At 57.5% G+C, this 71,356-nt stretch overlaps 1 pseudogene; it reads left to right on the top strand.

The window, feature by feature from the left end:
* The first annotated feature begins 50,888 nt into the window (after positions 1-50,888).
* Positions 50,889-69,923, top strand: LOC128948102 (Fc receptor-like protein 2; annotated as a pseudogene).
* Positions 69,924-71,356: the final 1,433 nt, after the last annotated feature.

Genomic DNA, 71,356 nt, shown 5'->3' with positions numbered 1-71,356 from the left:
TGTGCCCCCCCAGAACAGAAACCCCTCCCTTTCCAATCTGACTCTCAGCACAAATGGCCGCTTCCCTCTTTTCCAAGGAAAAGAAAGTGAAACTGTTGAGAGGGCACAGCCCAAAACCACCGTCACTCACAGCCTCCCCACCCTTCCCGGCACGCCGTACACCCTTTTTTCCCCTCCCCTGTCTCCTCGCAACCCACTCCCTGCTCAGGTGCTCCCCGGGATTACTGAGCCAGAAACTGGGGGTGGGGGCCCCTGCCACAAAAGTGAGGAAAACAAGGAAATAAGAGAAATAAAGAGAGGAAAATTTCAAGGGCGGGGGAGGGCACAGAGGCAGAGCTATCCAGGCCCCCCCATGTGATGCCTGCACAGGAAACGAGCACCCCAGGTTGGCTTTGCTTGGCTGTGGGTCACCCCAAAATCTGAGGCACCAAGGGCAAGAGCTGTGACCCCTGTGCCCACCCAGCCACTGCCCATCCCTGGTATCCTCATTCCCCTGGGAACCCAACCATGGGACCCCCATGGCCTTGGTTTCTCTCCTCCCTGGGCACCCCCATCCCCAGGACCACCATTGCCTTGATCCCATCCTGTGGGCTGCTTCTTCCCCCAGAACCCCTATTCCCGAGAGTCCCCTTTTTCCTCCTGCACCCCCAATCCTGACACCCACATGCCATGACCCCAAACCTCTGGGGACCATGTTCCCACAGCAGCCCAAACCCTGAATCCCCCCAGGCATGGAGACCCCAATTCCCCTGGACGCCCATTCTCCTGGACACCCATCCTTGGTTCCCCACATCCACTGAGCCCACTACTCCTGGAAACACCATCCCCCACCATGTCCCTAGATTATGCAGCCTTGTCCCCAGCCTGTGCCCAGCTTGTGGCCACTCTACCCCCACCAAGGGCCACCTACACTTGGGGACGGACGTGACCTCGCTTCCTTCCCCTTCATCCGAAGAGCCGCCAACCAGGGGAGAGGTGGCCACAGCAGCGAGTGACAGCCAGTGCACATGGCTGGGAACAACTGGATGGCTGGCAAGGTGGCACTGCTCCTGTGGGGTGAGTGCCCAAGGCACGGGCCTGACACCCCTGGGGATGTGGAGAGAAGGGGGCACAGGGGGACTGTGGGGTCCCCTGAGGTCCCCAATGCCAGCAGTGCCACTCTGTGTTACCCATAGTGGACTTTGGTGGGACTGGGGATGTAGGGTGGCTTTGGGGACAGGAAGAGGGAGGAAGGAATTTGAGGATGTGGGGACAGGAATGTGGGGACTGGCACCTTTGGGCTTAGGGAGCTTTGGGCATAGGGACAAGGGAACTGGGATGCAGGGACAGAAGGGGACAAGAATGCTGAGGATGTGGCCATGGGAATGGGATCATGGGGATGGGATCATGAGCTGGCGGGGGTGACGTGGGCCAGCATGGGCTGTGTCCGTGGTGTCCTCATGCCCAGGGTGTCCACAGTGTCCCCATGTTCTGACTCAGCCAAGGGTGGCCACAGTGTCCATGGTCCCAAGGTGTCTTTGCCACAGGGATGTGGTGCATGGGTGACTGTGACATAGACATGTTCCCCTGCCTCTCCAAATCTTTTGGGGACCACTCTGACACAATTTCCTACAAGAATTGCTGTCCCCATGTGGACAGTTTGGGGACAGCCCCCACACCCCTTGCCCCTGTGCTGTTTTCTCTGCAGTGCCACCCCCACCCAGCCCTGCCCCTTCTCCCTTCCAGCCCAGACCCTCGGCCTTACTTGTGAGCCCTCAGGGGGTGCCATGGCCCCACCCTGCTTTCCCCAACCCCACGCTGGCCCTGGAAGACTGGTGTCCCCTGTCACTCACAGGCGCCCAGACCACCCAGCTTCTCGTGGACCCCCCTTGGAAGCCAGCAGTGCTGTGGGGCCGGGTGACACTGACCTGCCAGGGCTTTTGGACCACCAGTGCCACCACCTAGTACAAGGACGGGTGGCGCTGGGGGCAGGAAGGACCTGACTGCCTCACTGTCACCAAGAGTGGCACCTAAACCTGTGACAGACCCAGCATCGGATGTAGCCCTGCTGTGAGAGTCTTAGATGGTGAGGGGGCTTCAAGTGTCCCCAGGCTGGCACCTGCAGGGACCCCAAGGGCTCTGCGTTTGTTCCGCTCTATGGGTCACCTCCTGTGTGGCGAGAGCCTGTCCCCTGCTCTGGGGACATCCCAGAACATCCCAGTGTGGGGGAACGCTTTGTTGGAATTGGGGACCCCTGGTGCACCCAACTGGGGGGTCTCGGTGCCATCAGGTACGACAGGACCCCTCTGTCCCCTAGACGGGCTGGTGCTGCAGGTGCCAGCACGGACGCTTCTGGAGGGGGACACGGTCACACTGCACTGCCGGAGCTGGCAGAACAACACGGTCACCTCAGTGTCATTTTACCATGAGGAGAAGAAACTGGAGGGGCTCCGCGATGGCACCGAGCTGTCCCTGTCTCTTCTGCAGCAGCATCACAGCAGCAACTACCACTGTGAGGGCCGGGTGAGCAAAGGGGTGTCAAAGTGGAGGGTGTCGAAGACGATGACAGTGACAGCACACAGTGAGTGCAACGATGGGGACAGGGAAGCCCAACATCCTCCAAGGATTTTCTATCACTGCCTGAATCCTGCATCCCTCTCTTTACTCCTCCCTGGGTCATACAAAATTTCCCAAGTCCCTCTTGGTTTCCCCCATGACTGCCCAGTTCCCCCTCCTGATCTCTCATCTCTCTCTTTGTCCTCCCCAGCCCTCCCTGGATTCCCCACCCTTTCCAAGGTCCCTGCTCCACCCTCTGCTCTCCCTTCTTTCCATGGGTCCTCCGGCCTATCTATAAACCCCAAATCATTCCCTGAGTCTCCTCAGTCTCTCTTGTGGTTCCCCATCCCTGCCTGGGTCTCTGCACCTTTCCATGGGGTCTCACCAATGTCCCTAGGTCCCAACATGCCTCCCAGGGTCCCCTTCTGCTCACTGGGATTCTGTCTGTGCCCTTCCAATCCCCTCTTTCCCATCCCATGTCTCCCACCCTTCCTGAGTCCCCAATCCCTTCTGTGTCCATCCACAGGGGTCCCACTCCCAGGGATGTCCCTGTCAGTGCAGCCCCCCGGGGAACAGGTGACACTGGGGGACAGCCTGGTGCTGAGCGTTGAGGTGGCCGTGAGGACAGGTCCCCTGTCCTTCTCCTGGCACCGGGAGGGCTCGGGGGCACTGCTGGGCACCAGCCCCCACCTGGAGCTGCCCCACATTGGGGCAATGACAGCAGCCAGTACTGGTGCCGGGTCAGCGACAGGGACAGCGTGGCCGAGAGGGACCCACTGAATGTCACTGTCCTGGGTGAACGGGACCTTCAGGCTGGGGGTGACCCCACAAACGGCACCCTCATCCCACCTGCCCAGTGCCAGCCCTGTCTCTGTCCCTGCAGTGCCCGTGGCCAATGCCACCATCACCCCTCGTCCCCTGTCACACCAGGTGCGTGCAGGTGACAATGTGACCCTGCGCTGCTCAGTGCAGGCCGGCTCAGCCCCTATCACTTTCACCTGGCTGCACAATGGGTAGGACGTGGTCCGGGGTCCCCTCCTGGAGCTCAGGGACATCGATGTCGGACATTCACGCACCTACAAGTGCGTGGCCACCAACCAGCTGGGACAGGACGGGCACCACGTGTTCGAGGCACTTAGCCCTGAGCTGGCCCTGGAGGTGACACCTGGCTCATCCTGGGTCATAGGTGGGGTCACATGGGGTCATCAGGGAGTGCAGGACCCCTGGGGTGATGGGTGATCCTGATGTGTCCCCCTCTGTTTCTTGCAGTGGCCACAGGGGTCGGTGGGTCCCTTTTGTTCCTTCTCCTCCTTGTGGGTGTCATTGTGGCCTGGCACCGGTGGCACCATGTGGCTGGGTGACAATGGGGGGATGGAGGCTCCCAGGGAGCTGTAGAGGCCCCAAGAGTTGGGAAGCGATAGGGCAGCACCCATAGCCCCAGAACTGTGACCATGTCTAGGGGTCCTGTAGGGTTTGGGGAGACACTGGAGGGTCCTGCAGGAATGTTGGGTGTTCTTTCAGGAGCCCTGGGGGTATCTGGGGGTCTCTGTCCCTGCTGGGCTTTGGGTTCTTGAGGCTGAGTTGGTCGAGGGCACGGGGGACGTTCATTAATTCTGGAAGGCTTCAGAGATGCTTGGGGGTCCTGAGGGGAATTGAGGGTCCAGTGAGTTTTCAGGAATCCTGAGAGGGGTCAGGGCCCTGGGGACCCCACAGTCACCCCTTCGCTCTTTCCTCTGCAGCTGCCAGGAAGCAGCAGGAAAGGTAGGTGGGGGGATCAAACCTCACTGTCTCATTTTACCCCAACCCCCAGGACCTCCCATTCCCTCCCCCACATCCCCTTTATTCCCTCAGGGCCCCCCTGGATCCCCCGGCCCCCCCAGAGGAGGGGGAGGTGCTGTACACCCACGTCGTGGTCACCAAGAGGGATGGCGGTGAGTACGAAGGGGACGCACACAGAGGGACACGTCACCCATGAGGGTCACCCCACCCAGATCCCACAGACCGTCTCTCTCACAGCACCCCCCCTGTGCAACCACCCTCCAGGATCCCCAGGTGACCTACGCGGAGCTGCAGGGACCCCAAGGGCGACCACGGGAACCCGGTGACATCTATAGGAATGTGCTCGGACACTGGGGGGCACTGGGGGTCCCAAACCATGGGCACCCACTCGTGTTTGTGCTGCCACTAGAAACTATGCCTCTCCCTCCCCATGCAGAAACAAAAATCCAAAAGGGCTGAGAGAAGAACAATTTCCTGAAACAGCAGCTAGAGAGAAAAAAACCAACAGCGACAGCAACAAGGTTCAGAGTCGAAATTGTCACACAAGGAACAATCTCCAGGGAAAACCACCAATAAGGAACAAGCCCCAGATATTTCCCCTAAGCACGTTTCCTCCACCAGTAGAACCTAGCAGGGCCCTGGAACTTCCTTGCTCTCATGGTAAAAGTGGCCTTTAGGAGGCTCTGGATTCTCTTGTCCCCAGTCCCAAACCCCTCCTCTGCCCTGTTCCCCACACAAGGATCTCACAAAGGACCTGTGGGGGTTCCAGAGCCTCTTCCTTTTCCAGGGCAGTCACGATCAGGCCATGGCACAGGACCAGGTGTCAGAGACAGGAAAAGTTTTATGTCTGGAAACATTTTGGAACAGCTGTGTTGCCAGAGTGGGTGAGGCCTTGCTTTTGCTGAGACTGGGCCCCAAATGTCCACCAGTCTGTCAGCCATGGCACACTGGGGACAGTGTGACGCTCTGCCAAAGCCAGCTCCTGAGTGACCAGGTGACCAGAAGTGCCACCTGGGGAGAGGGCCCTGGGTGGCCCAATTGGCTTAAAATAAAGAGCATGAGGTGGCCAAGTATCTGAACCTCTCTTCTCTTGTGGTGTCTGTCCCATCCACATTGGAACCCAGGATTTGGTGTCTTGTTTAAATGAGAATTATCTGCCAAGGAAAGCGGGAACGTGCCTGGAATGGAAAGGAGACCCATGCCTAAAACTTTTCTTAATTTCAAAGATGATGTTGCTTCCTGGCAAAAGTACAAGAAAAGGAATAACAGCTCTTTACTGGGAAATTGATAAACCAGCACAGAACAAACAACACAAACCCAGAACTTTCCCTCCCACTAGCACTGTTGGTTTTTGTGGCAGTTATAACCGTGGCCAGCAGGGGGCGCTGCAGGGAGCACTCCGGGCCAGCAGGGGGTGCCCAGGTCCAGCTCCATCCCCTCAGGGGCCATGGCGGCCTCGGATGGGAGGGAGGAGGGGAAATCTCTCCTTTTGCAAACTCACAGGCACCAATCGGTCCCAGCGCCACCACCGGCAGCGGGCAGAAGCTGCCACGGCAGCAGGTTGGATCCCAGTGCCCACTGGCAGCGTATCAGTGTCCCGGGGTCAGGCACACGCCCTACCCAGCACCCACGAGTGCTCTCCATGATCCTGAATGGAAGGAAGGAAGCGCCTGACCCCAGGCAGGTCTCAGGTCCACAGTAGCACCTCTGGTGGCTTTACACCACAATACCTGCAAATCCTCAGCCTTTCACTCAGGTGAGGAGGGCAGGGATGTGTTGTATGAAGGGGACCAGGACACCATTTGGTTCATCACAGGTCCAGTTTATTGAAGAAAGCATCAAACACTTACACAGCAAATAATAAGCTTATGAATATTCTGTAAACCAAGCAATCTATTGGTTAAACTATACCATTAACTCTTCCTCATTTCTTAGGGGTTACATCTCTCTTTTCTCATGTCTCTTTCACTATTTGTTATTATACTACAGCTAGGCCCAAGGGCATGCTATCCAGCAGGTGCAGGACTTGGAATTAGCCTCGGTCTTGTACTTTTCCATTCTCTAGTCTGCTAAATTTCCCAACATTTCCCCTGTGTTTATTTTTTTTGTGAAAAGCAAAGTTCTATGGGCTGTGTCACATTCTTTGCAACACAAAAATAGGCAATTCTGACAACTAAACAGTATTCTCAGCTAGCAAGGTTTCTCTCTTACAAGGGATCTAAGCTAGCAAAACAAACCAAAAACTCTATCACTATCTATAGGATATCCTATACAACAGATACAAAAAGGATTCTATGTGCTACAAGGCTCAAACAAAACTTAGGTGTGCTAATACAACCTACAAAAATAAGCTAAAGGAACAAAATGTGCGCAGGTTTCACCTGTGTTGATTGTCTGGTTAGTTTGCTTTCTATTCTCAAACAGTAGCTATACTTCAAACAGGAATGGCTCTACTCACAAATGCTTCTGATTGTCTCTTTTTAACTAAGGTTTCTCTGATGTTCACAACATCACTTTACACACAAGTCATAAAATAAACACCTATCATAAAAGTATAAATCTATCTAACATCACTTAAACTTAATAGCACTTAGACTTAAAATACTTAAACTTAAAATATTTAAACTTAACAAAACTTCACAGACTTTAAATTCTACATAACTTAAACCTAACATACTTTAAACTTAACAGAATCTAACTCTACTTAAACTTAATAACACTTAAACTTAACAAAAATTAAACTGAACAGCATTTAAATCTAACAGGAAATAAACTTAACAAAACTTAAACTTAACAGCATTTAACATTCAATGGCACTTAATAGATAATTTAACTTAAACTACTTAATAACAAATAAAACTTACTATAAAAGTAAAATATAGCATTTACTATAACTTACTTACAGGCCTGATTCTAAAATACTAAGCTAAAACAACTTTTTTCAAGTGTTTGCTGCAGCATTTTTATACTTGAATGCACTTAAACATAAGAAGTTTGTTCAAAGTAAACCTGTGGAAAAATTCTTTTGAATTCAGTGCTTGCTTTTACTTTTACTATGTCCAAGCAAAGCTTAAAGAATACAAAAAGCATATTCATTGCATCTTACTTATACAATCTTTTTAACACATTTCTAACATTTTTAAATTTTTCAAAATATAATTTTAGAGTCTCATGTTTCACCGACTGAGTTATTTGGGCTTCTGATATTTAAAGTCTCTGCGAGGTAGAACAAAAAGTCTTTTTAACTTAGGTGAGAAACGTCTCTTGATAGTAATGGTCCTTGGTGTGGCTTGTTTATTATCACTGGTCTCTTAATTGCAGTAGGAATCTTTTCTTTTGTTGGCAAGAGTCACATTTACTACGGCTGTTAGGTCTAAAGCTGAAACTTTTTGCCGGCCGCGGAGAAGTGCTGGTGCTGGAAAAGCGCTCTGGACACACGGCGCTTGTGTCAGAGCGGGCAACCGCCCCGCGCTGGGCTCTTTGTTTCACAAGACTCGCTGGCAGGCTGAATCACAGCGTGCGCCGCAGCCGTGGCCGCACGGGTTGCTCCCCCCACGGCGGCTCCTCTCCCCCCGTGGCTACCGCTGCTGCAGAGCAGTATTTCAGGTGGCCGCCCGCCGCGGCTGCTCCCCATGGCGGAGCACCCATGCCGAATTCGGAGCGGCACAGCCCCGCAGGCGTCCCGAGCCGCGGCTGCTGCCTTGCACTCAGAGACATGCTGAAGCAGTGTGTTGTACATCACCCGCCATGGCTTGCTCGGTTTCTTTGCTGACTTATCATCTTCTAACACTGCTTCCCATAGTATATCCCCAAATTTTCTCCATTTCGAGAGTTCATGGACCGTATGTGGGTTAAGGAAAACTTCTTTAGTGTATCCGTAGGCTAATAACAAATCTATCCCCTTTACCCCTCGCCATTCTAGATATGCGGCGAATAAATTATGTGCTGCTTGCCTATTCATACCTATTCTTGAGCGGTCTTTGCAGCTTCCCAGGCACTGGCAGACATTTATGGCTCAGGTCACTGATGTGAACCCTGAGGGTGCTTCAAAATTCCGGCACCATCCCGGCTGCAAACAGGACCCAGCTCCAACTTCCTCGACCGTGGCGTGTTCTCCCCCTTTTTCTTTTAGTCGAGACGAGGGGGGTCAGCGTTCGAGGTCACCATTTGTCGAAGGAAGGGGACCAGGACACCATTTGGTTCATCACAGGTCCAGTTTATTGAAGAAAGCATCAAACACTTACACAGCAAATAATGAGCTTATGAATATTCTGTAAGCCAAGCAATCTATTGGTTAAACTATACCATTAACTCTTCCTCATTCCTTAGGGGTTACATCTCTCTTTTCTCATGTCTCTTTCACTATTTGTTATTATACTACAGCTAGGCACAAGGACACGCTATCTAGCAGGTGCAGGACTTGGAATTAGCCTCGGTCTTGTACTTTTCCATTCTCTAGTCTGCTAAATTTCCCAACAGGGGTGGAGCAGCTTTGGGGACACCTGTAATCCACACAGGATCCCTCCCCACAGTACCACCACGGCCATGGGGCAGAGCCCCTGCCCAGTATTTCCACATTTTTCCCTTTTATCGGGCGGACACATCCCAAACCCAAACATTTTTTCCATGAGGTTCCAGAAGGCTGCAGGTATTCTTCAAGAAGGAGGGTCCAGGTCAGGATGTTGAGCACATTGTTGTGGATTGTGCCATAGTTTTGTGGTTCTCTCTGTCCCTTACAAAGAGGAGCAAATTATCAATTGCCACATTTCCGGGCTGGTTCCCTCACAGCTGCCCCTCCCGGGGGGGGTGTCCATCCAGCCCTGCTCTGAAAACCATCAAAGGCCCTCGCAGAGCCACTGCTTGAGATCCCTTTGGAGTTTGTGCTTCTTGCAGGGCTGGGCAAACCACAGGCATTTTTCCTCCACAGAATTCTCACCTCTGCTGCAGGAGCTTCACAGACCCAGAACCCCATAGCATCTGTTTTGGGTGACCCACAGGCTGCTGGCAGCTGGTGGGGGCTGTGCTGGGCTCTGGATCACCCAAAATCTGAGGCTCCCAGGGAAAGAGCTGAGACCCATGGGCCCACCCAGCCACTGCCCATCCCTGGCACCTCCTTTCCCCTGGAAATCAAATCATGGGTACCGCATTTCTTATGTCTCTCCCTCTCTGGAACCCATATCCCAGTACTCACATTCCCCAGAATTTCCATGGCCCAGGACACCTCATTCCCAAGGAACACTCTGCTGTTCATCCCATCCCTAAAATTCCCTTCCCACAGGACATTGATTTTCACAGGACCCCCATTCCCACAGGATCCCCCATTCCCCCAGCATCCCCATCCCATGACCCCAAATCCCTGGAACTCACATTACTCTGGCACTCCCATCCCTGAGACCCTTCAGCTGTGGGGGCCCCCATTCCCAGTGACCCCATCCCCAGGACTCCCCATTCCCCTGGACATCTATCCCCACATCCCCCAAACCCATGAGCCCCTCACACCTGGAAACCTCATGTCCCACTGTGTCCCACCCAACCTTGTCCCATCCTGTCCCCACCCTGCCCACAGCCTCTCCCCATCTTGTGGCCACTCTGCCCCCACCAGGTGCCACCTATGCATAAGGATGAGACCTGACCACACTTCCTTCCCCTTTGGCTAAAGAGCCACCACCCAGGGGACAGCAACCCCCGGCAGTGAGTGACAGCCAGTGCACATGGCTGGGGACACCGGGATGGCCGGGAAGGTCGCACTGCTCCTGTGCGTTGATTGCCCTGGGCAGGGCCTGACACCCTGGGGATGGGGAGGGGGGAGGGGTACAGAGGGACTGTGGGGTCCTCTGAGGTCCCCAATGCCAGCAGCGCATGGAGCCCAGTGTGACCAGAGTTGTGGAAGCTTTGGGGACAGAAACAGGAGACAGGAATGAGGGGACAGGGGGATGAAGATGTGGGCACAAGGATGTGGCAAAAGGAACCTTGGGGCTGGGGCAGCTGTGGGGACAGGGACAGGAACACAGGAATGCAGGGACAGGGACAAGGGGACAAACACCATGTTGATGGGCCATGGGGACAGGTGCCATCAGAAATGGACCATGGGCACAGGGCCATGGGCATGTGGCTGTGGGGCTGGCAGGGATGACCTGTGCCAACACAGCGTCTCCATGCCTGAGCAAGGGTTGGCTGCTCTATCCCTGTCCTCATGACATCTGTGCCACACCAGCGCCCCCACTTGAGACCTTTCGGGAAAAGCCCCACACTCCACGCCCCCATGGCTCTGTCCCTGCAGTTCCACCCCCACCCAGCCCTGTCCCTTCTCCCTTCCAGCCCAGACCCTCGGCCTTGCTGGTGAGTCCTCGGGGGATGCCATGGCCTTTCCTGCTGTTCCCACCCCACGCTGGCCCTGGCAGGCTGGTGTCCCCTGTCACCCAAAGGTGCCCAGACCACCCAGCTCCTGGTGGAGGCCCCCTGGACACCACCGGTGCTGTGGGACCGGGTGACACTGACCTGCCAGGGCTCGGGGACCACCGGTGCCACCGCCTGATACAAGGATGGGCAGCGCTTGTGGCAGGAGAGACAGGAGTGCTTCACTGTCACCGAGAGTGGCACCTACTGGTGTGACAGACCTGGCACTGGGCGCAGCACCTTGGTGATAGTCTTACAACGTAAGGGGGGTTTGGGTGTTCCCAGCCTGGCTCCCACGGGGACCCAGATGGCTCTGGGTGGGCTCCACTCCATGGTTCACCTCCTGAGTGGCCAGAGCCTGTTCCCTGCTCTGGGGACATCCCAGAGCATCCCAGAGTGGGGGAAACCATGTGGTAACTGGGGACCCCTGGTGTGCTGGGTGTGACACAATGGGGGGGTCCTGGTGCCATCAAGTGTGACAGATTCCCTCTGTCTCCCAGCCTTGCTGGTGCTGCAGGTGCGGGACAGGTGCTGCTGGAGGGGGACACGGTGACACTGCACTGCCAGGGCTCATGGAACAGAACAGCCACCTCAGCGTCCTTCTACCAAGAGAGGAAGCAACTGGGGAGGCTCCGCTATGGCACCGAGCTGTCCCTGCCCCCTCTGCAGCTGAACCACAGTGGCAGCTACAGCTGCGAGGGCCGGGTGAAATTCAGGACATCAGAGAAGTCGTGGCGGTCAGTGCCGGTGACAGTGACAGTTCCCGGTGAGCACTACACAGCCCCCACCCCGACACCCCCACAGCCCCTCCCCAGGACTCCTTCCTGCAAACCTTCAATGTCTTACTCAGGTGAGGAGGGCAGGGATGGAGCAGCTTTGGGGAAACCCGGAATCCAGACAGGATCACTCCCCACAGCCCCACCACAGCTGCGGCCAGAGCCACAGCTGCATATTTCCACACTTTTCCCTCTTGTCTGGCAGCCACGGCCAGAAGCCAAATATTCCTCCCAGGCCGTTCTAAAGGGCTGCAGAATTGATATATGAAGGAGTAGGGACCTGGTCAAGTTGTTGAGCAGAGTGTTGCAGGATATGCAAGGTTTTTGGGGCTGTCTCAGACCCTTGCTGCAAGGGACAAAATGATCAATTGCTGCATTTCTGGACTGGCTCTCACACAGTTGCCCCTGCAGGGGGTGAGTTCCAGCCAGCCCTGCTCTGAAAACCACCAAAGGCCCTCTCAGAGCCACTGCTTGGGCTGCCTTTGGGTTTTGTGCTTCTTGCAGGGCTGAGCAAACCACAGGCAGGCCTTTTTCCCCCACAGAATTCTTACCTCTGCAGCAGCTCTAAAGCTGCCAGAATCAAAGCCAAGGGGGCAGGGGGGACCTTAAAGTCCTGGATACCCCCTGGGGCTGGCCAGAGCAGGGCTGGGCAATGGCCGTCCCTGTGCAGTGGGGCTGGGCCATGGCTGGGCCCCACCTTTAGATGGCCACTCCAACAACATCAGCCACTCCACAATACTTTTCACTATCTGAACAACATTGCAATATTTAATCAACAGTATAACCAAAAATGTAATATCAATTCATATAATACACAGCTAAAGTCAACTTCCATTAACTTGTTTCTCACAATACATACTAGTAAATAACTGCTATTCCTGTCCTCACATTTTTGCCTAAAAGACCCATAAATTCAAAGTTATAATAGTTCAGAGAGAAGGGGGTCATATTTTCCATTCCAAGGGAGGTTACCACTTTATTCAGCTTCCTTGAAAGAGCTGAAGAAAGAAACACAATTTCTGCCAGTTTAACTAAAGAGCTGCATTTTTGTCCCAGGTGCAGGGAACCAGGTCCTGTGCCCCTTGGAACTGGGATGGGCACCAGTAAGCCACCTTAGTGGGAGCACTGGGAGTGGGATTGCAGAGCCACTAAGCACATGGGGGTTAAGAGGAACAAATCTGATTTTGATTTATGTTTCAACATATGCTACACATGAGGTGAAAAATGACTCTGTTGGTTGTACATGTGCTGGGAACCCTGTCCCTGGCGAGGCTTCACGCAACAGAGAATCAGGGGAGAGAAAGCATCAGTGATCGGGCTGTGAGTGACCCCCACTGGCTGATGGAACAGATTCCCAGGAAAAACATCTGGGAAAAATGCCTGTGAAATTGGGCTGTGGGAGAAGCCTTTGTAAATGAAGGCAGCAAATTGTGATACAACAGGAGCATTTGCTTTGGGTTTCTTGGAGGGATCAGCAGCTCGCTGGGAGGGTCAATTTGGCCCTCCTCCCCTGTGGGATTCACATTCTCTGAACCTGGGAGAAACAGTGAGAGAACCAAAGAAGGATCCAAACAGTTCTTATCTCAATTACTGCTCCTGTGTTGTTCACAAGTACAATGAATTGTGGAAGATTGTTTGCCTGAAGGGAATTGATGATTGGATTCTGGTGTGAGAGTTTTGATTCACTGACCAGTTGAATCCAGGTTTGTGTGTGTCAGAATTGTTGGCTGACAATCATGAGATTGTGTGCAGTGGAGTGCAGTTGAGTGCTTGGCAGATTCAGTATAGATGTAATGTAATATAGAATAATATGGTATAAAAAAGTACTTTATTAGCCTCCTGAAAAGATGGAGTCAGATGCATCATTCCTCCAAGTCATTGGGCAAAAATATCACCGATACTACCCCCATTCACCTTTTCCTCCTGGTGGTCCTTCTTCCCTGCCTGCATCCATTCTTCCCTGCTTCGCTGCTTCCATGAGGCAGCTCATTCCTGCTCCTCCTGGATGGTCCTTCATTGCTCCCCGATTGAGCGGATGCTGCCTGCACCCACCCGCCACCTCTGTCGCGTTTCCCATGCTGCCCACAGCACCGAGCCTGCTGCACCTGCCCACCACAGCCCCAGCCCACGGCAGCCAGCCCAGAGCCACCAGTGCCACAGCACCAGTCCGCAGCCAGCCTGCAGCAGCCAGCCTGCAGACATTGCTCGCTCATGCCAGAGACACGCAGGTGCCATCCTTGGAAATCACGCCCAGCCACTCACAAAAGCCATGTGGGCTCGCCCTGGCTTGCAGCACACACACTCCATCTACCCAGCTGATGCCCACAGAGCGCCCGGGCTTCTGGCGGTAACGCTGTCCCTGTCTTCTGTTTCTCTCTCTATCCTTGTCCCTTTCTACTCCCTTCTGTCCCCTTTCAGTAACAACCCTTACCCTCCTTTATCAATAAACAGTTCTCAGATATAATATTGCCATGTTTGTGCATCATTTTCATATGAGAAACCTTTCAGCAAGAATCCTCCCCGACTCCCCCTTTTCCAGTGGGATGGGACAGGGGTAGTGGGAGGGGGAATGGGGAAGCCCTGGGTGTACTGCAAGCACTGTAGGGAGAGAATGGGGTACTTGGGCACTTGGATGGGGCTGGGGAGCCCCTGCAGGTACGAGCAAAGGGATATGGGATCTCTTGGTGGTACTGGGAGAGGAAATGGGGAGCACAGGGTGCCCTGTGTAGCCTCCCCCTGACCCATGAGCACCTCCCTTGGAAGGATGGGCAACCACAGGAGCCATGGAGGGAGCACTCCCAGGGTCACCCAGTGCCTCTGACTTCCCAGAGCATCAAAACACTTTGTGTATATTGTCATAGGTGTCGCTGGGTTCCCACGGTTGCCTTTGCAGCTCCATGTACGTCGCCTGAGGATCCTCCACCGAGGGTGGCAGGGGGTCTTGTGGGGCCCTGTGGGAATAAGCGGGTGTGTGGAAGGAGATGGGAGGTGCTGGGGGTTTGGATAAAAGGTGTATCATGGCTGGAGGCTGCACTCACCTTTCCTGGTGCTTCCTGGCATCTGCATAGGAAACTGGAGGGGTGACTTTGGAGACCCAGGGGCCCCAATCCACCCTTGGCAATGCTGAACCACCACCAGACACACAATTCTCCCCAGGCCTCCCCAGTATCCCTGATGCCTACCCATTATCCCTGACCCACCACACTACACTTGCACCAACACCCTGAGCCCCCAGAACCACGAGCCTGGCATGGAGGGGGACCCCTGATTGAATTCCCAACATCCCTGCAGGACCCTCCAACAGCTCTGAGCCATGGCCACTGGGGGCTCAACCCCTCCCAAGTCAGGGGCTGTGGGTGCTGCCCTGGAACTCCCCTTCTCTGGGGGCCTTCCCACCTCTCTCCATTACCCTCATCCCTCCATTGTCACCCACCCACACGGTGCCACCAGTGCCAGGCCAAAATGACACCCACGAGCAGGAGCAGGAACAGAAGGGCCCCACCGACCCCTGTGGCCACCGCAAGAAACAGAGAGGGACACATCAGGATCACCCATCCCCCCAGGGGTCCTGCACTCCCTAGTGACCCCATGTGACCCCACCTGTGACCCTGTGTCCCCACGGTGTCACCTCCAGGACCAGCTCGGGACTGGGTGCCCGGAGCACGTGGTGCCCGTCCTGTCCCAGCTGATTTGTGGCCACGCACTGGTAGGTTCCCGAATGTCCCACATCGACTGCCCTGAGCTCCTGGAGGGGACCCTGGGTCATCTCCTGCGCATTGTGCAGCCAGGTGAAGGTGACAGGGGCTGAGCCTACCTGCAGCAAGCAGCGCAGGGTCACGTTGTCACCTTCACGCACCTAGTGTGATAGGGTGCCAAGGGTGATGGTGGCATTGGCCACGGGCACTGTGGGGACAGAGACGGGGCTGAGAGCACAGGGAGTGGCTGGCAGCTGGTGTGGGTGGGTAGGGACAAGGGGGTTGGGTGTGATGGGGGATGTTGTGGATGGGGTCACACCACAGAGGGGTGAGGGGACACAAGGCAGAGGCGGGGGACACAAGCATGGTGTCCGGGGGACATGGAGATGTCCAGGAAAGGGGAGCCGTGGAGGCTGTGAGGGCTCCCCGTGCCCATCCCCGCGCCCCTCCCCGCAGTCACTGTGCACCATGATGCAGAGCTGGGTGGTGCCCTTCCGCACGGCCCCCCTCTGGGAGCGCACCTTGCAGCTGTAATTCCCTGAGTGGAAGACCCCCCACGGCGGGCACCAGCAGCTGTGGGGACCCCTGCGGGCCCCCCCACCACCTGCTCGTCCTAGCAGAACACGTGCAGGAGGAGAGCTTGGGGCCGCAGGGGACTCGGGGTGCTGAGGCAGTTGAGAGTGAGGGGGGACCCCTGCGTGGGCCGGGGGGCACCCTCCAGCACTGGTCCCCGGACAAGCTCAGGGCAGGAAATGGGGAGCTTTGGAAACAGTGACCCCAAATCCCTGGCGAAGCGCTATGGGGCTGTCGGGGTGGCGGCTGTGAGGTGCTCACCATGCACTGTCACTGTCACCGGCACTGACTCCTCCCATCCCCATGATACACTGTTGTTCACCCAGGCCTTGCAGTGGTAGCAACCGCTGTGGTTCAGCTGCAGAGGGGACAGGGACAGTTCGGTCCCATTGTGGAGCACTCTCAGTTCGGTCTCCTCGCGGTAGAACACCCGAGTGGCCGACTTTTCCTGCCTGTACTGGCAGCGCAGTGCCAATGTTTCCCCCTCCAGCAGTGCCCGCGCCGGCACCTGCAGCACCAGCCGGTCTGGGGGGCAGAGGGGTGCCGTCACATCACAGGAGGTCTCCTGATGCCGTCACATCATCAGGACCCCGATATTGGGTCAAAGCCAGCACACCAGGTTTCCCCAATTTCAACATGAGGGTCCCCCCATAGTGGGATGCTCTGGGATGTCCCCCTGTATAGGGGACAATCCCTGGTCACACCAGAGGGTGACCCATGGAGTAGAGTTCATCCAGCATCCTCGGGGTTCCCGTGGGTGCCAAGCTGGGGACACAAACCACCCTCACCATCTGAGACGTTCACAGACGGGCTACACTCACTTCCAGGTCTCTGACACGTGTAGGTGCCTCTCTCAGTGACAGGGAAGTTGTTGCCTCCCTCCTGCCACCAGCGCTGCCCATCCTTGTACCAGGTGGTGGCACCAGCAGTCCCCGAACCCTGGCAGGTCAGTGTCACCCGGTCCCACAGCACCGCCGGCCTCCAGGGGGGCTCCACCAGGAGCTGGGTCGTGAGCTCACCTGCGAGTGACAGGGGACACCAGCCTGCCAGGGCCATTGCAGGGTTGGGGACAGTGGGATGGGAACCTGGCATCCCCTGAGAACTCACCAGCGAGGCCGAGGGTCTGGGCTGGAAGAGAGAAGGGACAGGGCTGGGTGAGGATCATGGGGACACTGTGGACACCCTATGTTTGCACTGCCCACCTCCACCAGCCCTACAGCACCTGTCCCCATGGCCAAGTCCCATGGCCATATGCCCATGATCCCATTCCAATGGCACCTTTCCCCATGGCCAGGTGACATCTGCATGTGACATGGCCCCATTCCATGTCCCAGTATCCCTGTTCCCCTGTCCCGATCCCCACAGTCCACAAACCCCAAGGCTCCTTCTGCCACATACTTGTCCCCACATCTCTATCCCCCTCTTCCTGTCTCCACATCCCAGTTCCCCTATTTCTGTCCCTAAAGCCACCCTAAATCTCTGCTCACACTGAGCTCCATGCCCTGCTCTGCCTCTGCTGCCATTGGGGACCTCAGGGGACCACACAGCCCCACTGTGCCCCCTCCCCTCCAGTCTCTGCCTCACCAGGGGCCATCCCCAGGATGTCAGGCCCGTGCCCAGGGCACTCATCCCACAGGAGCAGCGCCACCTTCCCGGCCATCCCGGTGTCCCCAGCCATGTGCACTGGCTGTCACTCGCTGCTGTGGCCACCGCTCCCCTGGCTGGCGGCTCTTCGGATGAAGGGGAAGGAAGCGAGGTCACATCTCGTCCCCACATGTAGGTGGCCCTTGGTGGGGGCAGGGTGGCTACAAGCTGGGGACAGGCTGGGGACAAGGCTGCATAGGCTGGGGACATGGTGGGGGATGGTGGGACAAGGTGGGGACATGATGTTGCCACAATTTGGAGTCTAAGGCTGTGTAGGGAGCCAGGCATGAGTGTCCAGGAGAATGGGGTGCCCAGGGATGGGGTCCCAGGTAAATGGGTGTCTCAAGGGTTGGGTAGACTCAGACTTGGGGATGAGGGTGCCAGAACAATGTGGCCTCCAGGGATTTGTGATCATGAAATGGGGGTGCCAGGGGAAAGGGGGACCCTGTGAGAATGGTGGTCCTGGGGGAATCAAGGTCCCCAAGGGCAGTGGTGTCCCACGGTCTGGAATTACTGGGATGCTGTTCCTTGGGTTTGAAGATCCTGGGAAATTGCAGTCCAGGAATGGAGGTCTCAGGGAAAGGGGTGGCAGAAGGAAGTTGGGTTCCAAGGTTGGGGTCCCAGAGGAATGGGGGTGCCACAGTTGGGCAGTGTGGGGGGGAACATGGGGGTCACAGCTCCTTCCCTGTGTTCCTCGGATTTTGGGGTGAGGCTAGGCCCCGCATAATCACCCCTGGGGTGTTCGTTTCCTGGCCAGGCATTGCATGGGGGTCCTGGGTAGTTCGACCTCTGTGTCCTTGCCTGCCCCTGACTTTTTCCACTCTCTATTTCTCTTTTTTCCTTATTCTTCTTACTTTTTGCCATATCCCCTCAGCCCCGGTTCCTGGCTCAGAAATCCTGGGGTGCACCTGAGCAGGGAATGGGTTAAGGGAGCCAGGGGAGGGGGGAAATGGGGAGCAGGGGATGCAGGGAAGGGTGAGGAGGCTTTAGGGTATGGAGTTGCTGGGCTGTGCCTCCTCAACACTTTCACTTTCTTTGTCCTGGAAGAGACAGAAGAGGCCATTTGTGCTGAGAGTCAGATGGGAAAAGGGATCATTCTCTGTTTCTAGGGGGGCACATACAGGGGGCTTCTGTCCTCTAAGTTCTCTCCTCTGGAGTTCAGCTGGGGGATCCTGTCCCAGGGGGTGACACATCCTATAATGGGGGGTTCTGTTCCCAGGGGTGGCAGTTCCAGAAATGTCCCTGCACATTCCTGGCCGGGTGCCTGTCCCAGGGGTGGCACATCCTGGGGACCCCTGCCAATGCAAGGGTGGGGCCCAGCCATGGCCCAGCCCCACTGCACAGGGATGGCCATTGCCCAGCCCTGCTCTGGCCAGCCCTAGGGGGCAGCCAGGACCTGAGGGTCCCCCCTGCCCCCTTGGCTTTGTTTCTGGCAGCTTTAGAGCTGCGGCATAGGTGAGAATTCTGTGGGTGGAAAAAGCCCCCCCCACAGGATGAGCTGAGCTGTGGTTTGCTCAGCCCTGCAAGAAGCACAAAACCCCAAAGAGAGCCTAAGCAGTGGCTCTGTGAGGGCCTTTGATGGTTTTCAGAGCAGGGCCTGCTGGAAAAACCCCTGCAGGGGCACCTGCGAGGGAACCAGTCCAGAAATGCAGCAATTGATCATTTGGACCCTGAGGCACACACAGGCATTTCCACAGATTCCTGTGCACTGTCCCAAGGATGGACAGAGCTTTTCCCCTTCCTACAAGGGAAGTCAATCAATTTTCAGGGTGGGAATGAGCAAAATGGGGAGAGTTCCTAAAGATGGCCCAAGAAAAGGCCTCCTTCAGGGCTGGGTTGCTACCCAGCAGGCAGGGAACAATCCCATGGAGGTGTTGGACACTCAGGGAGATTCCCCACTCTCTGTTATCCACAAGAAAACGCTGCTGTGGTATGTACCAATGGGCTCCTAAAGAGAATTGAAAACTCTCATTTCATTGTGATTTGTTTGCGGTTTTTTTGGTGAGTGACTTATTGGGAAAGCAATGGATTCTATAAAGCAGAGCATTTATACCTTGCCAGTTGTATTTTCACTGAGGTTTTACATATTGGGAAAATATTGGTGAGGGAAAGATTTTTGGTTTTATTCTATGGCGTTGGTCTGAAGCAACTGGTCTTCAAGACTTGCCTGGGATTGCCGGGCCAGGAAATGGGGGCACCCGACCCAGGGGTGTGTGGGGCAGGGACACAGAGACTCCCAGGACTGCCCTGGGATTGCTTCAGGGATCGGGCTTTGCTGGGCTCTGAGTCACCCCAAAATCTGAGGAACCCTGGAAAGGAGCTGTGACCCCTGTGGCCACGTAGCCACTGCCCATCCCTGGCACCCCCATTCCCCTGGCAACCCAACCGTGGGACCACCATTTCCTTGGTCTCTCCTCCGCGGAGACCCCCATCCCAGGACTGCCATTGCCCGCCACCACCATTGCCTTGATCCCATCCCATTGGGCTGCTTCTTCCCGCAGAACCCCTATTCCCAAGGGTCCCTTTTTTCCCCTGCATCCCCAACCTCGGGACCCACAATCCACGACCCCAAATCTCTGGGGACCATGTTCCCACAGCACCCCCATCCCTGAATCCCCCCAGAAATGGAGACTCCAATTCCCCTGGACCCCCATTCTCCTGGACACCCGTCCTTGGTTCCCCACATCCCTTGAGCCCTCTACTCCTGGCAACACCATCCCCACCATGTCCCCAGCCTTTTCTCCAGCCTGTGCCCAGCTTGTGGCCACCCTGCCTCCAACAGGTGCCACCTACACATGGGGACAGACCTGACCTCGCTTCCTTACCCTTCATCCGAAGAGCCACCAGCTAGGGGAGCGGTGGCCACAGCAGCGAGTGACAGCCAGTGCACATGGCTGGGGACACCGGGATGTTTGGGAAGGTGGCGCTGCTCCTGTGGGGTAAGTGCCCCGAGCACAGGCCTGACACCCTGGGGATGGGGAGGGGAGAGGGCACAGGGGGGCTGCAGGGTCCCCTGAGGTCGCCAGTGCCAGCAATGCCAGTCCATGTAACCCACAGTGGACCTTGGTGGGACAGAGGATGTAGGGTGGCTTTGGACACTGGAACAGGGGCAGGAATTTGGGGATGGGAATGTGGGGACAGGAATGTGGGGACTTGCACCTTTGGGCTCAGATAGCTCTGGGGATTAGAGAAGGGAACTGGTATTCAGGGACAGAAGGGGACAAGAATGCTGAGGATGTGGCCATGGGGATGGGATCATGGGGATGGGATCATGAGCTGGTGGGGGTGACCTGGACCAGCATGGGCCCATGTGTCCATGGTGTCCTTGTGCCTGGGATGTCACAGATGTCACAGTGTCCCCATGTTCTGCCTCAGCCCAGGGTGGCCTTTGTGTCCCTGTTCCCAAGGTGTCTGTGCCACAGGGATGTGGTGCACAGGTGACTGTGACACAGACATTTCCCCCTGCCTCTCCAAATCTTTTGGGGACCATCCGCACTCACTTTCTCACAAGAACTGCTGTCCCCAAAGTTTGGGGACAGCCACCACACCCCACTTACCCTGGTGCCACCATCCCTGCAGAGCCACACCCCCACAGAGCCCTGTCCCTTGTCTTTTCCAATGCAGACCCTCAGTCTCGCTGATGAGTCCTCGGGGGATGCCATGGCCCCACCTCACTGTCCCCAGCCCCACACTGACCCTGGCAGGCTGGTGTCCCCTGTCACCTGCAGGTGCCCAGACCACCCAGCTCCTGGCAGTCGGGTGGGACCGGGTGATACTGACCTGCCAGAACTCCGGGGCCACCGGGGCCACCACCTGGTACAAGGCCAGGCGGTGCTGGTGGCAGGAGGGACCTGACCACTTCACTGTCACCGAGAGTGACACCTACACGTGTGACAGATGCAGAACCGGGCACATTCGTAGATGGTATGGGGGGATCTTAAATTATGAGGGTGGCCCCTGAGAGCACAGGGTGGGCTCCACTCCGTAGGTGGCCTCACAACCCTCACGTGGCAAGAGCCAGTGCCCTGCACACAGGGAAATCCCAGTGCACCCCAGAGAACCCGAGTGCACCCACATGTCCCCAGTGCTATGGGCACCCACCTCAGAACAGTCTCATCAGTGAGATGTGACCTTCCTGTCCCACAGACCAGCTGGTGCTGCAGGTGCCAGCACGGGTACTGCTGGAGGGGGACACCTTGACACTGCGCTGCCGGTGCTGGCAGGAAAACCATCTCACCAGGGTGCGATTTTACTGGTAGGAGAAGGATCTCAGGGGGTCCCTCAAGGGGACAGAGCTGTCCCTTTCACCTCTGCAGCTGCACCACAGTGGCCGCTACAGATGTGAGGGCTTGGTGGGGTCCTGGCACTCACAGTCAGCAGCACTGACAGTGACAGTGCATGGTGAGCACCCACACTGCTGGAACTCCAATATCTTGACAACCCCAAAGCCACTTCCCAGTGCACTCAGACTCACAGTCCTCACCTCTCCTCTCATTCCCAGAGCTATTCTCGGTGCCGGTGCTGGAGGGTCCCCGCGAGCTCACTGTGGAGTTCCCCCTGAATCTCAGCTGCTGCAGCTCCCCAAGCCCCCTGCGGCCCCAAGGCCCCCTCCTGCACGTGTTCTACCCAGACGGGCAGGTGGTGGCGGGCCCACAGGGGTCTCCGCGGCTGCTGGTGCCCGCTGTGGGGGTCTCCCACTCGTGGAATTACAGCTGCCAGGTGCACTCCGTGGAGGGGTCCGTGTGGAAAAGCAGTGCCCCACTCCTTGTCACGGTGCACAGTGAGTGTGGGGATGGGCACGGGGAGCCCCCACAGATGCCTCGGGTCCCCTACACTGCCTGGCATCCCCCAGCCCTCCCTGACACCTGCTCTGGGGTACCCAACCTTTCCCAGATCCCTCCCTGGCTCCCACCATCCTTTCTCAGGTCCCTAACACGGTCCCCCAGCCCCTACATGGGTACACCCACCCTTCCCTGGTGCATTTTCTGTGTCTTGCCATCACTGTCCCAGGCCGCTCCTAATGTACCCCCATTCCTGGCTCATGTTTCCCTCCATCTCATATCGGGTCCCTTCACCCCTGCCTGGGTCCCTTCACCCCTCTCTGAGGTCTTTGCGCATTCCCCAGGTAACACCATCCCCTCCCTGGGTCCGTGTACCCTTCCTGGTGTTTCCCACCTTGCTCTCAAGGTGTTCCCTCCCTTAAACCCCCCAATCATCCCTCGGGGTTCCTTTCTAAGACCCACCACCTCAATCTCTGCAACCCCTGTCCCTCACTGGGATCCTCCTGCCCCTCCCTGAACCCGCTATGTCCCTGACTGTCGCCTGGTGTCCCCCTCTCCCGCAGGGGTCCCACCCGCAGGGATGTCCCTGTGAGTGCAGCCCCCCAAGGGACAGGTGGCACTCAGCCATCACCTGGTGCTGAGCTGCACAGTGGCTGTGGGGACAGGTCCCCTACCCTTCTCCTGCTACCAGGAGGGCTTAGGGGCACTGCCAGGCACCGGCCCCCACCTGGAGCTGCGCCACACTGGGGATAATGACAGCAGCCAGCACCAGTGCCGGGTCAGTAACGGGGACAGAGTGACCCAGGATGAACAACTGAATGTCTCTGTCCTGGGTGAGCGGGACCCTTGGGATGGGGGTGACCTCACCCAAAGCATCCCCATCTCACCTCACCATGTGCCAGCCCTGTCTGTGTCCCCACAGTGCCTGTGGCCAATGCCACCATCACCCCCAGTCCCCTGTCACACCAGATGCGTGCAGGTGACAAGGTGACCCTGTGCTGCTCAGAGCAGGTGGGCTCAGCCCCTGTCACCTTCACCTGGCTGCACAATGGGCAGGAGGTGGCCCAGGGTCCCCTCCTGGAGCTCAGGGACATCAATGTCGGACATTCGGGCACCTACCAGTGCATGGCCACCAACCAGCTGGGACAGGATGGGCAGCGCGTGTTCTGGGCACTCAGGCCTGAGCTGGTCCTGGAGGTGACACCTGGCTCACCCTGGGTCACAGGTGGGCTCACAGGTGGCGTCACCAGGGAGTGCAGGACCCCTGCGGTGATGGGTGATACTGATGTGTCCCCCTCTGTTTCTTGCAGTGGCCTCAGGGGTTGGTGGGGCCCTTTTGCTCCTGCTCCTGCTCATGGGAGTCATTGTGGCCTGGCCCTGGTGGCACAGGGCCCTGGCCCCGTGTGGGTGGGTGACAATGGGAGATGGGGGGTCCCAGGGAGCTGTAGAGGTTCAGAGAATTGGGGAACCATAGGGAACGACCCAAAGACACTCAATTATGACTTTGGCTGGGAGTCCTGCAGAGTTTGGGGAGTAGCTGTGGGGTCCTGCAGGGATGTTAAGGGGTTCTTTCAGTGGCCCTGGGAGTGTTTGGAGGGTCTCTGTCCCTGCTGGGCTTTGGGTTCTTGAGGGTGATTTGTTTGGGGCCACTGGGAAAGTTCATGAATTCTAAGGTGATTCAGGAATGCTTAGGGGTCCTATGAGAAATTGAGAGTCTTATAGGTGTTCAGGAATCCTGAGAGGGATCAGAGCCCTGGGACCCCACAGTCACCCCACACCTCTTTCCTTTGCAGCTGCCAGGAAGAAACAGGAAAGGTGTGTGTAGGACCCAAACCACACTCTACCCTTTTACGCCATCCCCCAAGACCTCCCATCTCCTCCCCCACATCCCCTGTATTGCCTCAGGGCCCCTCCGGATCCTCTGGCGTACACCCAGAGGGGGAGGTGCTGTACACCCACGTCGTGGTCACCAAGAGGGCAGGGGGTGAGTACGAAGGTGTCCTGGTTTAGGGCAAATTTGTTAAAGAATCTCCAAAGGGGGCCCCTCCAGAAAGCAAAACCCACACGGGCCCTCTCCCCAACCGGTTTGGGAAAAAATTCCTTGGAGAGAGGTGGAAAGAACCTGTTTATTTCAGGCACAGCACCTCCCAGCACACAAAATGAACAATACCAGCTGACACCACTCTGAGAAAGATGACAAAATCAGAAAGTCTCTTTCGGGGGTGGTTGCTCTGTTCTCAGTCCCTCCGGCACTGGGCCAGCTGATGCAGCCAAACCTTCGGTGTTCCCGGGTCCCAGTCCGGAGCAGGTTTGAGATGGTCACAGGAACAGGAGAGGAGGAACAGTCCAGGAATGGATGTGGACTGTTTAGTTAGAACTAGCTAATAAGCAGAAGCAAAAGTGAGAGCAGAAAAGCAAGCAAGCAAAGCAGCAAGCTGAAAGCAAGAAGTAAAAAACAGCCTTATGTACTGCCTGTCTCTGTGTCCCTGATTAAGAGAACCCCAAACAAACTTCCACTCTTCAGAGCCAGTCTTAAAGGCACAGAACAGATGAATGGGGATACAAGCATCATAATGTCACCCCAGGACAGAAGGGAGACACATGCAGAGAGACACATCACCCACGAGTGTCACCCCACCCAGATCCCACAGCCTGTGTCTCTCACAGTGTCCCCCTGTGCCACCACCCTCCAGGATCCCCAGGTGACCTACACAGAGCTGCGAGGAACCCCACAGGTGACCACAGGAACTCAAGAACATCTATGGGAATGTGCTGTGACACTGGGGGGGGAACTGGGGGGCACTGGGGTTCCCCACCCATGGCCACCCACTCATGTGTGTGCTGCCACTAAAAACTGCCCCTCTCCCTCCCCGTGGAGGCATCAAGATCCAAAGGGGTGAGAGAAGAACAATCTCCAGAAACAGCAACAAGAGAGAATAAAACAACAGTAACAGAAACAAGGTCCAGTGTCCAAAGGGTCACAAAAGAAATGATTTCCTGCGAAAGCAAGAGCAAAGAACAAACCCCAGACATTTCCCTCAGCACATTTTGTCCACCAGATGAACCTGGCAGGGTCCTGGACCGTCCTTTCTCTGATGGCCAAAGTAGCCTTCAGGAGGCTCTGGATTCTCTTCTCCCCAGTCCCAAACTTCTCCTCTGCTGTGTTCCCAGCACAAGGATGTCACAAAGACCCTGTGGGGGTTCTGGAGCATCTCCCTTTTCCAGGGATGTCAGGATCAGGCCATGGCACAGGATGGGGTGTCAGAGACAAGAAAAGTTTCATGTGTGGAGACATTGTGGAACACCTGTGTGTGATAGAAGTGAGTCAGGCCTTGCTTTTGAAGAGACAGGGCCCCAAATGTCCATCAGTCTGTCAGCCATGGCACACTGGGGGACAGTGTGAGTCTCTGCTAAAGCCAGCTCCTGAGTGGCCGTGTGACCAGAACTCCCAGCTGGGGAGTAGGCCCTTGGTGTCCAAGCTGGCATAAAAGACAGAGCATGAGCTGGCCAAGTCCCTGACCCTGTCTCCTCTGGGAGTGTCTGTCCCATCCAGGCTGGAACCCAGAAGTTGGCAACTCATTGAAATGAGAAATATCTGCCAAGGAAAGTGGGAACTGTCCTGGAAAGTAAAGAAGAGACGTGTCAAAAAGATTTTTTAATTTCAAAAATGATGGGGCCTAAAGGCAAAAGTGTAAGAAAAGGAATAACAGCTCTTCAGGGGGAAGTTTATAAACCAGAACAGAACAAACAACACGAAATTTCCTTCCCGCTCAGCGCTGATGGTTTTCGTGGCAGTTATAACCGCAGCCAGCAGGGGGCGCTGCAGGGAGCACTCCCGGCCTGCAGGGGGCGCCCCGGTCCAGCTCCATCCCCTGAGGGGCCATGGCGGCCTCGGATGGGAGGGAGGAGGGGAAATCGCTCCTTTTGCAAACTCACGGACACCAATCGGTCCCGGCACCACCACCGGCAGCGGGCAGAAGCTGCCAAGACAGCAGGTTGGATCCCAGTGCCCACTAGCAGCGTAGCAGTGTCCTGGGGCCAGGCACACACCCTGCACAACGCCCGTGACTGCTCTCCATGATCCTGAATGCAAGGAAGGCAGGGCCTGACCCCAGGCAGGTCTGGGGTCCACACCAGCACCTCTGGTGCCTTTAAACCACAATTCCTTCAAACCCGGAGCCTTTCCCTCATGTGAGGAGGCGAGCCGGGATGGAGCAGCTTTGGGGCCACCTGGAATCCACACAAGGTCACTCCCCACAGCCCTACAATGGCCATGGGTAGAGCCATTGACAAATGCTTACACACTTTTCTCTCTATTTTTGTGGACAAATTCAGAATCCAAACATTCTTTCCATGACGTTCCTCAAGGCTGCAGATTTTGTTCAAGAAGGAGGTTCCCAGGAAGGTTGTTGGCATATTGTTGTGTGATTTGCAGTAGTTTTGTGGTTCTCTCTGTCCCTTACAAAGAGGGAAAAATGATCAATTGCTGCATTTCCAGGTTGGTTCCCCTACAGCTGCCCCTGCCGGGGGGGTTTCCAGCCGGCCCTGCTCTGAAAACCATCAAAGGCCCTCACACTGACACTGCTTGAGCTCTCTTTCAGTTGTGTGCTTCTTGCAGAGCTGAGCAAACAACAGCCAGGCCTTTTCCGCCCACGTAGAATTCTCACCTCTGCTGCAGCTCTAAAGCTGCCAGAATCACAGCCAAGGGGGCAATGGGGACCCTCAGGTGCTGGCTGTCACCTGGGGCTGGCCAGAGCAGGGCTGGGCAATGGCCATCCCTGTGCAGTGGGGCTGGGCCATGGCTGGGCCCCACCCTTGGATGGCCACTGGCTTCAAGGAGCAGGAGTTTGGGGCCTCCTTCCTGCTCAGGGTTCCATTCCCCAGCTGCTCTTGCTGGCTCAGATCCAGCAGGGGACGAGCAAGAATGGAGAAGTCTGGACCCCTCTGAAGCTGCCAAGCTCCAGGACAGGACTGTCTTCCCCAGCCTGTGTCCCCCCTGGGACAGGATGCCCCCAGGACAGGAGCCTCCTGACTGTGCCCCCTAAGGACAGAACCCTCCCCACCATGTGAGAAAGGTGTCAAATGGCCTTTTCCTTCTTCTGCGGGAGACAGAAACTGAAAGTGTTGGGGGGTAAAAGCTGGACACACCCCTTCTCCACAACCTCCCCAGCCCTCCCTGCAGACCCCTCACCCCTGCTTCCCCCACCCTGGTCTTCCCCCAGCCTGTTCCCTTCTCCAGTTGCCCCAAGGACCATCAAGGCACAAACTGGGGGGATGGGAAATTGAGGGGTAAAATGATGGAAATGGAATAAAGAGAGGGAAAAATCACTGGAGGCTGGGGGACACAGAGCCAGAGCAGCTCAGAATCTCTCTGGGGTGACACCATGGACACCGGCACCATGTGGGGCTGGTGCTGGCTCTGGGTCACCCCAAAATCTGAAGCACCCAGGGAAGGAGCTGCAACCCATGGGCTCACCCAGCCACTGCCCATCCCTGGAACCCCCATTTCCCTGGGAACAGAAACATGGGACCTCCATTCCTTATGTCCCACTCTCTCTGCAGCCCCCATCCCAACACTGACATTCCCTAGGATCTCCATGGCCCAGCACCCCATTCCCAAGGAACCCGTTCCCATTCATTCCATCCCCTGAAATCTTCCTAGGACCCATCATTCTCCCATCCAATGAACTCAAATCCTTGGAGCCCACATTCCCCTGGGACTCCCATCCATGAGTCCCCCCAGGTATGGAGACGCTCATTCCAATGGCACCCCCATGGCCGGATATTCTCCCTCCTCAGCACCCCATTTACCAGTGACCCCATTCCTGCCACCCCAAAACCACCGAGTTCCCCACTTTTGGGAATCCCATGACCCATTTTGTCCCACCCACCTGTGTCCCCAGCCTGTCCCCACGTGCCACCACCAAGGGCCACCTATACATGAGGTCGAGACGTGACCTCGCTTCCTTCCTCTTCATGCGAAGAGCCACCAGCCAGGGGAGTGGTGGCCACAGCAGGGAGTGAAAGCCAGTGCACAGGGCTGGGGACACCGGGATGGCCGGGAAGGTGGCACTGCTCCTGTGGGATGAGTGCCCCAGGCACAGGCCTGACACCCTGGGGATGGGGAGGGAAGGGGGCACAGGGGGGCTGTGGGGTCCCCTGAGGTTCCCAATGCCAGCAGAGCCAGTCCATGTTACCCACAGTGGACCTGGGTGTGACTGGGGATGTAGGGTGGCTTTGGACACTGGAACAGGGGCAGGAATTTGGGGATGGGAATGTGGGGACAGGAATGTGGGGACTGGCACCTTTGGGCTTAGGGAGCTCTGGGGATTGGGGAAGGGTACTGGGATGAAGGGATAGAAGGGGAAAAGAACTGAGAGGATGTGGCCATGGGGATGGGATCACGGGGATGGGATCATGAGCTGGTGGAGGTGACGTGGGCCAGCATGGGCTGTGTCCCTGGTGTCCTCGTGCCTGGGGTGTTCTCAGTGTCCCCAAGCTTTGCCTCAGCCCGGGGTGGCCTCCAAGTCCCTGTTCCCAAAATGTCTATGCCACAGGGATTTGGTGCACGGGTGGCTGTGACACAGACATGTCCCCCTGCCTGTCCAGACTTTTGGGGACCACCTGCACTTTCCCACAAGAGCATCTGTCCCCACGGGGACAGTTTCTTGACAGCCACCACACCCTGTACCCTATGTGCCTCTGTCCCAATGGTGACACCCCCACCAAGCCCTGTCCCTTCTCCCTTCCAGCCCAGACCCTCGGCCTCACTGGTGAGTCCTCAGGGGATGCCATGGTCCCACCCCACTGTACCCAGCCTCACGCTGGCCCTGGCAGGCTGGTGTCCCCTGTCACCCACAGGTGCCCAAACCACCCAGCTCCTGGTGGAGCCCTCCTGGAGGACAGCGGTGCTGTGGGACCGGGTGACCTGCCAGGACTCGGGGAACACCGGTGCCACCATCTGGTACAAGGACAGGCAGCGTTGGTGGCAGGAGGGACACAACCGCCTCATTGTAACCAAGAGTGGCACCTACCACTGTGACAGACCCGGCACTGGGCGCAGCCCCCCCTTGACAGTCTTAGATGGTGAGGGGAGACCTTCAATTTTCATGGGGGCCCCAGAGCGGTAAGGGTGGGCTCCATTCCGTGGATGGCCTCACACCCCTCGTGTGACAAGAGCCAGTGCCCTGCACACAGGGACATCCCAGTGCATCCCAGAGCACCCCAGAGCACCCACACATCCCCTGTTCCATGGGCACCCACCTCAGAACAGTCTCATAATGAGATGTGACCTTCCTGTCCCACAGACCTACTGGTGCTGCAGGTGCCAGCGCAGGAACTGCTGGAAGGGGACACCTTGACACTGCGCTGCTGGTGCCGGCAGGACAACCATCTCACCAGGGTGCGATTTTACCAGGACGAGAAACAAATCAGTGGGTCCCTCAGGGGGACCAAGCTGTCCCTTTCACCTCTGCAGCTGCACCACAGCAGCCTCTACCGATGTGAGGGCTTGGTGGGGTCCTGGCAGTCACGGTCAGCACCAGTGACAGTGACAGTGCATGGTGAGCACCCACACGGCTGGAACTCCAATATCTTGACAACCCCAAAGCCACTTCCCAGTGCACTCAGACTCACAGTCCTCACCTCTCCTCTCCTTCCCAGAGCTCTTCTCGGGGCCAGTGCTGGAGGGTCCCCGCGAGCTCACTGTGGGGTCCCCCTGAATCTCAGCTGCCTCAGCACCCCCAGCCCCCTGCGGCCCCAATCCCCCCTCCTGCACGTGTTCTACTGGGATGGGCAGGTGGTGGGGGGCGCACAGTGGTCCCCGCAGCTGCTGGTGCCCGCTGTGAGTGTCTCCCACTCGGGGAATCATGTCTGTGAGGTGCGCTCCGAGGGGGGGTCAGTGCAGAAGAGTAGCAACCGGCTCCGCATCACGGTGTGCAGTGAGTGTGGGGATAGGCACGGGGAGCCCCCACAGATGCCTTGGGTCCCCCACACTGCCTGGAATCTCCCAACCCTCCCTGACGCCTGCTCTGGGGCACCCAACCTTTTCCAGATCCCTCCCTGCCCCCCCCCCCCCATCCTTTCTCAGGTCTCTCCTCCCTGGGACCCCTAGCCTGTACATGGGTACCCTCAACGTTCCCTGGTGCATTTTCTGTGTCCTGCCATCGCTGCTCCAGGTAGCTCCTAAGGTCCCCCCATTCCTGGCTCATGTTTCCCTCCATCCTTCGTTGGGTCTCCTCTCCCCCATCCCTGGGTCCTTTCACCCCGCTCTGAGGTCTCTGCACATTGCCCAAGTCTCACCATCCCCTCCCATGGTCCCCGTAGCCTTCCTGGTGTTGCCCACCTCCCTCTCCAGGTGTTCCCTCCCTGACACCCTTATCATCTCTTGGGGTTCCTTTGTAAGCCTCCCTCCCCCAATCTCTGTACCCCCTCTCCCTCACTGGACTTCCCCTGCCCCTGCTTGACACCCCCCCGGGTCCCTCACTGTCCCCTGCTGTCCCACTCTCTCGCAGGGGTCCTGCCCTCGGGGGTGTCCCTGTCAGTGCAGCCACCCAGGGGACAGGTGGCACTCGGGGAGAACCTGGTGCTGAGCTGTGCCGTGACCAAAGGGACAGGTCCCCTGTCCTTCTCCTGGCACCGGGAGGGCTCGGGGGCACTGCTGGGCACCGGCCTCCACCTGGAGCTGCGCCACATTGGGGACAATGACAGCGGCCAGTACCGGTGCCGTGTCAGCGACGGGAACAGCATGGCCGAGAGTGACCCCCTGAATGTCACCGTTCTGGGTGAGCAGGACCCTCGGGCTGGGGATGACCCCACCCACGGTACCCCCATCCCACCTCGCCAGGTGCCAGCACCGTCTCTGGCCCCACAGTGCCCGTGGCCAATGCCACCATCACTCCTGGCCCCCTGGCACACCAGGTGTGTGCAGGTGACAACGTGACCCTGCACTGCTCAGTGCAGGTGGGCTCAGCCCCTGTCACCTTCACCTGGCTGCACAATGGGCAGGAGGTGGCCCAGGGTCCCCCCCTGGAGCTCAGGGACATCGATGTGGGACACTCAGGCACCTACCAGTGTGTGGCCACCAACCAGCTGGGACAGGACGAGCACCGCGTGTTCTGGGCACTCAGCCCAGAGCTGGCCCTGGAGGTGACACCTCGCTCACCCTGGGTCACAGGTGGGGGGACACAGGTGGGGTCACCAGGGAGTGCAGGACCCCTGGGGTGATGGGTGATATTAATGCACCCCACTCTGTTTCTTGCAGTGGCCGCAGGGGTCGGCAGGGCCCTTTCGTTCCTGCTCCTGCTCGTGGGTGTCATTGTGGCCTGGCACCAGTGTCACAGTGTGGGTGGGTGACAATGGGGGGATGGGGGTTCCAGGGAACTGTAGAGGCCCACAGAATTGGAGAAACCATAGGGAAATACCCACAGCACCACAATTGTGACTTTGGCTAGAGGTCTTGTAGGGTTTTGGGAGGTGCTGGATGGTCCTGCAGGGATGCTGGGGATTCTTTCTAAGGCCTTGGGTGTTTTTGGGGAAGTCTCTGTCCCTCCTGGGATTTGGGTTCTTGAGCGTGAGTTGTTTGGGGACACTGGGGCGGCTCATGGATTCTGGGGGGCTTCAGGGGTACTTGGAGGTCTTGAAGGGGTCCAGGAAGCCTGAGAGGGGTCAGGGCCCTGGGACCCCACAGTCACTCCTCCCCTGCTTCCATTGCAGCCACCAGGAAGCAGCAGGAAAGGTGAGTGGGAGGCTCAAACCACACTCTCCCCTTTACCCCAACCCCCAAGACCTCCCATCCCCTCCCCCACATCCCCTTTATTCCCTCAGGGCCCCCCCGGATCCCCCGGCTCCCCCAGAGGAGGGGAAGTGCTGTACACCCATGTCATTTTCACCAAGAGGGCCGGGGGTGAGTACGGGGGGGACACATGCAGGGGGACACATCACCCACGAGTGTCACCCCACCCAGATCCCACAGCCCGTGTCTCTCACAGCGTCCTCCCGTGCCACCACCCTCCAGGATCCCCAGGTGACCTACGCGGAGCTGAGGGGACCCCAGGGGCGACCGCGAGAACCCGGTGACATCTATGGGAATGTGCTGTGATCCTGGGGGGAACTGGAGGTCGCTGGGGGTCCCCATCCATGGGCACCCACTCGTGTCTGTGCTGCAAATAAAACTGTCCCTCTGCCTCCCTGTGGGAGCACAAGGATCCCAAAGGGCTGAAAGAACAATTTCCTGAAACAGCAACGAGAGAGAATAAAACCAACAGCAACAGCAACAAGGTTCAGACTCCAAATGGTAACACAAGGAAAGATTTCCAGAGAAAGCACACAAAAAGGAACAAACCCCAAACACTCCCCCAAGCACGTTTCCTCCACCAGAAGAACCTGGCAGGGCTCTGGACCTTCCTTGCTCTGATGGCCACAGCAGCCTTCAGGAGGCTCTGGATTCTCTTCTCCCCTGCCGCAAACCTCTCCTCTGCCGTATTCCCCACACGAAGGCCCGGTGGGGGTTCCAGAGCCTCCCCTTTTGCCAGGGCAGTTGGGTTCAGGCCATGGTACATGGTAGGGTGTCAGGGACAGGAAAAGTTTCATGTCTGAAGGCATTTTGGAACACCTGTGTGTGGCAGGGGTGGGTTAGGCCTTGCTTTTGGTGAGACAGGGCTCCATCTGTCCATCAGTCTGTCAGCTGTGGCACACTGGGGACAGTGTGATGCTCTGCAGTGGTCGGGTGACCAGAAGTGCCATCTGAGGAGAGGGCCCTTGTTGGCCAAACTGGCTTAAAAGGCAGAGCATGAGGTGCCCAAGTCCCTGATCCTGTCTCTTCTTGGGGTGTCTGTCCCATCCACGCTGGAACCCAGGAGGTGGCAACCCATTTAAATGAGAAATATCTGCCAAGGAAACTGAGAATGTTCCTTGAATGGAAAGATGACCCATCTCTAAACTTCTTTTAATTTCCAAGATTATGGGGATACCAAAGTGTTGGAGAATGAATAACAGCTTCTTACTGGGAAATTTATAAACCACAACAGCACCAACAACACAAACCCAGAACTTTCCCTCCCGCTCAGCACAGTTGGTTTTTGTGGCAGTTATAACCGTGGCCAGCAGGGGGCGCTGCAGAGAGAACTCCCGGCCAGCAGGGGGCGCCCCTGTCCAGCTCCATCCCCTCAGGGGCCATGGCGGCCTCGGACGGGAGGGAGGAGGGGAAATTGCTCCTTTTGCAAACTCATGGGCAGCAATCGGTGCCGGCATCACCATTGGCAGCGGGCACAAGCCGCCAAGGAGACAGGTTGGATCCCAGTGCCCACTGGCAGCGTAGCAGTGGCCCGAGGCCAGGCACACGCCCTGCGCAACACCCGCAACTGCTCTCCATGATCCCGAATGGAAGGAAGGCAGCACCTGACACCAGGAAGGTCTCCGGTCCACAGCAGCACCTCTGGTGGCTTTACACCACAATTCCTGCAAACCCTCAAGCTTTCACTCAGGTGAGGAGGGCCGGGATGGAGCAGCTTTGGGGACACCTGGAATCCAGACAGGGTCACTTCCCAGAGCTCCAACAGAGCTGTGGGCATAGCCCCTGCTTGGTATTTCCACACTTCTTCCTCTTATCTGGTAGACACATCCCAAACCCAAACATTCTTTCCATGAGGTTCCAGAAGGCTGCAGGTTTTGTTCAAGAAGGAGGGTCCAGGTCACGTTGTTGAGCAGAATGTTGTGGATTGTGTCGTAGTTTTGTGGTTCTCTCTGTCCCTTACAAAGAGGAACAAATGATCAATTGCTACATTTCTGGGCTGGTTCCCGCACAGTCGTCCCTACCGGGGGGGTTTCCAGCCAGCCTTGCTGTGAAAACCATCAAAGGCCCTCACAGAGCCACTGCTTGGGCACCCTTTTGGTTTTGTGCTTCTTGCAAGGCTGAGCAAACCACAGGCAGGCCTTTTTCCTCCACAGAATTCTCACCTCTGCTGCAGCTCCACACACCCAGAGCCCCTCGGAATCTGTTTTGGGTTACTCCCAGGCTGCTGGCAGCTGGTGGGGGCTGTGCTGGGCCCTGGGTCTCCAAAAATCTGAGGCACCCAGGGAAGGAGCTGAGACCTGTGGGCCCATCCAGCCACTGCCCATCCCTGGCACCTCCATTCCCCTGGAAATCAAATCATCGGTACCCCATTTCTTATGTCTCCCCCTCTCTGGAACCCGTATCCCAGTTCTGATATTCCCCAGGATCTCCATGGCCCAGGACACCTCATTCCCAAGGAACCCTCTGCTGTTCATCCCATCCCTAAAATTCCCTTCCTACAGGACATTGATTTTCACAGGACCCCCATTCCCACAGGATCCCCCATTCCCCCAGCATCCCCATCCCATGACCCCAAATCCCTGGGACTCATCTTCCTCTGGCACTCCCATCCCTGAATCCCCTCAGCTCTGAGGACTCCCATTCCCAGTGACTCCCCCTCCTTAGCACCCCATTCCCAGGAACCCCATCCCTGTGACCCCCCATTCCCCTGGACACCCATCCCCACATCCCCAAACCCCTTGAGCCCCTCATTCCTGGGAACCCCATGTCCCACTGTGTTCACCCAGCCTTGTCCCCATCCTGTCCCCACCCTGCCCACAGCCTGTCCCCAGCTTGTGGCCACCCTGATCCCACCAGGTGCCACCTACACATGAGGACAAGACCTGACCTCGCTTCCTTCCCCTTTGGCCAAAGAGCCACCACCAAGGGGACAGCCAAATGACAGCCAGTGCACATGGCTGGGGACACCGGGATGGCCGGGAAGGTGGCGCTGCTCCTGTGGGGTGAGTGCCCTGGACATGGGCCTGACACCCCAGGGATGGGGAGGGGAGAGGGGCACAGGGGGACTGTGGGGTCCCCTGAGGTCCCCAATGCTAGCAGGGCATGGAGCCAAGTGTGACCAGAGTTGTGGGGGGGCTTTGGGGACAGAAACAGGAGACAGGAATGTGGGGACGGGGGATGAAGATATGGAGATAAGGATGTGGCAGAAGGAACCTTGGGGCTGGGGCAGCTGTGGGGACCAGGACAGGAACACAGGAATGCGGGGACACGGACAAGGGGACAAACACCATGTTGATGGACCATTGGGACAGGTGCCATCAGAAATGGACCATGGGCACAGGGCCATGGGCATGTGGCTGTGGGGCTGGCAGGGGTGACCTGTGCCAACACAGTGTCCCCATGCCTGAGCAAGGGTTGGCTTCTGTGTCCCTGTCCTCAAGACATCTCTGCCACACCAGCGCACCCACAGAAACCTTTTGGGGATAGCCCCAACAAACCCGGTCCCCTGTGCCTCTGTCCCCATAGTGCCACCCCCACCCAGCCCTGTCCTTTCTCCCTTCCAGCCCAGACCTTGGCCTTGCTGGTGAGTCCTCGGGGGATGCCATGGCACCACCCCACTGTCCCCAGCCCCATGCTGGCCCTGGCAGGCTGGTGTCCCCTGACACCCACAGGTGCCCAGACCACCCAGCTCCGGGTGGAGACCCCTGGAGGCCGGCGATGCTGTGGAACCAGGTGACACTGACTTGCCAGGACTCAGGGACTGCTGGTGCCACCACCTGGAACCAGGATGGGCAGCGCTGGTGGCAGGAGGGACAAGACCACCTTTTACTGTCTCTGAGATTGGCACCTACACGTGTGACAGACCTGGCAGTAGGCTAAACCCCTCCGTTAGCATCTTAGGTGGTGAGGGGTGTTTGTTTGTCCCCAGCCTGGCAACCACGGAGATCCCGAGGGCTCTGGGAGGGCTCCACTCCATGGTTCACCTTCTGTGTGACCAGAGCCTGTCCCCTGCTCTGGGGGCATCCCACAGCATCCCAGAGTGGAGAACCCCATGCTGGCAGCCGAATCACAGTGGCCAGTACTGATGCATGGGCCGGGTGGGATCCTCGGGGTGGAAGGAGTCAGCACCGGTGACAGTGACAGTGCACAGTGAGCTCCTCACAGCCCCCACCCCGGCACCACCATAGCCCCACAGCCCCTCCCCAGGGATTCAGGCCCGCAGGGGTCCCTACAGCTGTTGGTGCCCGCCGTGGGGGTCTCCCACTCGGGGAATTCCAGCTTCCAGGTGCGCTCTGAGGGGGGAGCTGTGCCGAGAGCAGCACCCGGTTCCGCATCACGGTGTGCAGTGAGTGCGAGGATGGCACGGGGAGCCCTCACTGCCTCCTCGGGTCCCCTGCCTGGACACGTCCATGACCCCCCAGACACCTTTCTTGGGTCCCTCCGCCTCTACCCTGTGTCTTCTCATTCCTTCCTGGTGTGACCCCATCCCCAACATCCCCCATCACACTCATCCCCCCGTCCCTATCCCTCCACACCGGCCGCCAGCCCCTCCCTGTGACGTCAGCCCTGTCTGTGTCCCCGCAGTGCCCGTGGCCAATGCCACCATCACCCCTGGTCCCCTGGCACACCAGGTGCACACAGGTGACAACGTGACCCTGCGCTGCTCAGTGCAGGTGGGCTTAGCCCCTGTCACCTTCACCTGGCTGCACAACGGGCAGGAGGTGGCCCAGGGTCCCCTCCTGGAGCTCAGGGACATCCATGTGGGACATTCAGGCACCTACCAGTGCGTGGCCACCGCCCAGCTGTGACAGGACAGGCACCGCGTGTTCCAGGCACTCAGCCCTGAGCTGGCCCTGTTGTTGACTCTTGGCTCACGCTGGGTCACTGGTGAAGTCACACAGGGTTATTGGGGTGATCACGAGCCCCATGGTTTAGGGTGACCCAAATGTGTCCCCTCTGTCCCCAGATGTGGCTGTGAATGTTGGCAGGACCCTCCTGTTCCTTCTCCCATCCCTGCCAGGCTTGGTGTTCTGGGGACCCAGAGGGTTCGGGGCACCGGGGGGGTTATCAACCCTGTGTTGGTGCAGAAGTTCTGGGAGGTTCAGAGGTGATCAGAGTGTCCAGGGAGAATCAGGGATCCATTGGGAATCGGGGCTGCAGTGGGGATTTGGGGATCCAGTGTGTGATTGGAGCTGCCGAGGTCCCAGGAAGGTTCAGGGGTCTCGGTGTCCCCACCGTCACCCCCTCCCCTTCCCATTGCAGCTGCCAGGAAGCTCCAAGAGAGGTGAGTGGGGGGCTCAGACCGGGACTCCCCTTTCCCACCTCCCCATACACTCCCAGACTCCCCTTATCCCCACAGGAACCCCCCGGAGGAGGGGGCTGTGCTCAACACCCACATCATGAGCAGTGAGTCAGCAGAGGGTGAGTACAGGGGAGAACAGGGGCATGTCACCAACGCGTGTCACCCCCACCCAGGCCCCCAGAACCAGTGTCACTCTCAGGGCCCCCAAGGGTGTCCCTCAGCCCTGCCCCACCTCAGGATCCACAAGTGACCAACGCGGAGCTGTCGGGACCCGAGAGACAGCAGGACCCCCGTGACTATGATGACGTTCTGTGACACTGTGGCGCACTGGGGCGCTGGTGTCATCGATTCCCCTCAGGGGTCTCTTCTTCCACTTCACAGCACCCCACGGGGCTTCTCATTCCCCCTCCCAGTGCTGGAGGAGCACACGACGTTTTTCCCTCTTACTGTACCCAGAATTCTGGTTTTGGTCAAACTGCATGAGAAACAAGGCTCACTCTTTAAATTTTGTAAAAGCTTAATAAGGAATAAAAGGGACAGTAAACTGCATGCTGAGTGCTTGGCAACTGCCAAAGGCACCCGGATAACTACAGCAATTCTCCTTATGTAGCTTTTCATTGTAATGGTTAAATACATACTCAGAAGGGTTATATATATTCAAGCGCTCTTTCCAGTTTACATGTTCTGGGAATTCTTTTGCTTGGTTTGACCCTTGATTCATTTTCATAAAGTACATGCCATACTGCAGATTAAATTTATATATTTCATGTCCTCACAAGAGCCCTCTTTTCTGTGGTTTGACAGTTCTTGATAACTGAAGGGTCAGTGGTAAATTCCTCTTTGAATTTTTTCTTTTGATGTTGTTTCACTTGCTACTTTTCAATGTGTTCTTCTCATACAGATGAGATACTCCACCAGAATATTAAATCAGCATTAGCTATTTCAAAAAATTATCTGAGTTATTCTTATCATTGTCACTTAGTTACACAAATAAAGGCATTAGCTACTTCTGCAACAGTTAATGTTGTAATGCACAGCACATTGTCTCTATCTTGATTTTTTGTGAGAGCCTAAATTATAATGTATTTATCACACTTAAATATATATTCTACACAGGGATTAGGGTAAACAGGCTGACAAATTGTAGTGTATCAAAAGCAGCTAAAAAGTGATTCCAACCTGTATTATATCAAAATAATTCGGATAAACCAATATAATAGTGAAAGCCAATGACTACATAGTTATTCATAACAGGGGGAAGGTGTATGGAAGGGTATACTTCACTTCTCCTTCTCCTGCTCTGATTTTCTCAGCAATAAATTCAATTCATATCTCTAATTCTGAGGCAGTTTTACCCGTGACAGGATTTGATGAGTGATCTCTCCTGGTCCTTGTTTCAACCCAGGAACCCTTTTCTCAATTTTCTCTCCCCATCCAGGTGCGGAGGGCAGTGAGAGCGGCTGTGGTGGGTGTGGGGCATCCGGCCACTGTCCATGCACGGCAAGGCAGGGAGGAGGAGGAGGGTCCAGGTCAGGCTGTGGAGCAGATTGTTGTGGGATTTGCAGTAGTTTTGTGGTTTTCTCAGTCCCTTACAAAGAGGAACAAAAGAACAATTGCTGCATTTCCAGACTAGTTCCCTCACAGCTGCACCTGCAGGGGGAGTTTCCAGCCAGCCCTGCTCTGAAAACCATCAAAGGGCCTCACAGAGCCACTGCTTGGGCTCCCTTTGGGGTTTGTGCTTCTTGCAGGGCTGAGCAAACCATGGACAGGCCTTTGTCCCCCACAGAATTCTCACCTCTGCAACAGCTCCACACACCCAGAGTCCCTCAGAATCTGTCTGGGATGACCCCCAGGCCACCAGCACCTGGTGGGGGCTGTGCTGGGCCCTGGGTCACCCCAAAATCTGAGGCACTCAGGGAAGGACCTATGGGTCCGTCCATCCACGGCCTGTCCCTGGCCCTCCCTTTCCTCTGGAAATCAAATCATGACTACCCCATTTCTTATCTCCCCACCCTCCCAGGGACCCATATCCCAGTACTGACATTCCCCAAGATATCCATGGCCCAGGACCCCTCCTTCCCAAGGAACCCTCTCCTACTCATTCCATCCCCTGAAATCCTCCTTTCCCCAGGACCTTGATTCTCCCAGGACCTCCCATTCCCACGGGAACTCCTAATCCCCCAGCATCCCCATCCCATGACCCCAAATCCCTGGAGCCCACGTTCCTCTGGGACGCCCATCCCTGAGCCCCCGAGGCATGGCACCTCCATTCCCATGGCAACCCCATCCCCAGTGACTCCTCCTCAGCACCCCCATTCCCAGGGAGGCCAATTCCCCAGGGACCTTCCATTCCCCTGGACACCCATCCCTGGCATCCCAAACCCCCTGAGCCCCACACTCCTGGGAACCCCTTGTCCCACTGTGTCACACCCAGCATTGTCCCCATCCTGTCCCCACCCTGCCCACAGCCTGTGCTCAGCTTGTGGCCACCCTGCCCCCACCAAGCGCCACCTGCACATGACGTGACCTTGCTTGCTTCCCCTTTGCCCCAAGAGCCACGAGCAAGGGGACAGCCACCACTGGCAGTTGTGCAAGCCAGTCCATGTGGCTGGGGACACCGGGATGGCTGGGAAGGTGGCGCTGCTCCTGTGAGATGAGTGCCACAGGCACGGGCCTGAAGCACCAGGGATAGGGAGGGAGGGGGCACAGGAAGCCTGCCAGGTCCCCTGAGGTCCCCAATGGCAGCAGTGCCAGTCCATGTTACCCACAGTGGACCTGAGTGGGAACAGGTATGGAGGGTGGCTTTGGGGACAGGAACAGGGGACACGAATTTGGGGATGGGGATGGAGATGTGGGAACAGGAATGTGGGGACTGGAACCTTTGGGCACAGGGAGCTCCAGGGATCTGGACAAGGGAACTGGGATGCAGGGACTAGAGGGGACAATAGCAGTGAGGATGTGGCCATGTGGATGGGATCATGGGGATGGAATCGTGAGCTGGTGGGGGTGACCTGGGCCAGTATGGGCTGTGTCTCTGGTGTCCTCATCCCCAGGGTGTCCAAACTGTCCCCATGTTCTGCCTTAGCCCAGGGGGGCCTCAGTGTCCCTGTTCCCAAGGTGTCTGTGCCACATGGATGTGCTGCACGGGTGGCTGTGACACAGACATGTGCCCCTGCCTCTCCAAATTTTTTGGGGACCACGCCCATGCACTTTCCCACAAGAACTGCTCTTCCCACGGGAACAGTTTGGGGACAATCCTCATACCCTGTACCCATGTGTCTCTGTTCCCCCAGTGCCACCCTCACCCAGCCGTGTCCCTTCTCCCTTCCAGCCCAGACCCTTGGCCTTGCTGGTGAGTCCTCGGGGGATGTCATGGCCCCACCCTCCTGTCCCCAGCCCCACACTGGCCCCGGCAGGCTGGTGTCCCCTGTCACCCGCAGGTGCCCAGACCACCCAGCTCCTGGCGGAGCCCCCCTGGAGGCCAGCGGTGCAGTGGGACTGGGTGACACTGACCTGCCAGGGCTCAGGGACTGCTGGTGCCACCATCTGGTACAAAGACAGGCAGCACTGTTGGCAGGGACACAACACCGTCCATGTCACCAAGAGTGGCATCTACACGAGCATCCCAGTGTGGGTGGAACTCGTGTTGGAATCGGGGAGCCCTTTGCACAGGGTATGACCAAATGGGAGTGTCCTGGTATTCTCCCCCAGACTGGCTGGTGCTGCAGGTGCCGGCACAGGCACTACTGGAGGGGGACACGGTGACACTGCGCTGCTGGGGCTGGTGAGAAAACAGGGTCACCTTGGTGTCCTTCTACCAAGAGGAGACAGAACTGGGGGGCTCCGTGGTGGACCGAGCCTTCCCTGTCCCCTCTGCAGCTGCACCACAGTGGCGACTACAGGTGCAGGGGCTGGGTGGGATCCTGGGGGTGACAGGAGTCAGTGCCAGTGACAGTGCATGGTGAGCACCCCACAGCCACCACCCTGACGCCCCCACAGCCCCTTCCAGGGATTCAGGCTCACAAATCCCCCTCTCCTCTCCTTTCCAGAGTTCTTCTCAGTGCCGGTGCTGGAGGGTCCCCCCAAGCCCACCCAGGGGTCCCCCCTGACTCTCAGCTGCCTCAGCACCCCCAGCCTCCTGTGGCCCCGAGCCCCCCTCCTGCATGTGTTCTACCGGGATGGGCAGGTGGTGGGGGGCCCACAGGGTCCCTGCAGCTGCTGGTGCCCACCATGGGGGGCGTCTCCTCGACGAATTACAGCCATGATGTGCGCCCAGAGGCTAGGGCCATGCCGAACAGGAACGCCCGGGTCCGCGTCACGGTGTGCAGTGAGTGCGGGGCTGGGCACGTGGAGCCCCCCGAGACCCCCCAGGTCCCCTGGTCGGGCACCTCCATGTCCCCCAGACACATTTCTTGGGTCCCTCCGCCTCTGCCCTGGGTCCCCTCACCCCTCTGTGGTGTGACCCCATCTCCAACATCCACCACCACACCCATCCCCCCGTCCCTATCCCCCCACATCAGCTGCCAGCCCCTCCCTGTGGCATCAGCCCTGTCTGTGTCCCCGCAGTGCCTGTGGACAATGCCACCATCACCCCCAGTGTCCTGGAGGTGACACCGCTGGAGACAGGGACACACAGGGACACAGGTGGGGTCACACAGGGTCACCAGGGAGTGCAGGACCCCTGGGGTTCTGGGTGACCCTGATGTGTCCCCCTCTGTTTCTTGTAGTGGCCGCAGGGGTGAGTGGGGCCCTTTTGTTCCTGCTCCTGCTTGTGGCTGTCATTGTGGCCTGGCACTGGTGGCACCGTGTGGGTGGGTGACAATGAGAGGACAGGGGTTGTGGAGAGAGGTGGGAAGGCCCCCAGAGAAGGGGGGCCCTAGGGCGGCACCCACAGTACCTGCCTTAGGAGGGGCTGAGCCCCCAGTGACCATGGCACAGAGCCCTGGGGAGCTGTTGGAGGGTCCTGCAGGAATGTTGGGGGTTCTATCAGAGGTCCCCCTCCCTGCTGGGCGCGGGGGTCTGGGAGCTCGGGGTGTTGGTGTAAGTGGGGTGGGTCAGGGATACTGGGGGTGCATCAGGGATACTGGGGGGCCCTGGGGAGAATTGTGTGTCTGGTGGTGGTTCAGCATTGCCAAGGGTGGATGGGAGCCCCTGGGTCTCCAAAGTCACCCCTCCAGTTTTCCTTTGCAGATGCCAGGAAGCACCAGGAAAGGTGAGTGCAGCCTCCAGCCATGATACACCTTTTACCCAAACCCACAGCACCTCCCATCCCCTTCCACACACCTCCTTATTCCCACAGAGCTCTCCCAGACCCCCTGGCACCCCCAATGGAAGATCCTCAGGTGACGTACATGGAGCTGCACAGGCAACCGTGGGAACCAAGTGACATCTATGACAATCTACACCAAAAGTTGTGATGCTCTGGGAAGTGGGAGGCACTGGGTGACACTGGGGGTGCTCCCTCCATGGCTCCTGTGGTTGCCCGTCCTTCCAAGGGAGGTGGTCATGGCTCAGGGGAAGGCTACACAGGGCACCCTGTGCTCCTCACTTCCTCTCCCACTACTCCCAGGGGCTCCCCCATCTCTTTGCTTGTACCTGCAGGGGCTCCCCAGCCCCATCCAAGTGCCCAAGTACCCTCAGAGACTGCCCCATTCTCTCCCCACCGTGCTTGCAGTACACCCAGGGCTTCCCCATTCCCCCTTCCACTACCCCTGTCCCATCCCGCTGTAAAAGGGGGAGTCGGGGAAGATTTTGCTGAAAGGTTTCTCGGATGAAAATGAAGCACAAACACAGCAACATTATATCTGAGAACTGTCTTTTGATAAAGGAGGGTAAGTGTTCTTCCCGAAGGGGGAGGGAAGGGAGTAGAAAGGGAAAAGGATAGAGAGAGAAACAGAAGACAGGGACAGCATTACCGCCAGGAGCCCGGGCACTCTGTGGGCATCAGCTGGGCAGATGGAGAGTGTGTGCTGAAAGCCAGAGCGAGCCCACATGGCTTTTGTGAGTGGCTGGGCGTGATTTCCAAGGAGGGCACCTGCGTGTCTCTGACATGGGCGAGTGATGGCTGCAGGCTGGCTGCTGCGGGCTGGCTGCGGGCTGGTGCTGCGGCACTGGTGGCTCTGGGCTGGCTGCCGCGGGCTGGGGCTGTGGTGGGCAGGTGCAGCAGGCTCGGTGCTGTGGGCAGCATGGGAAATGCGGCAGAGGCGGTGGGTGGGTGCAGGCAGCATCTGCTCCATTGGGGAGTAATGAAGGAATGTCCAGGACGAGCAGGAATGAGCTGCCTCGTGGAAGCAGCGAAGCAGGGAATAATGATTGCGGACAGGGAAGAAGGACTACCGGGAGGAAAAGGCATCAGGGAAGTATCGGTGATATTTTTTTCCAGTGTCCAGGAGGGATGATGCATCTGACTCCATCTTTTCAGAAGGCTAATTAATTACTTTATTGTACTATACTGATCTATGTTATATTACATTACATCTAAACTGAATCTGCCAAGCACTTCACTCCACTGCACACAATCTGATGACTTTCAGCCGACAGTCCCCACATACACACACACACCTGGATTCAATTGGTCAGTGAATCAAAACACTCACACCAGAATCCAATTACAAATTCCCTTCATGTAAACAATCTTCCGCAATGCATTCCACTTGTGAACAACACAGGAGAAGTAAATGAGATAAGAATTGTTTGGATAATTCTTTGTTTCTCCCAGGTTCAGAGAATGTGAATCCCACAGGGGAAGAGCACCAAGCTGACCCTCTGAGCGAGCCTCCGATCCCTCCAAGAAACCCAAAGCAAAACACTCCTGGTGTGTTGCAGTTTGCTGCTTTTATTTGTGAAGGCTCCTCCCACAGCCCAATTTCACAGGCATTTTTTCCCAGCCATTTTTCCTGCGCGTCTGTCCCACCAGCCAGTGGGGGTCACTCACAGCCCCATCACTGCAGCTTTCTCTCCCCTCATTCTCTGTTGTGTGAAGCCTCACCAGGGACAGGGTTCCCAGCACATGTGCAACCCATAGAGTCATTTTTCACCTCATGTGTAGCATATGTTGAGACATAAATCAAATTCAGATTTGTTCCTCTTAACCCCCATGTGCTTAGTGGCTCTGCAATTCCCCTCCCAGTGCTCCCACTAAGGTGGCTTACTGGTGCCCATCCCAGTTCCAAGGGGGCACAGGATCTGGTTCCCTGCTCCTGGGACAAAAATGCAGCTCTTTGGTTAAACTGGCAGAAATGGTGTTTCTTTGTTCAGGTCTGTCAAGGAAGCTGAACAAGGTGGGAACCTCCCTTGTAATAGAAAATACGACCCCCTTCTCTCTGAACTATTATAGCTTTGAAATTATGGGGCTTTCTGGTAAAGATGTGGGAACAGGAATAACAGTTCTTTACTGGTATGTGTTGTGAGAAACAAATTAATGGAAGTTGACTTTCACTGAATATTATATAAATTTATATTACATTATTGATTATATTGTTGATTAAATATTGTGATGTTAGTGCTGGGACAGTGATGTGTATTGTGGAGTGGCTGATGTTGTTGTGGCCATCCAAGGGTGGGGCCCAGTCATGGCCCAGCCCCACTGCACAGGGATGGCCATTGCCCAGCCCTGCTCTGGCCAGCCCCAGGTGGCAGCCAGCACCTGAGGGTCCCCCCTGCCCCCTTGGCTTTGATTCTGGCAGGTCTAGAGCTGGATGGGAAACTGAGGAGAGCCATTCCCAGCAGCATTCCAGAAGCAACTCGCTCTAATAAATCCCTTTTTTGGGCATGTGTAAGGGGCTCTACCCAGAGCAGGCGGTTCTGGTATTTCCCACTACAGGATGGAAGAGCCTCTTGTTCCTTCATTTCATGGGAAGGTTATCGTGGGAAAAACTTTGGATTCAATGGGTGGAAGCTGGAGTTTGGATTTCTCATGGAATTCCTCTCTCACCCCTTTTCCAGGGAGCTGAGAAGAAGCTCCTCAGCCCAGTGCAACATTCCTTGTATATAATGAAGGCAGTGTGGAAAACATCTCATCCACCAGCTGGGCCAGGATCTGGAATTCTTCTATTGGGAAGAACAGAGCTGCTGGCAAAGGCTGGGAGATCCTGGAATCTGGGGATATTTCATTGGGAAAAGCAGAGCTTCTAGCAAAGGCTGGGACATCCTGGAACGTGGGAATCTTCCATTTGGAAGAGCAGAGCTGCTGGCAAAGCGTGAGGATGAAGCAGAATTCCCATCATGCCAATACGAATGAGCAAGGGCCCCATGACACGACAAACATTCTGGGGTTCCTGTTCTGACCGGGATTGAGTCATTTTCCACCAGGATTTGGGAAAATTCCCTGACTTGGGGACTGTCAGGGGAATTCACTGTGAGGAACTGGGCAAGGAGCATCCCGGAGATGGAGACACCTGGGAATGGATGGGATGCATCAAGGATCTGAGAAATTCCAGAGGGAAGGGAAGGAGAGGGGAGGGAAAAGGGGGGGAAAAGATGAAAAGGGGAAAGAAAAAATGGGAAGATGAATCAGCTGGTGATCAAAGGGATTTTAGCTTCCACTTCCAATCCATTTCCTAAATTTTCCAAGTTTAAAGACCCCTCAGAGCCTCTGGACAAGGAAATTCCCACTGCCTGTTCCTGGGGTGAATTCCCAGCAGCGCCTTTGGTGAGCAGAACACCAGGAATGCACTGAGCCAGCAGCTCCCACTGCAGTGCAGAGACCATTCCAGACCTTTCCAAGGCAGAGCTGGCTTCTCCCATCCCACAAAATGGAAATTGAGCCCACGGAGAGAGGGACAGTCCAACCTCCTGAGGGAAAAGCCTTTGGCCTCACGCATGAATGTTGGGAAGACGCCAATTCCGGAGGTTATTCCATCAAAACCTGACATCTTCCCAGTGCTGCGCCTGTTCCAGAGGTTTCCCTGCAGCAGGAATGAGTCTGGTGGGATCCAGGATGCCCCAGCCCTGCCCACCCCACCTAAATCCAGCCATTTTCCCACTCAGTGTTAGGGATAAATCCCTTTTTCCTCCATTCTGTCCTTCCTCAAACAGCTCCAGAGCTTCTCTTCCTGGTGGATTGGTGATGATCCACATTCCGGGCATTACTCAAGAGCTCAATTAGCTCCCATTGTCTGTCCCTGCAGATTCCAGACCATTCCAGAGCCTGGGAAGGCACAGAGAGGAGCTGGATGCTGGATGTGGGAGGGAAGGATGGAAAAAGGACCTGGAGCATCTGTTGGTGTTGGATAAGGATGGGGAAGAGTGGGCTTTTCATGGAAAACACACTTGGATGGGTGATCTCCAGGGTTTTCCAGGATAGGGATGAACTATGGAGTGCCAGAGCCACAGGTGAGTGTCCACATCCCAAATATCCCCCATAAATCCCAAAAGGAATCCATCAGGAGCAGAACAACCTCCTCGCTCAGGCTCTTCCTCCCCAAAAATTCCTCTCCTTGGGGCCGGTCTGCTGGGAATTCCAGGAGGTGGGAAGGAAATCCTGCACAGAATCAACAACCTGAACATGCCAAATCCACCCAGGCAGCTCCTCCTGGAGCTCCAGGGCCTGGATTTTGGGGAGTTTCCTCTGGAGGAACCAGGATGGCCGGGAGAGTGGATTTCCCACCCCAATCCTGCTGCTCCTGTGAAAGGAAGGGAAATCAGAGCTATTTTGGGACTCCTGGGTTATTGTTTCCTCCTCCAGGAATTCCAGGAGTTGGAATTTTCACAGAGCTGAGGAAAATGAGGGGGCTTTCATGCTGCCAGAACAGGGATGGGACCCGGGAATTTTGGGGTGGTTTCTGCAGAAAAAGATGGGAATGCTGGGCTATGGGAACTGGGTGATCTTGGAATATTGAAAAATAAGGATATTGGAATATGGGGACATTGAGTTATAGGAATATTGGTATATTGGAATACAGGGAAATAGGAATACAGCAGTGTTGGAATACTGGGATATTGAAATAGTGAAATATTGGAATATCAAAAACTGTAATATTGAAATATAGGAATATTGAAATATTGGAACACAGGATTTCTAAAAAAACTGAAATACAGGAATATTAAAATATTGGAATATTGAAATATTGGAACACAGGAATACTGAAATATTGAAATATTGGAATCTTGAATTATTGGTACACAGGAATACTGAAATATAGCAATATTGAAATACTGGGATGCAAGGCTATTGGGAAATTGGAATAATGGAATATTGAAATATTGGAAAACAGGGCTGTTGGGAAATTGAAATACTGGAATGCAAGAACACTGGATTATGGAAATATTGGGATATGGGAGTACTGGAATATTGAGATGTTGGGATACATAAATATTGGAATATTGAATATTGGGATACATAAATATTGGAATAGGGCAAGAGCCAACCTGGCAGCCCTACAGGACAGAGGGACAAATTAAAGCCACCTCTCCCAGGAAATAATTGGATTGACCAAGAGGAAATTCCCAATCCTTCCACCTCCCATAGGGATACTAGGACTGGGAGACCACAAGCAAACCCCCTTCATTAAGCATCATTAACCCCAGGGCTTAATTATTTCACACACCATCCCCCAGTCCTCACCTGGGACCAACCACTGAACCCCAAAATTCCAGCACCGAGCTCCAAACCTCTCTCTCCTGCCAAACCCAGCTTTTTAAATGTTCCCCAAAACGCTCAAAAATGAGGGGAAATTTCATCCCTGTGCCCACAAAACCCTTCCCCCCTCAGCCTGGGAACGCTGCTCCCCCAGTTGGCACATCCAGGTACATCCAGAATTCTCCCCACTCCCAGCACTTCTCCTGCATGGAAAAATCAAAGAATTTGGGTCAGCTGGGACAGAACCAAATCCCAGCTGGGATTTCTGCAGGATTCACCAGTCACAGACAGGTCCTGACAGCTCCTCACACCCCTTGGACTTCCAGAGCTGGCAGCAAAACATTCCTGCAGCTCAGAAATCCCTGGAATTAATCAGTAATTGGACTTCAATGACCCGGAGTGAAGTGCGACAGTGGGAGGATCTGGAGGGGTCCCTGAAAACCAAACCCCACGCTGGGGTTTGAGGGATTTCAACCACAAAGTTCAAGGACTTTTTAGGGGGAAAGGAAGATGAGTTTCCACACAGCAGGAATATTCCCATGGGAAGGTGTTTTCTGGGGCAAAGTTACAATTTTGGGTGTTAAAAAGCAGCAGCTGGAAAACACAAGAGCCAGGAATGGGAAGGAAGCATCTACAGGTTGGAATCCAAGGGGTTTATCCCTAAAAATGCTCCTTTGCCCTCCCCAGGATGGTTCTCACACTGAAATCTGAGGGATTTATCCCTAAAAACGCCCTCTGCCCTTCCTAGGAGTCTCTACATTGAAATCCAAGGGGTTTATCCCTAAAAATTCCCTCCCAACCTCCTCAGGAGGGTCCCCACAATGAAATCCAAGGGTTCTCCTATAAGCCCCCCACCCAAAACCCCCAGCGAGGGTTGTGGGGCTCAGTCTGGGCTCAGCGCCCCCATAAGAACACCCCAAATTCCCCTCAAAGGCTGAGGGCTCATGACACCCTCAGCAAGGCACCCTCAGCCCCCTCAAGACCCCCCTTTTGGACCCCCTAAACCTCACCAAGGGATCTTCTGCCCCCTTGGTGCCTCCTCAGGACTCCCAGATCTCCTTCAAGGGCCGGGGGTCTCAACCCCTTCTCATGACATCCTCACCAGGGAACCCTCAGCCCCCTCACGACCCCCCAGATTCCTACCAAGGGTTGAGGGCTCCCCCTCCTCCCCAGTCACACCCTCACCAGGAGACCCTCAGAGCTCCCAACACCCCCAAACCTCACCAAAGGGCACTCAGTCCCCTCAGGATTCCCCCAAACCCCCAGCAAGGGCTGGGGTCCCAGTCCCTCCTCATCACATGATCCTCAGGCCTCTCACAACCCCCCAAAACCTCCCAATGGCCAGGGGTCCCAATCCCCCTTATGACCCCCTCACCCAAGGCCCCGCAGAGCCCCTCAGCACCCCAACACCGCACCAAGGGCTCGATGTCCCCTCAGCCCGGACCCCTCAGAGCCCCTTCATGACCCACTTAGGACCCCCATTCCCGCTCCCCCGGGACTGCCCCTGTGTGTGGGGCGTGTTCCCGAGCCCGGCTGCCGGGGGGCTGTGGCTGGGCGGCACCCCGTACTCACACCTCCAGGATGCTGGGTTCCTCTTGCACACCCCAGCACGATCGGCGGCCCCTCCGCCCAGCACAGCGCTGACGCGCTGCAGCGGCACGTACAGCTCACCGTTGATGCTGCGTGAAATAAACAGGGAGGGCAGGAGTATTTTTCTGCTTTTAATGCCTTTATTAAAAGTGATCAGCTCAAGGTTGGGAGGCTCGACAGGTCTGCGGCTTCTCCGTCATTGCTCCCAGGGGGACTCAGAGGAGGAAAAATGTGCAACTTTGTCTCCTAGGGGGCAGAGCTGGGGGTTCTGTCTGCTTGAGAGCAGTGGGGCTATATCCCGTGTTTTTCTCAACTTTCAGGTTTTGCTGTCTCGGGGTCCTGGCTCCACCTGAGGTCTGTTCAGGGCGAGGGGCAAGCAACAAAAGTTCTCAGCATCTCTGCTGGCTCAATACTTTGTTCCTCACGTCCAGACATCACTCTGATCTCTTAATTCTGTGTTGGCTCATTGTTTTGGGGGTCTTTTTGGTAAGTTTGATGCAGTGGCTTCCCATGGCATGCTAGTTCTGAAGTTATTTTGCATGCCCTCTGATGCCCCCTACCGTGTCCCCTCCTCTCACTGTCTGGGGAGAAGGGCTATCGACTTAGCCACAGGCAGGGCCTCACCGATACAAAAGGAGGAGTTAACGAAAATGACCGATGATTACAATAACAAACAGGTAGAACTCCACCTTGGCAGCAACTGGTCCAACCTGTTCACTTTGCAACCTTTTTACAAAAAAAATGGGTAGCCTTTTTTTACTCATAACACTGCGCAACTGCCTGCCTTCGCTCACTTGCCCGCGGACATTAAAGCCGTAACCCAGCTTGGACTTGACCATGCAGATGATGCGGGGCCCGCCCGGGTGTCCTTCCCCGGCCCTGTTCCGCACCCTCGGCTGTGCTTCAACCCTCCTCGTCCGCCCTCTTGGCATCCGCGCACACCACATGTCATGAGAGCGGGCCTGCGACCACTGTAGGGACCCGCTCCTCCCGTCCGCACCGCGGGGAGCAATGGGAAATGAAGTCCGCAGAGTTGCTGAGTGCCATTAGTGCCCCGTGGGCCACGGGGGGTGATGGGAAATGTAGTCAAAGAGACGGAGAGACGGGAAGAGTGCAGGGCATGCACTGTGGGCATGGGAATGGGGGTTGTTGCCATGGGAACGGGGCTGTTGTCATGGGAAGGGGGTGTTGCCATGGGAACGGGGAGAGATGGGCATGGGAAGGGGGTCTACAGGTGCCATGGGCCTGGGGGGCTGTTACCATGGGAATGGGGGGGTGTAGACATGGGAATGGGAGGGGCTTTTGCCATGGTAATGAGGGGGCTGTGGGCGTGGGAACCAGGAGGGGTGTGTTGCCATGGGATTGGGGGGGCTGAGGGCATGGGAACAGGGAGCCATTGACATGAGAACGGGTGATGGTTGCCATTGAGATAGGATGCTGTTGCTATGAGAACGGGTGTGCGTTGCCATGGAAACAGAGGGTGCGGTTTCCCTGGGAACTGGCAGGGGGAGCTGTGTGTGGCAGTGCTGTGCGGTGACTCCCAAAAATCCTGCAAATCCAAGAAGGATCTGCTCAACAACCTGACTAGGACCCTGCGTTTTGGGTCCAATAAGAGGGACAAAGGTCCTATGCCCTCTGGCATCAGGGGCAGGAAGGGGGAGCTCTTGGGTGTACTGGAGCACTGGGAGCGCTGGAATGGGGAGCTCTGGGCAGCCCTACATGGTTCGCCCCCCATTAGTGGGCAACCCCAAAGCACAGGAGCACAGGATCCGAGGGGGGACACAGGGGATGCCCTGGGGCAGGGACCCCAGAGCCCCCAGTGCCCCCAGTGCCATAGCACGCTCTCGTCATCACAGGGGTCCCCCTGTCCCTTGTGGAGTCCTGACAGCTCCTCGTTGGTCCCTTCTGGATCCTGAGGTGGGACAGGGCCGGGGGACACCCATGGGGACCGTGAGGCTGACACCAATTCTGGAAACCTGGGTGGGAGTGACACCTGTGGGTGATGTTTCCCAGAGTAACCTACTCTACGCACCCCCTGCCCACTCAGTGCCCACAACGTAGGTGTTGAGAACAGCCCCCTCCTCCACAGGGGGCCCTGTGGGGATAGTGGGGGATCTGGGTGGTTTCTGGGGAGGGGGAAGGGGGAGTCGCAGCCTGAGCCCCCCACTCACCTGTCCTGGAGCTTCCTGGTTACTGCAAGGAAAAGGGGAGGGGGTGACTGTGGGGACCCTGGGACCCCAGAACCTTCCTGAGACCTCAGCAGCTCCAACCACCCACGGGACCCCCAAATCCCCACTGCAGCCCCAATTCCTAGAGGACTCTGGACTCCCCCAAGACTATCTGAGCACCCCTGAAGCCCCCCAAAACTTTTACACCACTGAAGGCTCCCCAACCCCCTGTGGTACCCCACACCCCCTGAGTCCCCAGAACTGCAAGCCTGGCAGGGAGGGGCACCCCCCAAACACCCCAGGACCCAAAAAGATCCCCCAACATCCTTGCACATCCTAGTGCCACCACAATTTTCCTCAAGACCTAGCTGGGATGGCCCTGAAGTCCAACCAAGACCCTCCAAATTCCCCCCAGATCCCCCAGGACGCCCAGCCGAGGCCGCTACGGGCTCAGTGTCCCCCAGCTCAGGGAACCTGGGTGCTGCCGATCTCTGACTCCACTCTGGGGGCTTCTCCTCACTCCAGGACTCCCTATCCCCCCCCATTGTCACCCACCCCGGCGGTGCCACCAGTGACAGCCCCCGATGACAGCCAGGAGCCGGAACAGGAGAGTCCTGCTGACATTCACAGCCACTGTTGGGGGCAGAGTGGGACACATCGGGGTCACCCTGAACCATGGGGGTCATGAACATCCTGGTGACCCTGTGTGACACCACCTGTGACCCAGGGTGAGCCGGGTGTCGTCTGCAGGGCCAGCTCTGGGCTGAGTGCCCGGAACACGTGTTGCCCGTCCTGTCCCAGCTGGTTGGTGGCCACACACTGGTAGGTGCCCGAATGTCCCACATCAATGTTCCTGAGCCCCAGGAGGGGACCCCGGGCCATCTCCTGCCCATTGTGCAGCCAGGTGAAGGTGACAGGGGCTGACCCCACCTGCACTGAGCAGCGCAGGCTCAAGTTGTCACCTGCGCACACCTGGTGTGACAGGGGAATGAGGGTGATGGTGGCATTGGCCACGGGCACTGTGGGGACACAGACTGGGTTGGCACCTGGTGAGCTGAGAAGGGGGTGCCGTGGGTTGGGTCACCCCCAGCTTAAGCGTCTCACTCACCCAGGACAGTGACATTCAGGGGGTCACTCTTGGCCACGCTCTGCCTGTCACTGACCCAGCACCAGTACTGACCGCTGTCATTGTCCCCAGTGTGGTGCAGCTCCAGGTGGGGGCCAGTACCCAGCAGTTCCCTGTCACAGACATTTTTTCATAAAACCCTCACTTTTAGGATTATCCCTTCTGGGAAGCTGAGGCCCCAGAAGGAGAATGTAAACAATTGTTATCGGCTGCTTGAAATGTAGCAGGTTCCCCCTGTGATTGGCTCATGTTCCATGTTTACAATTGGGGGCCAATCACAGGAGCAAGCTCGGGGACAGATGCCCTGGACACAGAACTTTGTTATTCATTCTTTCCTACTCTATTCTTGGCTTAGCAAGCCTCTGCTTCTCTCTATTCTTATTATTATAGTTATAATGTATTATATATCAATAAATCCAGCCTTCTGATCATGAACCAAGATTCTCGTCCATCTCTGTCACCCTGAGGAGACCCTCATCAGGTCCCTGTAATAGTTTCCCTGAGCCCTCCCGGTGCCAGGAGAAGTACAGGGGACCTGTCCCCACGGCCACCGCACAGCTCAGCACCAGGCAGTCCCCGAGTGCCACCAGTCCTCCGGGGGGCTGCGCTGACAGGGACACCCCCGAGGGCGGGACCCCTGCGGGAGTGGGGAACAGCAGAGGACTATGAGCGACCCAGGGCAGTCAGGGAGGGGCAGGAGGATCCCAGTGAGGGAGAGGGGGCACAGAGATGGGGGGGGATTGGAAACAGGGGGATTGGGGGTTCAGGGAGGGGACACCTGGAGAGGGAGGGAGGTGACACCAGGGAGGGTATGGGGACCCAGGGAGAGGATGGTGGGAGTTGAGGAATGTGCAGCGACTTCAGAGAGGGGTGGGGGGAAGCAAGAAGGAGTGAAGGGACCCGGAGAGGAATAGGGAGACATGGGCGAGGAATGGGGCACCTGGGGAGGGACCTGGGGCAGGAATGGCAGGCCATGGAAAAGGTGTCAGGGAAGGATGGGGGTACCCATGTAGGGCTGGGGGATCAGGGGAAAGACCCGAGAAAAGATGAGGTGAGCCAGGGATGGATCTGGGAAAGGTTGGGGCCTCAGGGCAGGTGTCACGGGGAGCTGGGAGTCCCTATGCAGTGCTGGGGCCCAAGGAGGCTGTGGGGGCTCCCCGTGCCCATCCCCACACTCACTGTGCACTGTGATGCGGAGCCGGGTGCTGCTCTTCTGCACGGCCCGCCCCCCCCTCGGACTGCACCTGGCAGCTGTAATTCCCTGAGTGAGAGACCCCCACGGCGGGCACCAGCAGCTACAGGGACCCTATGGGCCCCCCACCATTTGCCCGTCCTGTTAGAACCCGTGCAGGACAGGGGCTCGGGGCCGCAGGGGGCTGGGGGTGCTGAGGCAGCTTAGATTCAGGGAGGACCCCATGGTGGGCTCGGGGGGACCCTCCAGAACTGGCACAGAGAAGAGCTCTGGGAAGGAGAGGGGACATGAGGACTGTGAGTCTGAATCTGCTGGGAAGTGTCTTTAGGGGTGTCAGGAGATTGGAGTTCCAGCCATGCAGGTGCTCACCTTGCAGTGTCACTGTCACTTGTGCTTAATGTGCCCACATTGACATTTCGGTGTCCACCCAGCCCCTGCAGGTGTAGTGGCCACTGTGGTGCAGCTGCAGAGGGGACAGGGACAGCTCGGCCCTATAGCGGGACCTCCCCACCTCCTTGTCCCCATGGCAGAATTGCATTCCAGTGACCGGCATGTCCCGCCACCACCGGCAGCGCACTGTCACCATGTCCCCCTCCAGCAGCTCGCACACCAACACCTGCAGCACCAACCGGGCTGCGGGACACGGGGGTCTTGTCACACCAGGGCCCCATTTTCATAAGGGTCCCCCCATTGGGTCACACCCAGGGCACCAGAGGTCCCCAATTCCAACATGGGGTTCTCCACACGGGGATGCTCTGGGATGTCCACAGAGCAGGGGACGGACTTTGGCCACATAGGAGATGGTCCATGGAGTATAGACCACCCAGAGACCTCAGGGTCCCCGTGAATGCCGGGCTGGGGATACCCAAAACCCCTCACCATCTGAGACTGTCATGGGAGGGCTGAGCCCAGTGCCTGGTCTGTCACACATGTAGGTGCCTTCCATGGTGACAGAGAAGTGGTCACGTCCCTCCTGCCACCAGTGTTGCCCATCCTTGTACCAGGTACTGTCACCAGCTGTCCCTGAGCCCTGGCAGGTCAGTCTCACCTGGTCCCACAGCACTGCCGGCCTCCAGGGGGGCTCCACCAGGAGCTGGGTGGTCTGGACACCTGTGGGTGACAGCAGCCTGACAGGGCCAGTGTGGGGCTGGGGACAGCAGGCTGGGGCCATGGCATCCTCCGAGGACTCACCAGCAAAGCCGAGGGTCTGGGCTGGAAGGGAGAAGGGGCAGGGCTCAGTGGGGGTGGCACTGCAGGGACAGAGGCACAGGGGGAACAGGGCATGATGCCTTCCCCAAACTGTCCCCATGGGGACAGCAGTTCCTGTGGGAAAGTGTGTGATGGTGGTCCCCAAAACATATTTGGTGAAGCAGGGAGACATGTCTGTGTCACAGCCACCCGTGCACCACATCCATGTGGCACAGACACCTTGGGACTATGTACACTGAAGCCACCCTGGGCTGAGGCAGAACATGGGGACACTGTGGACACCCCGAGCATGAAGACACCACGAACACAGCCCATGCTGGCCCAGGTCACCGCCACCAGCTCATGATCCCATCCCCATGATCCCATCCCCATGGCCACATCCTCACTGTTCTTGTCCCCTTCTGTCCCCACATCCCAGTTCCCTTGTCCCTATGCCCAGAGCTCCCTGAGCCCAAAGGTGCCAGTCCCCACATTCCTGTCCCCACATCCCCATCCCCAAATTCCTACATCAGTCCGTTCCACCAAGGTCTGCTGTGGCTTACAAGGAGTGGCACTGCCGGCATTGGGGACCTCAGGGGACCCCACAGTCCCCCTGTGCCCTGTCCCCTCCCCATCCCCAGTGTGTCAGGCCCGAGCCCGGGGCACTCACCCCACAGGAGCAGCGCCACCTTCCCAGCCATCCCGGTGTCCCCAGCCATGTGCACTGGCTGTCACTTGCTGCGGGGGGTGGCTGTCCCCTGGGTGGTGGCTCTATGGCCAAAGGGGAAGGAAGCGAGACCAGGTCTCATTCTCATGTGTAGGTGGCCCTTGGTGGGGGCAGGGTGGGGACAGGATGGGGGCAGGGTGGGGAACTTGTGGGACATGGTGGGGACATGGTGTTGCCAGAATTTGGGGTCTGAGGCCATGCAGGGAGACAGGGATGGGTGTTCAGGGGAATGGGATGCCCAGGTATTTGGGGTCCCAGGGAAATGGGGGTACCAGGGTTTGGGTGGACTCAGACTTGGGGATGAGGGTCCCAAAACAACGTGGCCTCCTGGGATTTGTAATCATGAGATAGGGGCCATGGCATGAAGGTGCCAGGGAAAAAGGGGTCCCTGTGAGATTGGGGGCCCTGGGTGAATGAAGGCCCCCAAGGGAAGGGGTGTCCCATGGTCTGGAACTACTGGGAAGGTGTTCCTTGGGGTTGGAGATACTGGGGAATTGCAGTCCAGGGATAGGGGTCTCAGGGAAGGTGGGACAGAAGGAAATGGGGTCCCAAGGTTTAAGTTCCCAGGGTAATGGGGGTGTCACGGATGGGCAGTGGCTGAGGGGACAGAGGGGTCACAGCTCCTTCCCTGAGTGCCTCAGATTTTGGGGTGACATGGGGCGCCACAAAATCACTTCCGGGGTGCTCATTTCCTGGCCAGGCATTGCATGGGGATCCTGAGTATCTCTGCCTCTGTGTCCTCCCCTGCCCTTGACATTTTCCTCTCTTTATTTCTCTTTTTTCCTTATTCTCCTTACTTTTTGCCATATCACCTCACCCCCAGTTCCTGGCTCAGCAATCCTGGGGTGCATCTGAGCAGGGAAGGGGTTGGGGGGACCCAGGGGAGGGGGAAAATGGGGAATGGGGGGTGCAGGAAAGGGTGGGGAGGCTGTGGGGGATGAAGATTTCGGGCTGTGCTCTCTTAACACTTTCACTTTGTTTGTCCTGGACAAGAAGGAAGAGGCCGTTTGTGCTGAGAGTCAGATGGGAAAATGGGGGTGGTTCTCTCCTGGGGGGCACATCCAGGGGTGGGTCCTGGGAGGATCCTGTCCCAGGGGGTGACACATCCTGGCATGGGGGGTGTCCTGTCCCAGGTGTGGCAGTTCCAGAAATGTCCCTGCACATTCCTGGCCGGGTGCCTGTCCCAGGAGTGGCTCATCCTGGGGATCCCTGTCAATGCAAGGCTGGGGCCCAGCCATGGCCCAGCCCCACTGCACAGGGATGGCCATTGCCCAGCTCTGCTCTGGCCAGCCCCAGGTGGCAGCCAGCACGTGAGGGTCCCCCCTGCCCCCTTGGCTTTGATTCTGGCAGCTTTAGAGCTGCTGCAGAGGTGAGAATTCTGTGGGTGGAAAAGGCCTGCCTGTGGTTTGCTCAGCCCTACAAGAAGCACAAAACCCAAAGGGAGCCCAAGCAGTAGCTCTGCAAGGGCCTTTGATGGTTTTCAGAGCAGGGCTGGCTGGAAACCTCCCTGCAGGAGCAGCTGTGGGGAAACCAGCCTGGAAATGTAGCAATTGATCATTTTGTCCCTTTGCGCAAGGGACTGAGAGAACCCAAGAACTACTGCAAAGACAACAACAATTGGGCTCCCTTTGGGTTTTGTGCTTCTTGCAGGGCTCACCAAACCACAGCAAGACCTTTTTCCCCCACAGAATTCTCACCTCTGCAGCAGCTCTAAAGCTGCCAGAATCAAAGCCAAGGGGGCAGGGAGGGACCCTCAGGTGCTGGCTGCCACCTGGGGCTGGCCAGAGCAGGACTGAGCCATGGCTGGGCTCCACCCTTGCATTGACAGGGGTCCCCAGGTTGTGCCACCCCTGGGACAGGCACCAGGCCAGGAATGTGCAGGGAAGTTTCCACAACTGCCACACCCAGGACAGGACCCACATACCAGGATGTGTCACACCCTGGTGAAGGATCCCCCCAGAACAGGACCCCCCTGGATGCGCCACACCAGGACACAAGCCCCCCATTTTCCCATCTGACTCTCAGCACAAACAGCCTCTTCCTTCTTGTCTAGGAAAAAGAAAGTGTTGAGGGGGCACAGCCCAACACCTCCATCCCCCACAGCCTCCCTACCCTTCCCTGCACCCCCCACTCTCCTGGCTCCCCCAACCCATTCCCTGCTCAGGTGCTCCCCAGGATTGCTGAGCCAGGAACTGGGGGTGAGGGGACATGGTACAAAAGTGAGGACAATAAGGAAATAAGAGAAATAAAGAGAGGAAAATGTCAAGGGCAGGGAAGGACACAGAAGCAGAGGTACCCAGGACCCACATGTGATGTCTGCGCTGGAAAGGAACACCCCAGGGGTCAGTGCTGGGCCCTGTGTCATCCCAAAATCTGAGGCACCCAGGGAAGGAGCTGAGATCCCTGTGCCCATGCAGAAATTGCTCATCCCTGACAATCCCCCATTCCCCTGGAAACCAACCATGGGAGCCCCATTCCTTAAGTCCCACCTTGCCTGGGACCCCTATCCCAGTACGGACATTCCCCAGGATCTCCATGGCCCAGGACAACATTCCAAAGGAACCATCTCCACTTCTTTCCATTCCCTGAAATCCTCTTTCCCCCAGGACCTTGGGGAAGGTCCTATACCAGGCCCCCATTCCCACGGGACTCTCATTCCTCCAGTGTCCCCATCCCATGGCCCCAAATCCCTGGAGCCCACGTTCCCCCAGGACTCCCCTTCCTGAGTCCTCCCAGTTCTGGGAACCCCCATTCCCTTACCCACCCCCCATCCCCATTGATTCCCCCTCCTCAGGACCCCCATTCCCCTGGACACTCATCCCCATGTCCCCAAATCCACCAAGCCCCCCACACCTGGGAACACATATTGCACCTTGTCCCACCCAGCCTTGTCCCCAGCCTGTCCCCAGCTTGTGGCCACCCTGCCCCCACCAAGGGCCACCTACATGTGGGGACGGACGTGACCTCGCTTCCTTCCCCTTCATCCAAAGAGCCGCCAGCCAGGGGAGCGGTGGCCACAGCAGTGAGTGACAGCCAGTGCACATGGCTGGGGACACTGGGATGGCCGGGAAGGTGGCGCTGCTCCTGTGGGGTGAGTGCCCCGGGCATGGGCCTGACACCCCTGGGATGGGGAGGGGAGGGGGCACAGAGGGCCTGCAGGGTTCCCTGAGGTCCCCAATGCCAGCAGGGTATGGAGGCAGTGTGACCAGAGTTGTGGGGTGGCTTTGGGGACAGGAACACAGGAAAGGAACAGGGGAACTCGGATGTCAGGACAGGGGGATGGAATGTGGGGATAAGGATGTGGCAGTAGGAACCTTGGGGCTGGGGCAGCTGTGGGACCTGGGACAGAGGGACGCAGGGACAGGGACAACATGGCCGGCAACATGTGTTTGGGCCATGGGGACAGGTGCCATCAGAAATGGACAATGGGCACAGGGCCATAGGGATGTGGGTATGGGGCTGGCAGGAGTGACCTGTGCCAGCAAGGGGCCCCATGCCTGAGCATGAGTGGCTGCTGTGTGCCTGTCCTTGAGACATCTGTGCCACACCAGTACCCCCACAAAGACTGTTTGGCAACAGCCCCTAAACCCCATGCCTCTGTGCCTCTGTCCCTGCAGTGCCACCCCCACCCAGCCCTTTCCCTCCTCCCTTCCAGCCCAGACCCTCGGCTTCACTGGTGAGTCCTCGGGGAATGCCATGGCCCCACCCTGCTGTCCCCAGCCCCACACTGGCCCTGGCAGACTGGTGTCCCCTGTCACCTGCAGGTGCCCAGACCACCCAGCTCTACATGGAGCCACCCTGGAGGCCGGTGGTGCTGTGGGACTGGGTGACACTGACCTGCCAGGGCTTGGGGACTGCTGGTGCCACCATCTGGTACAAGGATGGGCAGCACTGGCGGCAGGAGAGACGCGACCACTTCATTTTCACTGAGACTGGTACCTACACATGTGACAGACCCGGCACTGGGCTCAGTTCCACTGTGAGAGTCTCAGACGGTAAGGGGGATTTGGGTGTCCCAAGCCTGGCACACACAGGGACCCTGAGGGCTCTGCGTGGTCTGTGCTCTATGGGTCACCTCCTGTGTGACCTGAGCCTGTCCCCTGCTCTGGGGACATCCCAGAGCATCACAGTGTAGAGGGACCCCCGTGTTGGAATTGGGCACCCCTGGTGCCCTGGGTGTGACCAAATGGGGGATCATTGGGTGTCATTGGGTGTGACAGGACCCCTCTGTCCCCCAGACCGGCTGGTGCTGCACAGGCCAGCATGGGCACTGCTGGAGGGGAACAGGGTGACACTGTGCTGCCGGGGCCGGTGGAACTGCACGGTCACCTCGGTGTCATTCTACCCCAAGGGGAAGAAACTGGGGGGACTCCGTGATAGTACCAAGCTATCCTTGGCCCCTCTGCAGCTGAGCCAAAGCGGCAAGTACAGCTGCAGGAGTTGGGTGGGATCCTGGGGGCAGCAGGAGTCACTGTGGGTGACAGTGACAGTACAAGGTGAGCATCCCAGAGCATGTCAGTGTGGGGGAAGCTGTGCTGGAATTGGGGACCCCTTGTACACTGGGTGTGACCCAATGGGGGGATCCCCATGAAAACGGGACCCTAGAGTGACAGGATCCCTGTGTCCTGCAGTCCGGTTAGAGTTGCGGGTGCTGGCACAGGAGCTGCTGGATGGGGACACGGTGACAGTGCGATGCTGACGCTGGTGGGACATGCCGGTCACCAAGGTGCAATTCTACCATGGGGACAAGGAGGTGGAGGGGTCCCGTAGCGGGACCGAGCTGTTGTTGTCCCCTCTGCAGCTGCACCACAGTGGAAACTACAGCTGCAGGGGCTTGGTGGATTCTGAAGTGTCACCGTGAGCATAGTCATTGCCAGGGACAGTGACAGTGCACGGTGAGCATGCCCATGGCTGGAACTCCAAAATCCTGACCTCCCCAAAGCCGCTTCCCAGCACACTCAGAGTCACAGTCCTCACCTCCCCTCTCCTTCCCTGAGCTCTTCTCGGTGCCAGTGCTGGTGGTTCCCCGCAAGCCCATTCAGGGGTCCCCCCTGACTCTCAGCTGCCTCAGCACCCCCAGACCCCTGCGGCCCTAGCCCCCCTCCTGCACGTGTTCTACCAAGACGGGCAGGTGGTGAGAGGCCCGCAGGGGTCCCCGCAGCTGCTGGTGCCCACCGTGGGGGTCTCCCACTCAGGGAATTACAGTGCCAGGTGCACTCCAAAGAGGGGGGCTGTGCAGAAGTGCAGCGTCCAGCTCCGTGTCATGGTGAGCAGTAAGTGCGAATGGGCACGGGGACCCCACAGAGACGCCCCAAGTCCCCTGGTTGGGGACCTCCAGGTCCCCCTGACACCTTTCTTGTGTCCTCCCACCTCTCTTCTGTGTCCCGCACCCCTCCATGATTTTACCCCATGTCTGACATCCCCCATCACACCCATCCCCCCATCCCTATCCCCTCACACTGGCTGCCAGCTCCTCCCTGTGGCCTCAGCCTTGTCTCTGGCCCCACAGTTCCCATGGCCAATGCCACCATCACTCCCGGTCCCCTGTCATACCAGGTGCGTGCAGATGACAACGTGACCCTGCGCTGCTTGGTGCAGGTGGGCTCAGCCCCTGTCACCTTCACCTGGCTGCACAATGGGCAGCAGGTGGCGCAGGGTCCCCTCCTGGAGCTCAGGGACATCGACGTGGGGCACTCAGGCACCTACCAGTGCATGGCCACCAACCAGCTGGGACAGGACGGGCACCGCGTGTTCCAGGCACTCAGCCCTGTGCTGGCAATGGAGGTGACACCTGGCTCACCCTGGGTAATAGGTGTGGTCACAAAGGGTCACCAGGGAGTGCAGGACTCCTGGGGTGATGGGTGATCTTGATGTGTCCTTTCCTGTTTTTTCCAGTGGTGACATGGGTCAGTGGGGCCCTTTGTTCCTGCTCCTGCTCATGGGTGTCATTGTTGCCTGGAACCGGTGGCACCGTCAGGGTGGGTGACAATATGGGGACAGGGGTCCCAGGGAGCTGTAGAGGCCCCAAGTGTTGGGGAGTGATAGGGCAGCACCCACAGCCTCAGAATTGTGACTTGACTGGTGGGCCTGAAGAATTTGGGGTGGTGCTGGAGGGTTCTGCAGGTATGTTGGGGCTTCTTTCAAAGATCCTGGGTGTGTTTGGGGGTCTCTGTAACTTCTGGGCTTTTGGTTCTTGAGGCTGAGTTCATCAGAGGCACTGAGTTCTGGGGGGGGCGGCTCCAAAGATGCTTGGTGGTCCTGAGAGGAATTGAGGGTCCAATGGGAGTTCAGGAATGCTTAGACGGGGCAGGGCCCTGGGACGCCACATTCACCTCTCCCCTCTTTCTTTTGCAGCCGCCAGGAAGCAGCAGGAAAGGTGAGTGGGGGACTCAAACCACACTCTCTCCTTTTACCCCATCCCCCAAGACCTCCCATTCCCTTTCCCGCACCCCCTTTATTCCCTCAGGGCTCCCCCGGATCCCCCAGCCCCCCTAGAGGTGGGGAGGTGCTGTACAGCCACGTCGTGGTCACCAAGAGGGCAGGGGATGAGTATAGGGGGGACATACACAGAGGGACACGTCACCCACGAGGGTCACCCCACCCAGATCCCACAGCCTCTGTCTCTCGCAGAGTCCCACCGTGCCACCAGCCTCCAGGATCCCCAGGTGACCTACGCAGAGCTGCAGGGACCCCAGGGGCAACCACGGGAACTCGGTGACATCTACGGGAATGTGCTGTGACACTGTGGGGAACTGGGGGCACTGGGGGTCCCAACCCATGGGCACCCACTCGTGTGTTTGCTACCACTAAAAACTGCCCCTCCTCTCCCCAGAGAGGCACAAAGATCCCAAATGGCTGAGAGAAGAAACAATTTATTTTAACAGCAATGAGAGAGAATAAAACCAACAGCAACAGCAACAAGGTTCAGACTCCAAATTGTCACACAAGGAACGATTTCCAGGGAAAGCCACAAAAAGGAACAAACCCCAAACACTCCCCCAGGCACGTTTCCTCCACCAGAGGAACCTGGCAGGGTCCTGGACCTTCCTTGTTCTGATGGCCCAAGCAGCCTTCAGCAGGCTCTGGATTCTCTTCTCCCCTGTCCCAAACATCTCCTCTGCCGTGTTCCCCACACGAGGATGTCACAAAGGCCCTGTGGGGGTTCTGGAGCATCCCCTTTTCCAGGACAGTAGGGTTCAGGCCATGGCACAGGGTGGGGTGTCAGAGACAGGAAATTTTGATTCCTGGAGACATTTTGGAACAGCTGTGTGTGGCAGGGGTAGGTCAGGCCTTGCTTTTGGCGAGACAGGGCCCCGTCTCGCCATCAGTCTGTCAGCCATGGCACACTGCAGACAGTGTGATGCTCTGCCAAACCCAGGTCTGGTGTGGCCGAGTGGCCAGAAGTGCAATCCGGGGTGAGGGCCCTTGGTGGCCCGACTGGCTTAAAAGGCAGAGCATGAGGTGCCAAATCCCTGACCCTGTCTCCTCATGGGGTGTCTGTCGCATCCACGCCGGATCCAGGAGTTGGCTACTGATTTAAACGAGGAATATCTGCCAAGGTATGTGGGAATAGTCCTGGAATGAAAAGAAGACCCATCTCTAAACTTTTTCTAATTTCAAAGATTATGGAGATACCAGACCAAAGTGTTGGAGAATGAATAACAGCTTTTAACTGGGAAATTTACAAATAAGTATAGAACAACAACACAAACCCAGAACGTGTTTGTTGTTGTGGCAGTTATAACCATGGCCAGCAGGGGGCACTGCAGGGAGCACTCCCGGCCAGCAGGGGGCGCTGCAGGGAGCACTCCTGGCCAGCAGGGGGCGCCCCGGCCCAGCTCCATCCCCTCAGGGGCCATGGTGGCCTCGGACGGGAGGCAGGAGGGGAAATCGCTCCTTTTGCAAACTCACGGCCACCAATCAGTCTCGGCACCACCACCGGCAGCAGGCAGAAGCCGCCAAGGCAGCAGGTTGGATCCCAGTGCCCACTGGCAGCATAGCAGTGTCCCGGGGCCAGGAACACGCCCTGCACAACACCTGTGACTGCTCTCCATGAATCAGAATGGAAGGAAGGCAGCACCTGACCCCAGGCAGGTCTCGGGTCCACAGCAGCACCTGTGGTGGCTTTACACCACAATTCCTGCAAATCCTCAGCCTTTCCCTCAGATGAGGAGGGCAGGGATGGAGCAGCTTTGGGGACACCTGGAATCCACACAGAGTCACTCCCCACAGTCCCACCACGGCCACGGGTAGAGCCACTGAGCAATACTTTCACAGTTTTCTCTCTATTTTTGTGGACAAAGTTGGAATCCAAGCATTCTTTCCATGAGGTTCCTCAAGGCTGCAGATTTTGTTCAAGAAGGAGGTTCCCAGGAAGGTTGTTGCCATATTGTTGCGCGATTGGCAGTAATTTTGAGGTTCTCTCATTCCCTTACCGAGAGCAAGAAATGATCAATTGCTGCATTTGCAGGCTGGTTCTCCCACAGCTGCCCCTGCAGGAAGGGTTTCCAGCAAGCCCTGCTCTGAAAACCATCAAAGGCCCTTGCAGAGCCACTGCTTGAGCTCTCTTTGGGTTTTGTGTGCTTCTTGCAGAGCTGAGCAAACCACAGGCAGCCCTTTTCCGCCCACACAGAATTCTCACCTCTGCAGCAGCTCTAAAGCTGCCAGAATCAAAGCCAAGGGGGAAATGGGGACCCTCAGGTCCTGGCTGCCACCTGGGGCTGGCCAGAGCAGGGCTGGGCAATGGCCATCCCTGTGCAGTGGGGCTGAGCCATGGCTGGGCCCCACCCTTGGATGGCCACTGGCTTCAAGGAGCAGGAGTTTGGGAGCTCCTTCCTGCTCAGGGTTCCATTCCCCAGCTGCTCTTGATGGCTCAGAGCCAGCACAGGACGAGCAAGAATGACGAAGTCTGGACTTCTCTGAAGCTGCCAAGCTCCAGGACAGGACCCTCTTCCCCAGCATGTGTCCCCCCTGGGTCAGGATCCCCCCTGGGACAGGAGCCTCCTGGATGTGCCCCCTAAGGACAGAACCCTTCCACCCCATGTGAGAAAGGTGTCAAATGGCCTTTTCCTTCTTCTGCGGGAGACAGAAACTGAAAGTGTTGGGGGGTAAAAGCTGCACTCCCCCATCCCCCACAGCCTCCCCAGCCCTTCCTGCAGACCCCTCACCCCTGCTTTCCCCACCCTGGGCTTCCCCCACCCTGGGCTTTCCCCAACACATTCCCTGCTCAGGAACTACACAGGATCCTCAAGGCACAAACTGGCGGGTTGTGAAATTGAGGGGTATAATGATGGAAATGGAATAAAGAGAGGGAAAAATCACTGGAGGCTGGGGGACACAGACCCAGAGCAGCTCAGAATCTATCGGGGGTGAAACCCTGGACACCGGCACCATGTGGGGGTGGTGCTCGCTCTGGATCACCCCAAAATCTGAAGCACCCAGGGAAGGAGCTGCAACCCATGGGCTCACCCAGCCACTGCCCATCCCTGGCACCCCCATTTCCCCGGGAACAGAAACATGGGACCTCCATTCCTTATGTCCCACTCTCTCTGCAGCCCCCATCCCAACACTGACATTCCCTAGGATCTCCATGGCCCAGCACCCCATTCCCAAGAAACCCCTTCCCATTCACTCCATCCCCTGAAATCTTCCTAGGACCCACCATTCTCCCATCCAATGAACTCAAATCCTTGGAGCCCACATTCCCCTGGGACTCCCATCCCGCAGTCCCCCCAGGTATGGAGACGCCCATTCCCATGGCACCCCCATTGCCGGATATTCCCCCTCCTCAGGACCCCATTTACCGGTGACCCCATTCCTGCCTCCCCAAAACCACCAAGTTCCCAACTCCTGGGAACCCCATGACCCATTTTGTGCCACCCACCCGTGTCCACAGCCTGTCCCCACCCTGCCCCCACCAAGGGCCACCTACGCATGAGGTCGAGACGTGACCTCGTTTCCTTCCCCTTCATCCGAAGAGCCGCCAGCCAGGGGAGCGGTGGCCACAGCAGCAAGTGACAGCCAGTGCATATGTTTGGGGACACCAGGATGGCCGGGAAGGTGGCGCTGCTCCTGTGGGGTGAGTGTCCCAGGAACGGGCCTGACACCCTGGGGATGGGGAGGGAAGGGGGCACAGGGGGACTGTGGGGTCCCCTGAGGTCCCCAATGACAGCAGAGCCAGTCCATGTTACCCACAGTGGACCTGGGTGTGACTGGGGATGTAGAATGGCTTTGGGGACAGGAAGAAGGGGCAGGAATTTGGGGATGGGGATGTGGGGACAGGAATGTGGGGACTGGCACCTTTGGGCTCAGGCAGCTCCAGGGATAGGGACAAGGGAACTGGGATGCAGGGACAGAAGGGGACAAGAACGCTGAGGATGTGGCCATGGGGGTGGGATCATGGGGATGGGATCATGAGCTGGTGGGAGTGACCTGGGCCAGCATGGGCTGTGTCCCTGGTGTCTTCATGCCCACGGTGTCCACAGTGTCCCCATGTTCTGCCTAAGCCCGGGGTGGCCTCAGGGTCCCTGTTCCCAAGGTGTCTGTGCCACAGGGATTTGTTGCACGGGTGGCTGTGACACAGACATGTCCCCCTGCCTGTCCAGACTTCTGGGGACCACCCACACACTTTCCCACAAGAGCATCTGTCCCCACGGGGACAGTTCGGGGACAGCCACCACACCCTGTACCCCATGTGCCTCTGTCCCCATGGTGACACCCCCACTGAGCCCTGTCCCTTCTCCCTTCCAGCCCAGACCCTCGGCCTTGCTGGTGAGTCCTCAGGGGATGCCATGTCCCCACCTCGCTGTCCCCAGCCCCACACTGGCCCTGGCAGGCTGGTGTTCCCTGTCACCCACAGGTGCCCAGACCACCCAGCTCCTGGTGGAGCCCTCCTGGAGGCCGGCGGTGCTCTGGGACCGGGTGACACTGATCTGCCAGGGCTCGGGGACTGCCGGTGCCACCACCTGGTACAAGGACAGGCAGAGTTGGTGGCAGGAGGGACAGGACCTCCTCAGTGTCACCGAGAGTGGCACCTACACATGTGACAGACCTGGCACTGGTCGCAGCCCCCCCTTGACAGTCTTAGATGGTGAGGGGAGACCTTTAATAATCATGGGGGCCCCAGAGCGGTAAGGGTGGGCTCCACTCCGTAGGTGGCCTCACACCCCTCATGTGACAAGAGCCTGTGCCCTGCACACAGGGACATCCCAGTGCATCCCAGAGCACCCCAGAGCACCCACATGTCCCTGGTGCTATGGGCACCCACCTCAGAACACTCTCATCAGTGAGATGTGACCTTCCTGTCCCACAGACCCACTGGTGCTGCAGGTGTCAGCGCAGGCACTGCTGGAGGGGGACACCTTGACACTGCGCTGCCGGTGCCGGCAGGACAACCATCTCACCAGGGTGCGATTTTACCGGGAGGAGAAGGATCTCGGGGGGTCCCTCAGGGGGACCAAGCTGTCCCTTTCACCTCTGCAGCTGCACCACAGCGGCCGCTACAGATGTGAGGGCTTGGTGGGGTCCTGGCACTCACGGTCAGCAACAGTGACAGTGACAGTGCATGGTGAGCACCACACAGCTGGAACTCCAATATCTTGACAACCCCAAAGCCACTTCCCAGTGCACTCAGACGCACAGTCCTCACCTCTCCTCTCCTTCCCAGAGCTCTTCTCGGTGCCAGTACTGAAGGGTCCCCGCGAGCTCACTGAGGGGTCCCCCCTGAATCTCAGCTGCCTCAGCACCCCCAACACCCTGCGGCCCCGAGCCCCCCTCCTGCACGTGTTCTACCGGGATGGGCAGGTGGTGGGGGGCCCGCAGGGGTCCCCGCAGCTGCTGGTGCCGGCTGTGAGGGTCTCCCACTCGGGGAATTATGGCTGTGAGGTGCACTCCCAGGGGGGGTCCGTGCAGAAGAGCAGCAACCGGCTCCGCATCACGGTGCGCAGTGAGTGTGGGGATGGGCACGGGGAGCCCCCACAGATGCCTCCGGTCCCCCACACTGCCTGGCACCCCCCAGACCTCCCTGACACCTGCTCTGGGGCACTCAACCTTTTCCAGATGCCCCCCTGCCCCCCCATCCTTTCTCGGGTCTCTCCCCAGGACCCCCAGCCCCTACATGGGTACCCTCAACGTTCCCTGGTGCATTTTCTGTGTCCTGCCATCGCTGCTCCAGGTAGCTCCTAAGGTCCCCCCATTCCTGGCTCATGTTTCCCTCCATCCTTCATTGGGTCCCCTCCCCATCCCTGGGTCCCTCCACCCCTCTCTGAGGTCTCTGCACATTGCCCAAGTCTCACCATCCCCTCCCAGGGTCCCCATACCCTTCCTGGTGTTGCTCACCTCCATCTCCAGGTGTTCCCTCCCTGACCCCCTTATCATCTCTCGGGGTTCCTTTCTAAGCCCCCCCGCCCCAATCTCTGCACCCCCTCTCCCTCACTGGAATTCCCCTGCCCCTCCTTGACACCCCCCCGGGTCCTTCACTGTCCCCTGCTGTCCCACTCTCTCGCAGGGGTCCCGCCCTCGGGGGTGTCCCTGTCAGCGCAGCCCCCTGGGGGACAGGTGGCACTCGGGGACAGCCTGGTGCTGAGCTGTGCGGTGGCCGAAGGGACAGGTCCCCTGTCCTTCTCCTGGCACCGGGAGGGCTCAGGGGCACTGCTGGGAACCGGCCCCCGCCTGGAGGTGCAACACATTGGGGACAATGACAGCGGCCAGTACCGCTGCTGGGTCAGCGACGGGAACAGCATGGCCGAGAGTGACTCCTTGAATGTCACTGTCCTGGGTGAGCGGGACCCTCGGATTGGGGGTGACCCCACCCACGGCACCCCCCTACCATCTCACCAGGTGCCAGCCCTGTCTCTGTCTCCACAGTGCCCGTAGCCAATGCCACCATCACTCCCGGTCCCCTGTCATACCAGGTGCGTGCAGGTGACAACATGACCCTGCGCTGCTTGGTGCAGGTGGGCTCAGCCCCTGTCACCTTCACCTGGCTGCACAATGGGCAGGAGGTGGCCTGGGGTCCCCTCCTGGAGCTCAGGGACATCGATGTGAGACATTCAGGCACCTACCAGTGCGTGGCCACCAACCAGCTGGGACAGGATGGGCGCCGCGTGTTCCGGGCTCTCAGCCCTGAGCTGGCCCTGGAGGTGACACCTGGCTCATCCTGGGTCACAGGTGGGGTGACACAGGTGGGGTCACCAGGCAGTGCAGGACACCTGGGGTGTTACTGATCCTGATGTGTCCCCCTCTGTTTCTTGCAGTGGCCTCAGGGGTCGGTGGGGCCCTTTTCTTCCTGCTCCTGCTCGTGGGTGTCATTGTGACCTGCCACTGGTGGCACCGTGTGGGTGGGTGACAATGGGGGGGATGGGGGTTCCAGGGAGCTGTAGAGGCCCACAGAATTGGAGAAACCATAGGGAAATACCCACCACAATTGTGACTTTGTCTAGGGGTCCTGTAGGGTTTTGGGAGGTGGTGGATGGTCCTGCAGGGATGTTGGTGATTCTTTCCAAGGCCCTGGGGGTTTTTGGGGGAGTCTCTGTCCCTCCTGGGATTCGGGTTCTTGAGTGTGAGTTGTCTGGAGACACTGGGAAGGCTCATGGATTCTGGGGGTCTTCAGGGAGGTCTTGAAGGGGTTTAGGAATCCTGAGAGGGGTCAGGGCCCTGGGACGCCACAGTCACCCCTCCCCTGCTTCCATTGCAGTTGCCAGGAAGAACCAGGAAAGGTAGGTGGGGGCTCAAACCACACTGTCCCCTTTTACCCTAACTCCCAAGACCTCCCATTCCCTCCCCCACAACCCCTTTATTCCCTCAGGGCTCCCCCGGATTCCCCGGCCCCCCCAGAGGAGGGGGAGGGGCTGTACACCCACATTGTGGTCACCAAGAAGGCAGGGGGTGAGTACGGGGGGGACACACGCAGAGGGACACGTCACCCACGAGGGTCACCCCACCCAGATCCCACAGCCTCTGTCTCTCGCAGCGTCCCCCCGTGCCATCAGCCTCCAGGATCCCCAGGTGACCTACGCGGAGCTGCGGGGACCCCAGGGGCGACGGCGGGAACCCGGTGACATCTACGGGAATGTGCTGTGACACTGGGAGAAAGTGGGGGGCACTGGGGGTCCCCACCCATGGGCACCCACTCGTGTCTGTGCTGCCACTAAAACTGCCCCTCTGCCTCCCTGTGGGGGCACAAAGATCCCAAAGGCCTGAGAGAAGAACAATTTCCTGAAACAGCAACCAGAGAGAATAAAACCAACAGCAACAGCAACAAGATTCAGACTCCAAATTGTCACACAAGGAATGGTTTCGAGGGAAAGCCACCAAAAAGGAACAAACCCCAGATATTTTCCCAGCATGTTTCCTCCACCAGAGGAACCTGGCAGGGCCCTGGACCTTCCTTGCTCTGACGGCCAAAGTGGCCTTTAGGAGGCTCTGGATTCTCTTCTCCCCTGTCCCAAATCCCTCCTCTGCCCTGTTCCCCACACCAGGATGACGCAAAGTCCCTGTGGGGATCCGAGAGCCTCCCACTTTTCCAGGACAGTCAGGATCAGGCCACAGCACAGGGTGAGGTGTCAGAGACAGGAAAAGCTTCATGTCTGGAGGCATTTTCGAACACGTATGTGTGACAGGGATGGGTCAGGACTTGCTTTTGGTGAGATAGGGCTCCCTTTGTCCATCACTCTGTCAGCCGTGGCACACTGGGGACAGTGTGACACTCTGCCAAAGCCAGCTCCTGAATGGCTGGGTGACCAGAAGTGCCAACTGGGGAGAGAGCCCTTGTTGGCCCAATTGGCTTAAAAGGCAGAGCATGAGGTGGGCAAGTGCCTGACCGTGTCTCCTCTTCGGATGTCTGTCCCATCCATGCTGGAACCCGGGAAGTGGCAACTCATTTAAATGAGAAATATCTGCCAAGGAAAGTAGGAACCTTCCTGGAATAAGAAGACCCATCCCTAAAACTCTTTTTAAATTTCAAAGATTATGGGGATACCAGGTAACAGTGTAGGAAAAGGAATATCAGCTCTTTACAGGGAAATTTATAAACCAGAATCGAACAAACAACACAAACCCAGAACTTTCCCTCCTGCTCAGCGCTGTTGGTTTTTGTGGCAGTTATAACCATGGCCAGCAGGGAGCACTATAACCGGGGGGCTCTGCAGCGAGCACTCCCAGCCAGCAGGCGGTGCCTCGGTCCAGCTCCATCCCCTCAGGGGCCATGGCGGCCTCAGACGGGAGGGAGGAGGGAAAATCGCTCCTTTTGCAAACTCACGGGCACCAATCGCTCCTGGCACCACCACCAGCAGCGGGCAGAAGCCGCCAAGGCAGCAGGTTGGATCCCAGTGCCCACTGGCAGCATAGCAGTGTCCCGGGGCCAGGCACACGCCCTGCGCTACACCCACGACTGCTCTCCATGATCCAGAATGGAAGGAAGGCAGCGCCTGACCCCAGGCAGGTCTCGGGTCCACAGCAGCACCTGTGGTGGCTTTACACCACAATTCCTGCAAATCCTCAGCCTTTCACTCATG

This window comes from Melozone crissalis, unplaced genomic scaffold (assembly GCF_028551555.1).
Source record: "Melozone crissalis strain CALT ecotype California unplaced genomic scaffold, PUWL_Pcris_2 ptg000114l_1, whole genome shotgun sequence".
NCBI classification, from domain to species: domain Eukaryota; kingdom Metazoa; phylum Chordata; class Aves; order Passeriformes; family Passerellidae; genus Melozone; species Melozone crissalis.
The sequence above is the reverse complement of the archived record's forward strand: the minus strand, read 5'-3'. Positions and strand labels throughout refer to the sequence as shown.